General features: G+C 31.6%; 5 protein-coding genes across 5 annotated transcripts; all 5 read left to right on the top strand.

Annotated features, from left to right (window-relative positions):
* Window positions 1-11887: 11887 nt before the first annotated feature.
* LOC111990435 (probable alkaline/neutral invertase B) lies at window positions 11888-16815 on the top strand. The gene is made up of 5 exons (XM_065760961.1): window positions 11888-11944; window positions 12210-12713; window positions 13214-13645; window positions 15755-15862; window positions 16522-16815. Exons 2-5 carry the CDS (start codon window positions 12291-12293, stop codon window positions 16813-16815), a joined length of 1257 nt encoding a protein of 418 aa, XP_065617033.1. The 5' UTR covers window positions 11888-11944; window positions 12210-12290.
* Window positions 16816-18931: 2116 nt separating this feature from the next.
* Window positions 18932-24353, top strand: LOC111990431 (uncharacterized). The gene is made up of 6 exons (XM_024022201.2): window positions 18932-19271; window positions 20314-20513; window positions 22648-22788; window positions 23100-23180; window positions 23844-23968; window positions 24052-24353. The coding sequence occupies exons 1-6, from the start codon at window positions 19049-19051 to the stop codon at window positions 24098-24100; spliced, it is 819 nt and encodes a 272-aa protein (XP_023877969.1). The 5' UTR covers window positions 18932-19048; the 3' UTR covers window positions 24101-24353.
* Window positions 24354-30128: 5775 nt separating this feature from the next.
* On the top strand, window positions 30129-30951 carry LOC111990429 (gibberellin-regulated protein 1). The gene is made up of 3 exons (XM_024022199.2): window positions 30129-30322; window positions 30453-30495; window positions 30636-30951. Exons 1-3 carry the CDS (start codon window positions 30245-30247, stop codon window positions 30815-30817), a joined length of 303 nt encoding a protein of 100 aa, XP_023877967.1. The 5' UTR covers window positions 30129-30244; the 3' UTR covers window positions 30818-30951.
* A 17478-nt stretch (window positions 30952-48429) lies between these two features.
* LOC111990438 (gibberellin-regulated protein 1) lies at window positions 48430-49359 on the top strand. The gene is made up of 3 exons (XM_024022208.2): window positions 48430-48652; window positions 48785-48827; window positions 48937-49359. Exons 1-3 carry the CDS (start codon window positions 48575-48577, stop codon window positions 49116-49118), a joined length of 303 nt encoding a protein of 100 aa, XP_023877976.1. The 5' UTR covers window positions 48430-48574; the 3' UTR covers window positions 49119-49359.
* A 7515-nt stretch (window positions 49360-56874) lies between these two features.
* On the top strand, window positions 56875-57750 carry LOC111990440 (gibberellin-regulated protein 1). The gene is made up of 3 exons (XM_024022209.2): window positions 56875-57065; window positions 57179-57221; window positions 57331-57750. The coding sequence occupies exons 1-3, from the start codon at window positions 56988-56990 to the stop codon at window positions 57510-57512; spliced, it is 303 nt and encodes a 100-aa protein (XP_023877977.1). The 5' UTR covers window positions 56875-56987; the 3' UTR covers window positions 57513-57750.
* The last annotated feature ends 902 nt before the right edge of the window (window positions 57751-58652 follow it).

Below are 58652 nucleotides of genomic sequence, written 5' to 3'. Positions count from 1 at the left end.
AAAAAAAAAAAAAAAAAAAAAAAAAACCTACAAGCAAGTTAATAGCCAAACTTTGCCCTCAATCATATTTATTTCTCTATTTTATATGATTTTATTGAATGAATACTTGGTGTTTCTAATAAGGACAAAGTTTGGCTACAAAATTGGTTGTAGCACAAGGTTACAACTTCACTCAATATATTTTTATTGGAAGTGGATTTTGAAAAATCCACCATTAGATTACATTTTCTTCTTATATTCTCTATGCTTGCTAAATTTCTAGAAGATCAAAGATTAATAGCTATGTTATCAATTAACCATTTAAATTGCAAGTCTTTGTAGTCTAAAATTATGCATTATAGTAAATAACATCTAATTTACACAAAATATGACATATGTGTTAAGAGTATAAAGATCACGCATTTTAATAGTTAGATTTTCAAATTATGTAGCAATGTCAATTTTTTTTTTATGAGTGAAGTTGTAACCCTAGGTCACAATTAATTTTGGAGCAAAACTTTTTCCTTCTAATAATTCAAACCCCACTCATTCTAAACTTACTTTCCTATATATGTATTGAATGCATTTTATTGTTCCATAACAGTGTGTTGTGATGACATCTTTCGAATCTCTCATCACAACATTCCCATCTAACCAACTAAGCATGTAAATAAATCATGATGATTGCATTCATCACATTTTTTTTTAAATGATAAATTTTGAAAGGGTTAAAATATTAAACCACCGCGCACCCTTGGTGCGGTGGTCACTCTACAAGTATAAATGCTTGTGGGGTGTGAGGAGTAAGGGCCGAGGTTCAAGTTTCCAGGAGGGAGCTTCATATATATATATATACACTTAGATTAGACTAGAGTAGAAATTTTATCTTGTATAAAAAAAATATTAAAAATGCCTTAAATGCATTCATCGTGACATGTTTTTTTTAGACGACATGTTTTACTGTGTGCATTCCATTGTAGTAAAAAAAAAAAATGCTAAAATATTAAATTGACCCTCTAAGTTTTTTCAAATTTTATTTTAGTCATTTAATTTTGCTTTTGTTTATTTCAGTTCTCTAACTTTCAAGTTTATTCCATTGAAGATTTTTTCATCAATTTTTGTTATATGTTTTAGTTAAAATAAAGTAATTAAGCATGGTCTCAAAACCATGTTATGAAATAGAATGTGATATTGATCATAATTTTTTTAAATACCTAACCCAAAAAAAAAAAACCCATAGAGTCATTAGGATCACATACTTGGCTAGTTTTTTGCATAATCTTTATCCTTATTATTAAGAACAGTGAATTAGTCTTTTGGATTATGTTTAATTTTTTTTTTATAGAGAAATTTAATTTATGACATCCTTTTCTAATAATAGCTCGTTATTATCAAACTAAGATATAAATAGATTTTTAGTATAGGTGAGAATTAAACCTTAGATCTCTTATTTAATCATTAAAAACTTTACCATAAATAAATTTAATTTGTTTAGAAAGAAAACACAAATCTACTAAAAATGTTTTCTCCCATAAATAAAAAAATAAGTCAAATAGTGCCAAAGATGTTATTGTGGGGTTATTGTGTCTGACCAGCAAATTTTAGGTACAATGACACAAAATTAGCATTGAACTATTGGGAGACAAGGATCATATTTGAGAGAATAATAAAGGATGAGAGAATTTGACATTTTGGAGAAAGTTCAAATTTCTTTGATTTCTGTTAAGAACCTTGTAACTCAATTGATTTGTACTTTCTGGTATTTCGAATTGATATATTTAGGGTTTAAATCCCATTTCCCATTGTAACTATCATTTTTTTTATTAAAAAAAAAATCTTATATTTTTCTAAAGGTGGGATTTGAGTGGGCTTTTTAGGGAAAGCAATAAAGTCCATATCCCAAAGAAGTGACCAAGGGTTGGCCTCTAAGTTTTAACATGCCATCCTCGAGAATTTGAATGGCCACTTGAGTTTAATGTGTTTGTTTCAACTGTAAAAGGAATACAAAAAATATTTTACACCACGAGGATTGTTTGGATTGGCCAAATAAAAAAAAAAAATACAAGCAAGTTAATAGCCAAACTTTGCCCTCAATCATATTTATTTTCTCTATTTTATATGATTTTATTGAATGAATACTTGGTGTTTCTAATAAGGACAAAGTTTGGCTACAAAATTGATTGTAGCACAAGGTTATAACTTCACTCAATATATTTTTATTGGAAGTGGATTTTGAAAAATCCACCATTAAATTACATTTTTTTTCTTATATTCTCTATGCTTGCTAAATTTCTAGAAGATTAAAAATCAATAGCTATGTTATCAATCAGCCATTTAAATTGCAAGTCTTTGTAGTCTAAAATTATGCATTATAGTAAATAACATCTAATTGACACAAAATATGACATATGTGTTAAGAGTATAAAGATCACGCATTTTAATAGTTAGATTTTCAAATTATGTAGCAATGTCAATTTTTTTTATGAGTGAAGTTGTAACCTTAGGTCACAATTAATTTTGGAGCAAAACTTTTTCCTTCTAATAATTCAAACCACACTCATTCTAAACTTACTTTCCTATATATGTATTGAATGCATTTTATTGTTCCATAACAGTGTGTTGTGATGACATCTTTTGAATCTCTCATCACAACATTCCCATCTAATCAACTAAGCATGTAAATAAATCATGATGATTGCATTCATCACATTTTTTTTTAAAATGATAAATTTTGAAAGGGTTAAAATATTAAACCACCGCGCATCCTTGGTGTGGTGGTCACTCTACAAGTATAAATGCTTGTGGGGTATGAGGGGTAAGGGCCAGGATTCAAGTTTCCAAGAGGGAGCTTCATATACATATACATTTAGATTAGATTAGAGTAGAAATTCTATCTTGTATAAAAAAATATATATTAAAAATGCCTTAAATGCATTCATCGTGACATGTTTTTTTTAGATGACATGTTTTACTATGTGCATTCCATTGTAGTTAAAAAAAAAAAATGCTAAAATATTAAATTGACCCTCTAAGTTTTTTCAGATTTTATTTTAGTCATTTAATTTTGTTTTCATTTATTTCAGTTCTCTAACTTTCAAGTTTATTCCATTAAAGATTTTTTCATCAATTTTTGTTATATGTTTTAGTTAAAATAAAGTAATTAAGCATGGTCTCAAAACCATGTTATGAAATAGAATGTGATATTGATCATAATTTTTTTGAATACCTAACCCAAAAAAAAAAACCCATAGAGTCATTAGGATCACATACTTGGCTAGTTTTTACATAATCTTTATCCTTATTATTAAGAACAGTGAATTAGTCTTTTGGATTATGTTTAAATTTTTTTTTTTTTTAGAGAAATTTAATTTATGACATCCTTTTCTAATAATAGCTCGTTATCATCAAACTAAGATATAAATAGATTTTTAGTATAGGTGAGGATTAAACCTTAGATTTTTTATTCAATCATCAAAAACTTTACCAATTGAGATAACTAGAACCCACAGATTAAATTTAATTTGTTTAGAAAGAAAACACAAATCTACTAAAAATGTTTTCTCCCATAAATAAAAAATAAGTCAAATAGTGCCAAAGATGTTATTGTGGGGTTATTGTGTCTGACCAGCAAATTTTAGGTACAATGACACAAAATTAGCATTGAACTATTGAGAGATAAGGATCATATTTGAGGGAATAATAAAGGATGAGAGAATTTGACATTTTGGAGAAAGTTCAAATTTCTTTGATTTCTATCAAGAACCTTGTAACTCAATTGATTTGTACTTTCTGGTGTTTCGAACTGATACATTTAGGGTTTAAATCCTATTTCCCATTGTAACTATCATTTTTTTTTTTAATTAAAAAAAAATCTTATATTTTTTCTAAAGGTGGGATTTGAGCGGGCTTTTTGGGGAAAGCAATAAAGTCCATATCCCAAAGAAGTGACCAAGGGTTGGCCTCTAAGTTTTAACATGCCATCCTCGAGAATTTGAATGGCCACTTGAGTTTAATGTGTTTGTTTCGGCTATAAAAGGAATACAAAAAATATTTTACACCACGAGGATTGTTTGGATTGGCCAGAAAATTCAATCAAATGGAAAATGATTTCCGTTGACCATAAAATATCAACCCTTAAACTTCGGCATGAGTCCCGACCCAACCCTCGCCATCGTTGCTGCCTCAAGCTCGAAGCCGTCGCCATTATTTTTCAGACTCAAGGAAGCTCTTTCTCTTCTCTCTTCCTCTTCGATCTCCAATCTCCGATCTACAAACCGATCTCGTTGCCGTCACTGTCGCCTCCTTCAAACCCACTTGCCAATAGACCCACCTGCCAATCTTGTCGCCATCAGACCCACCCATTGATTTGTGGTCCTTTACCTCTCTCTCTCTCTCTCTCTCTCTCTCTCTCTCTCTCAATTGGTGCTTATTTTTTAGAAAGTATTGAATTTTTTTTGTTGATTTGGTTTATATATTAGGATTTCTATTATATATTTGTTTGGAACTGAGAAAATGTGAGAGAATGTGTTTTCTAGAGGATTTTCAGGAACACAGGCAAACACCTTAAAATATTTTCCAAAGCATTTTTTGTGATCGACCAAACACTTGAAAATATTTACATTCTGAAATCATTTTGCTTGAGCCAAACACAGCCTAAATTTGTAGTTTTTCGTATGACCTTCCTAAAATACCTTTCACCCGTTTTTCTCATCAATCCATTTTTTTAATAATCATAATTATTTTGGGCAAATGATTTATGATTCTAACTCATGACTCATGAAACTTGTATAAAGAAAATAAACAAATGTGAACTTTTAAGAAAATAAGTAATTTATTCTATTATTTTGGATATATATATATATATATAAAGGAAATGTTAACAAATAACCTAAGGAGTAAGGGCTGAACTTGACGTGGTATAAAATAAACTGCATAGAGCCGACTTTTTTAGGATGAAGAAGTCAGGATCTTTCAAAAATGAATTCCTATAAGAAGAGTGCATAATCGCATGAATAAACTCACATTAACCTGCCAATTTAGGATCTAATCGAAATTTTCCTTGATATCGGGAAGAAATTGGAATATAATAATATCTATACATATACAAAAGAAAAGGTTGTCTATTGACCAGTTAGATTCATAAATTTCTTGATAATTAATATTTATAGATTCTAACAAAAAATTGTCTATAGATTTGAAAAATTAAAAATGCATGGTTGTGAGTCAAGCCACACACGAATCATGCAATCGCGTGATATGACAATGGACTGGTATTTTCAAAAAAAAAAAAAAATATATATATATATTTATTTATTTATTTATTGTGAACGATTAAGAATCTTGCTAGGGCACAGAGAACTTTTCAAGTTACCAATTAACAATATTAATTGGTAATATAATAGATTTGACCTGACCGGCCGAAAATATTATATTATATTAACAATATTAATTGGTAATGTTTCAAAAAAATATATATTAAACTCATCAATATATATATATATATATATTAATTGGTAATTCCATCTGAAAAAATTACAGAACTTTTCTGAGGAAGTTTTGCAGTACATTGATAAAGAAACAATGAAAAACAGGATTAAGTGCCCTCCCATTGATTCTCCGCTTCCCTCAAAATTTTAAGGCATGTATTATTTAAAAATCAAATTAAAAAAATAAGGGCGGGATGTCCCATGACATTTACAAGGAAGGTTATGGCCCAATTCAGGTGAAAAAATTATTTGGTATTTTCAGAATTAAGTAATGTGCTCGTGTGCATGATATTTGTTCTTTTCACATGAATTATTATAAGTTTCACCAATTAAATTTATGGTGAGACATACCTTTCATACATGAGCAAGGGGAAAATATTATATTATTGTACTTTCTTTAGGATTATTAATTAATTACTCATTTATTGAGGTCAAGTTTATATATATATATATATATTGGGGGAGAGAGAGAGAGAGTGTGTTACAGTTTTATGTTCTTAACACACAAGACAAATTTTGTGCTAATAAAATGATGTTAATCATGCCATCTATCAAATATTTAAATTTTAAGTTTTTTGTATTCTAAAATAATGCATCACAATAAAAAAAAATGCATGAAAAATGATTTATGGATCGAATATTAAACAACATTTAATTGACGTGAAATTTGGCATGAGTGTTAAGAATATAAAAAACATGTAATCTAATATAAATTTATTAGTGGTGTAATATTGTTTAAAGTTATACTAGGTGTCACTTGAACATAACTCTCATATTGTATCTATATATATAAATTTTCAAAATCTACACACACACACACACACACACACATATTAATAGCCAAATCTGAGAGAAAATCCAATTAAATTCTAAATTGAAGTCTAATTTTGCGCTACATGCCTCATCTAATTTTTAATTTTGTATGTCAAGTGAATTATTAGGTGCAAAAATCAAAGAGTCTAAATTCAATTAGATTCTAAATTGAATTTTAATTGAAGTTCAATTTTGTACCATGTGTTCCATCTAATTTTTTAATTTTTGTGGTAAGTGAATTATTGGGTGTAAAAACCAAAGAGTGTAGATCTAATTAGATTCTAAATCATATATATATATATATATATAATCATGATTGGTTTTAAATGTACCCGTGCATATGCACGGTATCATATATATATATATATATATATATATATATATATAATCATGATTGGTTTTAAATGCACCCGTGCATATGCACGGGGTTACACACTAGTTTATATTTAAAGTTAAAGCTCTAAGAAAATTTAATTAGATTTCAATTAGATTTCAATTTCGCGTTACATGTCCTATTTAAATTTTTGTACCAAATAAGTTATTAGTGCAAAACCAGAGGAGTTTATATTAAAAAAAAAAAAAAAACTACACAAATACTAAGTGGCAACTCTGGGATTTCTTTTTAGGGGTCATTAAGAAATTTAAATCAAACAAAATTTAATAAAAAGAAAACTTGAATATTGAGTTATTGAAAAAAAAATCACACCCAAGCACATGTCATTTTATTATTTCCTTCTACAAGTTTTCATATTTTGAAATCATTATGAGTTTACGTTATCTATTGTCGTGGGTAGGTGTAACCATTTTATTTTGTTATGTAATATAATATTTTTTTAATGTAATTTTCATTATCTATTTATTATTGTTTTTATAAAAATATTTTAATCTAAATGACAAAACTCAACACAACATGCATTATATTAATTATTGACCCAAAGAGCCCACACCCATTCATACATATATAAATAATACATCATGTATTTACTTAACCAAAATGCTTGAATAATCACTAATTTTACTATTTTTTTTAAATCACTAACTTTATAATAAAATGTTATTATATCATGATAACAATACACACATATGTAACAAATCCTCTATATTTCTTAATTATTAAATCATATAAAGTTATATTATATGTATACTATACACACACATTCACACAAATTACATTATAGCGAAAATAAATAAATAAATAAATAAATAAATAAATAGCGCACATAATTAGTATTAGACACACATATTCACACAAATAATACATAAATTTATAATAAAAAGAGATACACTTACAACTCACAAACACTTACTCTTTACTCTTAAAGTCGAAGATATCGATAGTCAAATAGAGAAAAGAAATTCATAAGAGAGAGAGATATGAGATTTATGTCGTTAGTTGGTTTTGGAATGGACTGATTTGTATTATTGTTTAATTTTTTTGGGATTGGACTGATCTATATTAGAGTGTGCAAAAATATATTTACAAGTAAATTAAACTAATAAAATAATATTTTATGCGTATAAACTTTTTTTAATCAATTCAGGGGGTTCATTAAGTAACGTGGCCCCTTAATACTATGCAAAACCCAAAAAGTTTATGTCAAAAACTATATAAATGTTGCAATGGAGAAACCAGATTGTCACAAAAGCTAAACTCTTTTAATTCTCTCTCTCTAATGGAAGCCATGAAATTGTTGGTGAAGTTTTAGAGCAAAAAATAAAAGCAAGTAATCCCCCTCCCTCCCTCTCTCTCTCTCTCTCAAAGCAAATAGTTCTTTATGTTCAATTATTGTCTCTAGATTTGTTTGTTTGTTTCCTTCAATTTATTTTTTATTTATTTATTTATTTATTTATTTATTTATTTTTTTTGTTTATCGTTCTCACTAAGGTTCATATCTCTCTCTCTCCCTCTCACCAAATTTCCCATTTAGTTTTGATTCCCTTATTTGGAATACAAATGGGGTTGTGTCAACTTAGGAATTTTGCAACTTCAATAGTTTAATTTTTATTGATTTTCATTAATTTTTATCACCATTGTTTAATGTTTGTGTGTATAAACATAGATTACAAGCTAGTTTTTTATAATGATAAATTGTAATAAGTGTAACATCACTTTACATTTTTTTTTTCCCACTGAGAATAACATCAATTTATATGGATTTACTAATAAAAATACTTTTATTATACCCCGATCATAGCACACTACCTTAAAGTTGTGAAAAAAAAAATTACAAAATTTTTGTATAACCAATGCAATATGCACATGAAAATTTGAAAATATTATATTTGTTTACTTAATAAGAATTTAAAAAAAAAAAGTGAAATAAAAGAATTTGTAAAAGAAAGGAATTATCTAATTTAATTATAATTTTTTTGAGAAGATAATTTAATTAGAATTGTTTAGAAAGAGTGTAGTCTAGTTTAAACTAACATAGTTTAACATTATTTGTAACTTTAAATATCAAAATTAAAAAATATACTTATAATAATAATAATGTGAAAATATGTGAAATTTAAAATGCATAAGTTCTTGTGGAGTGTGGAGGGCAAGGGCTGAGATTCAAGTCTCCAAGAGGAAACTTCACACATGTATACACTTAGATTAAGTTAAAGTAGAATTTCTATCTTGTATAAAAAAAAAATGTATATATATAAATTATGAATCTTATCCAATTAATCACAAAAAAAAGAGAGTTAAGAAACACTCATTTTATGCTATGAGTGTTGTAATTTAACTAGTTGGCACCATGGGCGGCACCATGTACAGTTCAAGGGGTTCAAATGAACCTCCTAAGCTGGCAATTTTTTTATTTGACCCTTCTAAAATAAAATTTAGACCACTTTGACCTTATTTTTTTTAAAACCCACTTGAAATAAGCTTAAATATGATTATCTTAACAATTTTTTGGTCTTTTTAATCACAATAAAAGCCCAAAAACAAATCAATTTTATCTAAAATATGGGGGAAATAGTAAGTCCAACAACAAAAATAATTTTTTTATCTTAAATCTCAAAAAAAAAAAAAAAAAAAAAACCCCGTTTATATCTTAAAAAATTCGAAATAAACTAATGGAAAATTCACAGTTTACATTGCCCTATCAATATAAGATTTACATTTTTTTTAAACAAATGTGTACAATATTGTATATTTTTTTTGCAAATGTGTATAGTATAATTATCTATAATGTAAATCTTACATTGATTCTCGACAAATGTGCAAGTAAATTGCAAATGTGAACTGTAAATTGTCAACAATATTAATCTTACATTGATACTATAATGTAAACATATAATTGTCCTAAACTAATAGATATGTTAATAATTAGTATCTTATTGTATTAATTAGTAAGAATTAAAATTCACTTAACAACAACAATACTTAATATGTTCATTGTATTAAGAAAAAATATGTCAAATGAACCTATAGTTTATTTTTTATTCTATTGCTAGTACGTAGTATAGACAAATTTGTAATAAGGAAACCATGTAGTCCGTAAGATTAATCTCTTACCCAAAATGTATCTTCTTATTGACCCCCTTAGAAAAAAAATCCTAAAGTTGTCATTGGTTGGCACATCCTAGTGTTTCCAAAACACATGAGTTCAAATGTCCCGTTCCCATCGTAATTATCAAAATATAAATTAGATTTATTAATATTATTCCTTCTAGAAATAGGGTTGTAAATGAGCCAAACTTTGCAGAGTAGTGTATGTTTAAGCTTGACTTGTTAGTAAAAGTTAAAAACTCAAGCTTGGCTTGAGCTTGAAACAAGCCTAAAATAATGTTTGAGATTGAGCTCATGGGAAAGGAAAAAAGTTCAAGCTTAATATCAAGATCAAGCTTTTGAGCTTGAGATCCAACAAAATTATATTATCAAATACTTAGATCTCTAAAAATCAAGTAAACAAAAATAAGAAAAATAATATACTCATTTTATCATGCTTCTAGTCTCACCTCTGATTAGCCATTATTCAAATTATAATTTTATATAATTAAATCCATCAATTCATCATTTCTTGTCTATAGTTTCAAAAATTGTTTAAAATATAATTTTTACATTCACTTTAGATGGTGAAGAACTATAAAAAGACTTGTTTGTAACTATTGTAAATCAGAAATGAATAAAATGTTTTATAACTTTACATTAGATGATGAATAGGGAAGAATCATACGTGGTCCACTTATAAATAAAAAAAGAATGCAACTAAAGTCCAAAGTGGTGCTTGGTCAATTTAAAGGAAAGTAAAAAAAAATTAAAATATGTGTAATAAGTTTATTTAGCAAACGCATATCAAGTCTATAAATGAGTATATACTGTGCTTGTTTTGTTTTGAGTCTTATAGCTCACAAAATTGTTTATAGAAACAAAATTTTTAGCTTGAGCTTGGTTTGTTTATTAAACAAATCTAAAACTAAGGTTCAAACTTGACTTCTTTATAAACAAACAAATATGAACAAGTTATTTATAAACGACATGATTTATTTATTGAGCTAAGCCTGAGTTATTTTAGAACGACATAGTTCATTTATAGAAATAGGGAATTGACTGGAACAAACTCCTCTGAAAATAGCCACGTGTCATCTAGAGGTTTGGTAGACCGTTCAGTGCTTTCCAAATTAAACAAGTACTACATGTTACATGCCACCACAAGTTCTCGTTTATTACAAGAGTTGGTGGGCTTGAGAGCTTAAAATATATATATATATATATATATATAGTAGTAAGATTCCGAACTGGCCTACTTTCACACCATCTATCGGATATTCCAAGATCAAGATGACCAACTTGTCAGTCACCTAGTCCCATACGATACTAAAACTTTACTGCTTTAATCAGTTTGGTCACATTTTCTAACCGGCAAAATTCGGTTGTTTCTAATTGGCAATATATACAAATTAATTATAGTATTAATATTAATCACATATAAAGTGCCACACTTGCAAGAGACGTGATTCTTTCCGCTCATGGTCGGCGGCTCTTCCAAGGTCTCTGTTCTTCGTGTTTTGGGTTTTTCTTCATTGGTATTTTAGCCTCATATTGGTCTGGTTCTAGTAAGAATTACATATAAGCTTATATTGTATATCTTCTATCATGTTTATCATTAATGTTGTGTGTCTAAGGAATTTGATTGCATGAACTAGCTTAACAATTTCCTTCTTTGGCAATGTTAATCTCGTTGCTCATTAGTTATTGGTGAGTTACAATATGCTTGTTCTTGCATATAATGTAACAATCTTTCACTGCTTGTAGGTTTACTTCAAAGTGTGACCGTTATACTTCTTGTAAAGCAGGCTTTCTGACCCTCATATTGTTGTTGTCGAGATTTCAAGAATGGCTATGTGTTTATTACAAGAGTTGGTGGGCTTGAGAGCTTAAAATATATATATATATATATATATAGTAGTAAGATTCCGAAGTGGCCTACTTTCACACCATCTATCGGATATTCCAAGATCAAGATGACCACCTTGTCAGTCACCTAGTCCCATACGATACTAAAACTTTACTGCTTTAATCAGTTTGGTCACATTTTCTAACCGGCAAAATTCGGTTGTTTCTAATTGGCAATATATACAAATTAATTATAGTATTAATATTAATCACATATAAAGTGCCACACTTGCAAGAGACGTGATTCTTTCCGCTCATGGTCGGCGGCTCTTCCAAGGTCTCTGTTCTTCGTGTTTTGGGTTTTTCTTCATTGGTATTTTAGCCTCATATTGGTCTGGTTCTAGTAAGAATTACATATAAGCTTATATTGTATATCTTCTATCATGTTTATCATTAATGTTGTGTGTCTAAGGAATTTGATTGCATGAACTAGCTTAACAATTTCCTTCTTTGGCAATGTTAATCTCGTTGCTCATTAGTTATTGGTGAGTTACAATATGCTTGTTCTTGCATATAATGTAACAATCTTTCACTGCTTGTAGGTTTACTTCAAAGTGTGACCGTTATACTTCTTGTAAAGCAGGCTTTCTGACCCTCATATTGTTGTTGTCGAGATTTCAAGAATGGCTATGAATTTCACGGAAAATATTTACCAAAATGGAAGTATGAAAAGTGTTGAGAATTCAGGCTCTATATTTGAAATTGAAGATATTTTGAAGACATTGGACAGACCAAGAACGATTAATATAGAAAGGAATAGATCATTTGATGAAAGGTCAATGAGTGAACTATCAAATTGTCTATCGCCTCGTCAATTTTTCAAAGATCCTGAGTATTCAGCTCATGTGGAACATCTTGAGTCTATATATTCTCCGTCTAGAAGGTCTGTTTTCAACTCACCTAGAGAAAATGGCTACTTTGAGTCACATGCCATGGTAGCTGATGCATGGGAAGCTTTGAGGCGTTCTATGGTTCATTTCCGTGGGCAGCCTGTTGGGACTATTGCTGCTGTTGACCATTCTGTCGAAAAAGTTAATTATGATCAGGTGAACAACTCTTCATTATTTGTGCGAGTCTTTTTGTGTCATCCTAGTCATAAGCTTGTTGATTCCAGTTACCTGAACAATTATCAATCCTCATATAAACATAGATAATTCTATTGATCCACACTTGTACACTTCTATAAGCATAAGTGACAGGAAAAGTTTCTACTGTGTTATCAATTTTAGTATGTAATAAATTGTGTTGAAACTTGAAAAGTTGTAATCATTAGATAGGGTAATGATTTGGTTCAGCTGGTGTATATAACGAGTTATGAAGTATCACATGACCAATTAGGCAGACAGTGGTTTCTTTATGCATCACCAGCTTTCTTATGGTATTTGTTAGAAAGCGAAGTTGTTTGATCCATTAAAAACCAGTTCTAGTTACTAATTCTAGCTCATTTTCCATTTCTTTTTTTAACACTGTACAATTCCCTTGCAAAAGAACTTTGCACTACCTTCATTTTAAGCACTGAAATAGTTTAACTTCCTCTACTTGGCAGGTCTTTGTTAGAGATTTTGTCCCAAGTGCCCTGGCTTTTTTGATGAACGGGGAACATGAAATTGTAAAAAATTTTCTTTTGAAAACTCTTCGCCTGCAATCAGGGGAGAAGAGGATAGACCAGTTCAAATTAGGAGAAGGAGTTATGCCTGCAAGTTTTAAAGTGCTCCATGACCCTGTAAGAAACAATGAGACTTTGGTTGCAGACTTTGGTGAGAGTGCAATAGGAAGAGTAGCTCCCGTAGATTCTGGATTTTGGTGGATTATACTACTCCGTGCATATACAAAACATACAGGGGACTCTTCCTTGGCAGAATTGCCTGAATGCCAAAAGGGTATGAGACTTATTTTGAGTTTGTGTATCTCAGAAGGCTTTGACACATTCCCAACCCTGCTGTGTGCTGATGGATGCAGTATGATTGACCGCAGAATGGTTAGTTGTCTTCTCTTGATTTGTGATATGGCCAACAATTGACCTTTAAAATAGCGTTTATCAGGTTATCAAATGAACATAGTTTACATGAACTGCTTCAACCTCCTTAATCTAAAGTTACCAATCCTCTCAAAAGTATAAGCTGTTAAGAAAAAAGTTTATTTAATTATTTAGCAATTACTCTAATATGTTTGGTGTATGTAGCATAGTTGCTTGGTTTGTTTGTATTGAACTGTACAGGTTTCCCTTTGAATAATTTTTTCTCATTCATAAAATGAAGATAAAAAATCTCCTCAAGGTTTTGTATGCATTATATTACAGAAGTTTTCCTGCCTTCGATCAGTGCTTAATATTCTGAACTTGACTTTGTTATTTCTTGCATTTGGTATTAATCACATGATTGAGAAACTTTCAAAGGTCAGCAACTCATGTTGTGGCCAACTCTCCGCTTAAACCATGTGTTGTCTCACCTACCCAGTGGCAGCTCCAGGACTTTCGTTTAGGAGGTTATCAAAAATTAAAATTAAAAAAAAAAATTGATAAAAAGAAAATTTGAATATATCGAGTTATAGACAAAAAAAAAAAAAAAAACCATGAATTTTTACAATTTCCTTCTACAAGTTTTCAAATTTTAAATTGTTACAGGATAGTTCATTATGAGTATTTATTGCAAATATGAGTAACTATGTCAGCAACTCATGTTGTGGCCAACTCTCTGCTTAAACCATGTGTTGTCTCACCTACCCAATGGCAGCTCCAGGAATTTTGTTTAGGGGATTATTAAAAATTTAAATTAAAAAAAAAAATTGATAAAAAGAGAATTTGAATATATCAAGTTATAGAAAAAAAAAAAACATGAATTTTTACAATTTCCTCTTACAAGTTTTCAAATTTTGAATTGTTACACGATAGTTCATTATGAGTATTTATTGCAAATATGAGTAACTATGACCATTTTATTTTGTTAAGTTTGTCTAAATTTTTATTTTTATGCAGATAATATTATATATTTGTCATTGTTTTTATAAAAATATTTTAAACTAAATAACTAAACTCAACTCATTGGCTCTATGTTAATTATTGATGCACACAATTACACCCATTCATACATAAAATAAATCACTATATGTTTACTTAACCAATCAAATGCTTGAATAATCACTACTTTGCAATTTTTTATTTTGAATTTTTCTAACTTAATGACAAAAAGTTATTATAACATGATAACTATACACACTCATGTAACAAATCATTTATATTTCTTAATTATTAAATTATACAAAGTTATATTACATTTATATTGTATACACAAACATCCACGTACACGTTATTATTCACGCAAATGACATTATTAAAAAAAAAAAAAAAAGAGTAATGCACACAATCAATATTAGACATATTCATACACATATAATCAAAATTTATAATAAAGAGTAACACTTACAATTCACAAACACTTATTTTTACTTTATGGTCTGTTTAGATTGAAATAGAAGGAGGGAGAGTAGAGTAGAGTAGAGTAGAATAGATTTAGCACAAAATTAACATATTTTTAGCTAACACTACTTTACTTCTTTCCACTCTCCCTTCTTCTCCCCTTCATCCAAACAGGCCATTAGAGTCAAAATTACTTGTAATAAGGATGTATAAGATTTAAGTTAGAGTGTGAAAAATATTTTTAAGAAAAAATTAATGTATTAAACTAACAAAAAAAATATTTAAAAAAAAAAAATATATATATATATATGTATATATATTTTGAAGTCAGGGGGTTCATTTGAACCCCTGAACAAAGGGTAGCGCCCCCCTGCACCTACCCTACCTGTGCTTATGGACTGACTGTAAGTCTGTAAGACATAGCCTAACACTGCATTAGTCATAGCCTAATACTGCAGCAGGACAACTTTTTTTTTTTTGGGGACAAACATGAGTGTTTAAACCTATTCCAATATCTGTTATTTTCTCGAATGTATGCAGTCCCCCCAATCACACATGTATCAGGTTATTATAGAGAGGATTCCCATGGGGGCGTGTGTGTTTCGACATTTGTCTTTTCCTAAGATTGTATTCTTTGTTATAGTTTGATTGTTTTTTTTTTTAATCATTCAGGGAGTATACGGGTATCCTATTGAAATTCAAGCACTGTTCTTCATGGCTTTAAGGTGTGCTTTGCTTCTACTTAAGCAAGATGATGGAAAGGAACTTGTGGACCAAATAGTTAACCGAAGATCTGCCTCATGGACCTCTTGATTCTTCCTTGTCTACGTTTAAGCAATGCCTTAGATATGTCAAATGGGGCAATTGAATTCATAACCTTTGAAGGTTGATAAATTGTTATATTTGTTCTCTCGTTAGAATGTTATGCTCTTTTTTCATATTGCTGTTCGAGAGGAAAGTTGATGTGTTGTGTTGCATCTTCTTTTCTTTATTCTTGAGCTGGACAAATATGAAGATGTGTAACTCAATAAAACCAGATTGCATTGGGGTCTTAAGACTCTTAATGCAGCGTCAAGTTTATGCTCTTGGAGCTTTGTTTTGTTGTTTTTTTTAATGTATCTTTCTCTTTTCGCCCAGGGTCTCTTAATGGTCTCGGGGCCTCGCCCATAAAACTGCTGTTGGGCCTCTTTTTGTATAATTTGGAGACTTCAACNCCTTTTTTTTTTTTTTTTTTTTTGGGACAAACATGAGTGTTTAAACCTGTTCCAGTATCTGATTATTTTCTCGAAAGTATGCAGTCCCCCATCCCACATGTATCAGGTTATTATAGGGGTTATTATAGAGAGGATTCTCATGGGGCGTGTGTGTTTCGACATTTGTCTTTTCCTAACATTGCATTCTTTGTTATAGTTTGATTGTTATTTTTTTTAATCATTCAGGGAGTATACGGGTATCCTATTGAAATTCAAGCACTGTTCTTCATGGCTTTAAGGTGTGCTTTGCTTCTACTTAAGCAAGATGATGGAAAGGAACTTGTGGACCAAATAGTTAACCGCCTCCATGCTCTAAGCTTTCACATGCGGAGTTACTTTTGGCTGGACTCAAAGCAGCTCAATGACATATATCGTTATAAAACTGAGGAGTACTCTCACACTGCAGTTAACAAGTTCAATGTTATGCCTGATTCTCTTCTTTTCTTTATTCTTGAGCTGGACAAATATGAAGATGTGTAACTCAATAAAACCAGATTGCATTGGGGTCTTAAGACTCTCAATGCAGCGTCAAGTTTATGCTCTTGGAGCTTTGTTTTGTTGTTTTTTTTAATGTATCTTTCTCTTTTCGCCCAGGGTCTCTTAATGGTCTCGGGGCCTCGCCCATAAAACTGCTGTTGGGCCTCTTTTTGTATAATTTGGAGACTTCAACCCATCAACTTTATCCCATTTTGGGCCTTTAAAGATGATGACGGGCAGGTTCTCCTATTCCACTCATTTTCTTTGTTCAATAAATTATCTTGTACTTAATAAAAAAAAAAATCATTTTATCTTTGTTTTACATGTTTGTCATCTGCCTAATGATATTCTTATTCAGGATTTATTGACTTTTTTTTTTTTTTTGAGAAGAAGGATTTATTGACTTTATTATGGATTACTTGTAATCTTTTTTTTAATGGCACCACTATTGGTATAGGTTCTTTATCTTGAAATTAATGATAACAATGCACAGATTGTTATACATGGAACAAACTACTGGCTTCAATTGCCAAATGCCTTGTAGCTGGATTGACACCTCTCCATGCATAAAGTGCTCGGAAGTTTAGGAGGGAAAGGGTTCGAGCCGCAGGGTTAGCAGCACGTTGTAATTATTTCTAAAAAAAAAAAACTACTGGCTTCAATTTAGAAACGAAAATCAAGTAGTTGGTCACTGATCCAACAAATTTATTTGGTGGCTACAATGGCATTTATAGTTGCCGCACCACTACACCCACCACTCCTGACTCCACCCACTGAATAATAAATTAGAAAATAAAGGTATTATTATTTATTATTTGCTATCTCCTACTTATTAGTATATTGGAAGCTTAAACCAACTCATGGCAAATACACAACAACTTAAATTTCTACTTCTTACATCGGTCTTAAAATGGAAAATAAAGGTATGGGTTTTAAAATTCTATAGAGACTTGAAATAGCACCTTAAAAACTTAGGTTATGTTTGGTAACAATTTTTGTGAATATAAAGAAAAACCAATTTTCTTATATTTTTGAAATAAAAAATATGTTTAGTTAGTTGAAATTAAAAAAATATTTTTTTAAAGAAAAAAATAGAAAATACCAAAATATGTTGTTAGTCTTAAAAATAGAAAATTATTTTTGAAAACAGAAAATAAGAGAAAAAAAAAACAGTTACCAAACATACTTAGTGGTTTAACCTTCAATAATAGGTTATTAAATGACAATTTAGAATCTCATTTAGAAGCCACATTATTTTTATTTTATTTTATTTTATTTTTTTTTAAGTTGAGTCATTTTAAAGGGTTCATTTTTCGAAGACTTGTAATACTAACAATAATGCCTTAAAACCGTACTTGAGAATTTCCTACCTCATTCGACTCATCCGTCAACTTATAAATGTACCTTAACAACCTTTTTTTTTTTAAAAGGTGTACCTTAACAACCTTAATTATACCATATTGCAATATATAAATGTGACATGACTTTTTATTTATATTGATTATAAATGATTCTACTGTTACCCAAATTTTAAATAATTCTTAGGTAGTTTTAGAATAGTGCTTTTAACTTTTACAAAAGAAGTGAGTCTCATTCATGATCCTCATACATGAATCCTACTAGAAGGCCCATATCCCTTGTGAGAATCCGGAGGATTATGGTCCGAGTCTATCTAAGGTTTTTTTTTTTTTTTTTTTCGAATCCCGACTCACTAAATAACCGGGGCTAAATGATGGGACATTGTTTGTACCTTTTAAAATTCAAAATCGTTAAAAATGAACATTGGAATTGGATATTCCATTCCGATATTGATCCCAAAAATCTCACTGATGCTACATCTGTCCTGTTGTGGAAGCAGTAAAGTCCACTATTAGAGGCGTGTCCATGAACTGCTGCTTTCATACGTTAAAAAAATCAGATTACATGTGTTTAGTGGGCTGGGCACTACAACTTAGAAGTAGTTGAACACCCAATACCCAACCCCTAACTAAAACTAAAACTAAATCCCGCTCCTCCACACGTGTCCCAAACTCAACAAATCCTCCGAGATTTGAACCCAAAACAAAAAACTAAAACAAACACGCTACTCGTTCACGGTTCCTACACGCATCAAATAACTAATATACCAACGTACCCGAAGGGAGTCAGAGAGAGAAATCAGAGTTTCCTAAAATAGTACAAATACCAAACTACCGCATCAGAGCGAGAGAGAGAGAGAGAGAGAGAGAGAGAGGCAATGAAGGGAACGAAGACGCCGATCCACGCGGTGGCGATGTGGGTACGGAGGCAGCCGCCGAAGGTGAAGGCGTTTCTGGCGGTGGTTTCGGGCATTGCGGCGCTTGTGTTCCTGCGACTGGTCGTTCACGATCACGACAACCTTTTTGTTGCCGCCGAGGCTGTTCACGCTCTTGGAATCTCCGTCCTCATTTTCAAGCTTACCAAGGAGAAGACATGTGCTGGTAACCAACAACAACAACAAACTAAAACCTCGAATCTTTTTTTAGACTTTTTTTAATTTTTTTAATTTTTTTTTTTTTGTTGCAATTTATCGATTTATTGGCTTGAGTTTTCTGTCGGAATTTCATGGTTTGGTTTAAATTTTCGTGATTGCCAAGGTAATGAAATGTGGTTTTGAAAGTTAGTACTATTATATCTTTGGCACTAACAAAAGGGGAATATAATATTACACTCTAAATTAGAATATGGTTTATAATTTGGTTTAATTATGGATTTCAGAACCATCATACATTAACTAGAAGGAAGTCTAGCTTTGATTTCAATTTTGATTGGAGACTTATTGAAAATATTTGAATCTGACAAAACGCTTAGAAAGGTGAATTTGGTTAATATCCTTGTAGCTCAATTCGTAACTCCTGGTATTTCCAACGTCCATGTTCAAAATGTTAAAAATAATAAAATGCCCCTCCTCCATTGTTGTAACTATTGAATTGTAAAATTTATTAAAAGAAAAGAAAAAGGCCTTGAAATATGCGCCTCTGGTTGGTTCAACTATTAGGGAGATTGAGAGAAGCTCAAGATGCCACTCTCTGGATTAATGTAACACGAGCAATATTACCATCTTAAGTGTTTGTGCTTCCTTGCACGACCGAGCCAGTTGTTATTGGTCACTGGTAATGTCAATTGGTTTAGCTACATTCTAAAATTATATGGCCGCTATTGATTTCCGCTTTTAGTTCTCTATCTTTTAACATAGAAATTCTTTTGGTATTGGTAATGAAATTGTTTGTTAGTCAGAGCATAGTAATCACCAGTACTAATTTTATGTCCTTTGTGGGCCTTTGTTTTGAAAAGATCCATTTCAAGTGAAAAGTAACAATTTGGTTTTTCAATGACAATTATTTTTAAAGTTTTTCTTCTTTTTATTTTGCTATTTTGCTTTGACATCAGTTTCTAGCTTGGAAAATGTGATATATCTTGTTAAGATTATGCCTTCTATTGTTTTAATGCCTTTTTGGCTTCATTATTGTTAATTTTCTGCAGGGCTTTCACTCAAATCACAGGAACTAACAGCTATATTTCTGGCTGTTAGACTCTATTGCAGTTTTGTCATGGAATTTGATATACACACACTACTTGATTCTGCAACATTGGTGACAACCCTCTGGGTTATATATATGATTCGCTTTACATTGAAGTCTAGTTACATGGATGATAAAGACAACTTCAAATCTTACTATGTGGTGAGTCCTCAATCATTTCACAGCACATAGATAGCCTGTCTTTTTGTATGCTCACATTTCAATTGTCCATTTGTTTGTTAAAAAAAACACACACACAATTTTGCCAGAACTGGTGTAAATTATTTCATTTATGAACAAATTTAACTTGATTTTTTTAGTTTGTGAAGTGCCGTCTTCCATTGCTATTACTCTTTCTTATTCATTTGTGACATGTTGAGCTGTCAAAAAACTTTCTTTTTAGCTTTTTAAATAATTTAGTTCTTTTTTAAGTTCTATAACCTAAGTGGCTCTTTAAGAATCACCTCAAACCTTTAATAAATTAGAGATGGCCTATGAGGAATTGAGGATACGTAGACTTGCCAAAATTGGACCCAAATCTGTCAACCCTCCCAAACCTGAAGAGAAAAAAAAGGGGTATGGGTACAATTATTTTATTTTACCCCTGAAGAAGTGGGGTGGGTATAGGTTTAACCCAATGACCTGACTTGTTAAAACACAAATTTGTCCTAAACTTATTGGAAAACGTTTGGCAAAAGCTTCTTTGTGTGTCTGTGTGAATATTTAAGATCATTTTCACATTTTTGGTTGTAATTCATTGAATTTATTTGAATTAAATGGTTGTAAATTGTATCAATCTTGTGATAGACCATAAAGAAAATTTTATTTTGTGCATGGTTGTTAGTATCATACAATACCTATTGAATTGGGAGCAAAAGATGTGTATTGTATTGGGGGTGCTCATATATTGTTTGATACATGTGTAATATGGATTGTATTAAATCAATCTTTGGGTATCATTCGATTCATAGACGTGTAAATTCATTTTGGGCCAATATAAAATTTATGAGATTGGGCTAGATCTTGTTGACCCCAACAACTGAAAATATAACTTTTAATTGTTATTTTTAAGAGAATCATAAATGATCTTTTTGTTCTTGTTTTTCTTTTCATCCCTTTTATTTGATTATCTCCTCTCCTTTTCTTTTTATTTTCAGGGTTTTTTATCATATTACCCAAAGATAATTGTTTAGTGTGACAATTTGATTGTAGATATTATAAGTACATTTCTAATTGACATTTTATTTTTATTAAATTTGTTTAAAAAATTATTACATAAGTGATGATAACATAAATTATTAATTGAATATGTCCTAATTTTGCAACAAATATACTTAATATATTTTATTTGTAAATTTTATAGTGTTCATGTATTTTATGATACATGGTACGATATAATATATGGTACAAATCGATTTACAATATTATTCAGATTTCACAACTATTTTTTGTAAATATTCAAGTCCTTCTTCTCATTTTGGTTGTATTTTGTTTAAATTATTTGATTTGAGTTGTCCTAAGTTGTACTAATCTTGTAAAAGACAACCTACTAATTGGGATATTTGATGTTTAGTCATTTACATGTTATTAATCACGAATGGATTATTATCGATTTTTAATATTTAGGGAAAAAAGAAAGAAAGAGAGGACCCTTAGATCAACTCAAACCTGTGTAGGCTTGTCATTGGTCTAAAAAATAGTGATCCATTTAAATCCAGGTAATTTTAACCTGAATACAAGCGGGTCAAACCCAAACCCGACCTTACTTGACCTGACTTGACCCATTGCCAAGTCTATGTAGAAGTCTGGCTTTCCTTTTCAACCTCTCCAAAACTTGGGGGTAAGTATACTAATCACCTCCCCCAGATCCCATGTAAGTGGAGAGTCTTGTACCCTACGTATGACCTTTATGTGTAGATGTTGTTTTGTTCTATCTTAATAATTCAAAATGGTTAGATTTTTCATTGTATAGTGTTTAGGGTGAGAAATTGAGAAAACAGTTCAAAGCTTCAAAATCTGATCAATGTTTATATGCTTTTTTATTGATGTTTCTTTAGTATTGTTTCCTCCATAATTTTTATGGATTGGTAACTTATCAAAAAATAAATAAATTTTGCTGATTGATGAGGTCATTAAAGTTGAATATCTTGTATGACTTAATGATTTTTTTTTTTTTTTTGGCTACCAAATAGTAACGGTCACTGCACTAATTTATTATGATTATTCAACTTATATTTGATATTTCCCTTCTGGTATTTTCTTAATTTGAACTATGTTGTGTTTTTCCTTGATACAGTTGCTACCTTGTGCTGTGCTATCATTATTAATTCATCCCACAACGCAGCATCATATCTTCAATAGGATTTTATGGGCATTCTGTGTTTATCTTGAAGCTGTTTCAGTGCTACCCCAACTAAGGGTAATGCAAAACACAAAGGTATGTTTTAAAGTAACACACGCATGCCCTATTAGTGTTTATTTATTTTTAAGTAACTAGATAGATTCAAGACTATTAGTTTTTCCATTCTGATGGTGCGTCATCCATGGCACTTTAAGCTTGCTTTTTTGGAAAAAAATAAAGACAATAACAATAAATTTCTAAAAACCTTTTTATAACTTTGTCTTTTGATAAGTAATAATATTTAGTAAAAAAGAATCAACAAGTACACAGGAAGTAACTTTGTTTTTTTGAAAAGTAATAATCTTTATATAACTTCGCTTCTCATCTTCATTTTTTCCAATTCTCAGATTGTTGAACCATTCACAGCACATTATGTATTTGCACTGGGAGTTGCAAGGTTCTTGAGTTGTGCACATTGGATTCTCCAGGTTTGATAATGGAGCTTAAAACTGCTATAGATTCCATATATGAGATATTATTTGATTCTTTGTGTTCTTTTAATTAAGTAGTAGCTCAGTTTTTCTGAAAGCTATTGATATTACACATTGTGGGAGTTGCTATGTCTGACACTTGCCTGCTCAAATAGTAAAGAACTGGAGAGGCTAGCCTACAATTTACCCGTCTATTTCAAATTGTGTTAACCACCATATATAATTAATTGGCTGAAAGACTGAAGGTTTTTGTTTTATTTTATTTTATTTTTTTCAAAATGTGTTAACCATCATAAGGCTAAGACTTAGGTTAGGTACATTAGGTTTTCCGATTAAATTCAACATAGGCAGATTGATTTTAATTATCCTTGAAAAAATAACACTGTTTGTATTTTATTGGTCAATGCAACCAGATCCTTGAATTTAATTAGAGAACCTAATGTATTGCATCTAAAGTACTTTATCTAAATTTTATCATTTTTATAATGACTAGTTTTGAAATTAAGTTCTCTATGGTTCTTCATGCAAATTTCCCTCATAGTGTTTGTCTGTTGGGGAGTTTTTGTATAAAAGTTCTCATATGATATTTGCTTCACTGATTGGTAATTACTACGAATACATTTTTAAATTTCGAAGGAATGATCATCTTCTTCCGTGCAGGTATTGGATACTCATGGCCGCTTGCTGACTACTTTGGGTTATGGTTTGTGGCCTTCTATGGTTCTCCTCTCTGAAATTGTCCAGACTTTCATTCTTGCAGATTTTTGTTACTACTACATCAAAAGGTAAGCAACATGCTTTTATTTTGCAAAATTCCTGCATTATACTTTTATAATGAGCACACTGTAAAGGTTTCCTCTGGATGCAGCCTTGTTGGCGGACAACTTGTTCTGCGCCTTCCCTCCGGAGTGGTGTAAGCTTGAAATGCTGCAATCTTTTTTTATATAAATATGTAGTTCAGTTGAATCATTCAACCTTGGCAAGTTGACCATGTAATTTCATTGATAGTATTTAGCAGTTAGGAGGTTTAGATAGTTTCTTCTTGACATGATGTAAGTTTCGTGAGCTATCCTCACTTTTTTTTTGGTTCAGTTATTTGTTCTGATTATGAACTTGACATAAAAATGTCAATTCTCTATGATTATATGGCTATATGACTAATTCTGATTATATGACTAATTCTGTCAATTATAGTTATCTGAGATGTTGGTACTAATTTGGACAATTTTTAAACTTCAGGGCCGATAATATAAAACCGATAGCATGGGGGGTTAGTTTGCAACTGACCCAAACCTCAGAGATCTTTTTGCATCCCCTTTTTAATCTCTCACTTGCTAGCTTCAAATCTAAATGCAAACCATGGTTAGTAAAGTACGTGTACTATACTATACATTACACATGCGTATGTATCTTTTAATAAAGTGTGCATACTATGATGTATATTACATGTAATATATTCTAAAAATACACTTTTTTATTATATATAATGAAACGTATTAAATTTTTTTGTATTATACTTGCACAAAAAATACTTCAATTTAATTGAACTTCAATACTTTTATCGAGAGTATAATTGTTTATTTTGTTAAGATGTATTATTATTTATAAATATTGAATTATTAAAATTTATTATTTTAGCAACGTGTTTTATTATTTATATTAAGTATCAAAATTTTCATGTTTATATTATAATCTTGAATTTTTTTTCCTCCCTTCAGATTTTTCTATAATTTTAATTATAATATCTTATCGCCATATATAACCTATATACTAGATTTAAAATTAACAAAAAATAAAATCATTTGAAATTACAAAAACATGAGACATTAAATACTTTTTTTTAGGGGCTAAGTAAATGCATCAAAGAATATATTCAACATTATCTAATTCATTCATTCACTCACCTGTTATATATTTTCCGTAAAAGCACAATTAAATTTTTAGAAAAATGTATACTAAATTTAATAAATTCTTAATTAGTTGATTTTTTATAACACAATTAAGATAATGTAAGTATGCTACTAAAAAGAAATAATTTAACATATATAACCTTTATTTTCAGTCCTTAAATTTTGATTCAAATTCGTAATATATCATAATTTAACATATATAACCTTTATTTGTAGTCCTTAAATTTTTGTTCAAATTCATGATGTACCCGTACGTATGTACGTTTACTTTTTGTTTGTTTGTTTTTTTACAATAACAACAACAATAAAAGTAAATCTTGAGCCGAATAAAATACATACGTAGAATCATCCACAAATTTTGTGATTGATGAGTAGGAGAATTAAGCATGAAATGAGTAATTGAATTTGAGAAAAGTGTTCCTTTTAATGTTAAATTTGGATTACACAATTTATAATTTATGAATCTTACATTCATCATCATCTTTAATTTATTGAAGCAAATTGAATATATATATATATATATATATAGTTATTGAATATGGGCAAATAATGCCTCCACTTCTTCTTCTTTGTTTTTGAGAAGGAACATTGAAAATTTTCATTGAGATGAATAGGCTAAATCAATCTAAATTGCATCTATAAATTATGGCGGGACATTTTCCATCTACACTAAAACTCGAGACATTTTTAACATGTATTGCAAGGTTATGGAATACATATATTGTTGCCTTGGTGCCTAGCCTGTCAAAATCTAAACCTCCTTAAGGCTCCTGCCATCCGGGTTTTTTTTTTTTTTTTTTAGAAGGAAAATTGAAAATTTTCATTGAGATAAATAGGTTAAATCAATCTAAATTGAATCTATGAATTATGGTGGGACATCTTCCATCTATACTAAAACTCGAGACATTTTTAGCATGTTTTATGATTATAAAATATATTATTGCCTTGGCACCTAACATGTGAAAATCTAAACCTCTTTTAAGGCTTCTGCCATCCGTTTTGCATTTTGCAAAAGGTGAACATAAGGGCAAAGGATTCCTCCTTATTTTTTATTTTTAATGAATTGCAAAGGATTCCTCTTCATCTGCAAGTGTCTTCATACTCAATATTCTTCCACTCATATAATTGAGTATGATGAGGTTGATAATTGTCGTCTAGTAACTTACTAAGCACTACTTACTTGAGCATGGCTTACCTACCCTGTTAACAAGGTTGACTCATTTATTATTTCATTTCATTATGCACTTATTTACAATTGGCTAGTCCAAGTTTGACTAGTTTTGGATAATGATCAGTCATGTCTTCCTGGCATGATCTTGTTTCTCACATAAGGGAAAAAAAAGGAAAATAAAAAGAGACATATATCCTAGTCTTCTAGAACAAATACAATATATTACATTACAAATGTGGGACCAAGTTCATTAAATATTTTAATTTTGCTGGTGGAACGTCCTCCACTGAATCATAAAATCCACCCTACTGCTTGGTTAGCTTGATTCCTATGAGCCCATCTAATTGCCCTTTAATATAAAGATATTTTTGTACAACTTTATTGTTTAGTAGTCAGTACTCAGTAGGGTAGGCCAGAGGAATCGATTAATATTACATTTCATAATAATAAGTAGAAATAATAATAGTAATAATAAAGTCTTGTTTCATAAAAAAAAAAATAATAATAAAGTCTTGTTTTCTTTTTGCTTTTAAGTTATTCATATAGCCTTCTCAAAAAAAAAAAAAAAGTTATTCATATAATTATTTGAAATTAGAGGAAATTCCAACTCTTTTTTACAATTATGTACAAACACTTAAAAATGACTTAGTATGTATTTATTTTTATTTTTTTTAAACGAATCTATTTATCGTGCCATATATTTTTTTATAACAATTTATTGTGTTATAAAACACTTAACTTTTAACGATTATTCGCAATTGAGATAAGTAGAAGTTACAGTTATGTTTTCAAGTTATTAACTATCCTTCTAAAAAAAAAAAATTTATTAACTATTATACAAATCATTCAATAGATATTGGTAAAGGAAAATTGAATCTATCATACTTCGGAATGTAATTCTTTTTTGGTGGGACAGAATATGTTTTTTAAAAGTTTAAAACATCAATTTTTTTTTTAATAGCCAAAGGCCTTGTAACTGAATTGACATTTCCTTATGCATAAAGTACTTAGGGGTCTAGGAGAGAAAGGTTCGAACTATGAGATTAGCAATATATTGTAATTATCTCTAAAAAAAAAACCTATTTTCCAATAAAAAAGAACAAAAATGTTTAATATTCTTAAGTCATAACCTTAGGAAAGAAAAAGAACTATGGACTAAAGTTTTATTTATTTTTTGAATAAATACCATGAACTAATTAAAGTGATCATTCTTAATTAATAGTAATACATCCCATCATTATCAAACATCTATAATTGATGTCCTTTTTTTTTTTTCTTTTTAAACATTTAATTTGAGCATGATGATGACAATTTGGCAAACGCTTCATGAATGACAAAGAGGCTGAATATGAATGAATACAGCTGTGGTGCAACTTTGTACAGCTGTTTGATAAAAGTGGCTATATATGAGTGAGGCTTTATTTCCAATTTGCCACCAACACATCACAATCGCTTTCTACGAAGAAAGTGGAACTCTCTCTCACAGGTCCCTGACTCTCACGACCCTCTGAATATATAGGTTCCCCCACTTGTTGTACAAACATTTTTGATTGTCAAAAAGCGACACTGTTTCAATGTTTTATTAACTGCACGTGTGGACAATGGGGTTGTCACCTAGCTTACTTCCCTCGTGACTTGAAAGAATCACCCCCTTTTTTTTTTAGTGGTATAAACCAAAACACAAAGATAAGAACTAGACTGATAGACTGACGTTGAATTTGTTGAAAAATTAGTAAAAGAAAATACTAAGATCACTATAGAGTTCACAATTTTCATAACTTATCACATAGCAAATTATAAATAGGTTCACATACATTTTTACTATTTATTATGTAGTAAATTGTGATAAAAATTGTAAAAATAATTATGATCTTAGTATTGTTTATTAGTAAATAGACAAATATAAATGATTCCTAGAAAGTTATAACTTTTACCATTTAGCCTTTTAAAAAAAATACAAATATTATTAAAATAAATAAAATAAAATAAAATAATCGCATTCGTAGGGCCCCAAATATATTTTACAACAGAAACTCCTTTTATAATTTTATTAATACTGATAACATTTTTCAATTTATAAATGCAAAATGAATTGCGATTTCTGTAGGAATACCTGAAGGGTGGGGGTGGCGGATGATTGAGGTAATTAAATTGATAAGTTGGAAAATAAGCTGGTTTTCGTACCATGTCAAATACATCACATCACCAATAATGCACTCCAAACCAAACTATTCAGTCATTATTCACTGATTGGTTCCTGTGTGGTAGCCGAAAGAGTTGGGTAGGAGATCAGGTCTTATCATATTATGTGACATTAATTACCGATTAGGTAATTGTCATTCAGAAATATGGGTGTTCATTATAGGATTATCAAAGTATAGCCTATTACTGGGCTTCTGGCATGGTCACTCAGCCTATATCCAAATATAGGGATTGAGATCCAAATGCGATAGCAATGGAATACATTTTCAATGGTTTAGATCAATAATTAGAAGGTAAAGCTTTTGATATCAATTATTAGATTAAGAAAGTTAAATTTTTTTTGAAAATTTAAATATTATGAGTGAGATTGCATGGGACAATAGCCCTAATTATTGCACAATCCCAAATAAAATGAGCAAAAGTTGTAGAATGAATCAATCCTCATTATGTGTCACAATTATTATTATTATAAAGTGCTTTCACAATGAAACATTGAGGTGGTGATTCTTCAAAATTGAATATTAAAACTCACAATTGATCTTAAAGTTTTGAGACTAAAACTTCTTTTGATTTTTGTTTGTTTCAAACACTTTCTTCTTCTTTTTTCTTTTCTTTTTTTATTTTTATTTTTTATTTTCATTTTTTATATAGTTACAATATATAGGAGAGATAAGATTTGAACTATGAACATTTCCAGTAGAAAAACTAAGAATTGCATGTTAAGTTATAAGACTTTTGCCTATCAATTACCTTAATTTTCTAAATATGAGCGGTGTTAATCAATAATCTTATAGCTCAATTTCATGGTTTGCTCTCATTTACTTGGAGAACTATGGTTTAAATATCTTTTTTCCTAATGATGTAAATATCAAACTGTTAATTTTTTTTTTTTAATCCGTGTTAATATTAGAGTTAGAAAATTTTTTCTTCCACTCCCACTGACTGATAATGTATCCATGGTAATATGAATTTAACTACTGATGCGTCCATGGTAATATGAATTTAACTACTAATGCGTACATGGTAATATGAATATAAGAATTAAGATTCATTAGAGTTTTCAAAATAATTCTATTTTGTTTATTATTATTATTATTTTTAGAAGTACTGAATTTGTTGACTTTATTAATTATAATTGAGCAGTACCTAAGTTGCATTCTTAAATTGTTTCAACGTGATCAGTTCAACACTTAAATGTTTTTTTAATGGCCGGAGAGAAAAACTTTTTCCGCAATAGTATAGCTTTTCCCAATGGGATAGAGTCAAATTCAATCAAACATCGTTTTATGTTCAAGGTTTCGATATTTTATGGTTGTAAAGTAAAACAGTTTATCGCAGAAGTGCCATCTCAAAAGGGGTACGTTAAAACTAAAAGCTAGTGAAGCTACCTTGAACCACTTGGAATTGAAAAACGTACACCTCACAAGAACTAATAGTAATACAAAACAAAAGTGCCTACTCTAGATGATTCCAATTTTCCAAATTGCTTTTCATTACCAGATATTATCTGCCTCGTCACTATATATGCTTTTTAAATTCCACGCACAAACTACATGTCATAATGAAGAATGTCCCTACTATTCATGCACCCACATTTTTTTTTTTTTTATATATATTATTAATTCTTTCTCGTTTTCACTGCCTAGCTCACATAATAGTCACATATATTTGCTATAAATAGGAACATCCTTAGCTCACTTCTACTCACAAAATATTGAGGTTTTCAACTTTTCAATTTCAACTAGCTCTAGGCTCTAGCTTCAAATCATCAGCCATATATGGCCATCTCAAAGGCTTTAATTGCTTCTGTTCTCATTTTTCTTCTCGTTATCCATCTTGTTGAAGCTGATCAGATGGTAAACTTTATTTTAGCAATCATCGAAGACCTCACATAGTCTCTTTCCTCTTCCTATTGTTTTCAAAATTAAAACATGAAGCCTATATATATCACTTTCTAACATCATAACATGTTGTTGAGTGATGCAGGTGAACGCAGATGCAACAGAAGGTTCTCCCAGTAAAAAAATAGGTGACTTTTATCTTCTTCCATAACTATGTTAATATGTGTATGGTACTGTTTGATCGAATAATCAAAGTTAGCTAATTCTCTTCACTTATATATGTTTTTTTTTTAATTTTTTTATTATTATTATTATTTTTTTAATTCAGATTGCGGAGCAGCATGTAGTGCGAGGTGTCAATTAGCGTCTAGGCAGAAAATGTGCAAGAGGGCATGTGGGACTTGCTGTGCTCGTTGTAGCTGTGTTCCTCCAGGCACTTCTGGGAACCGTGATGTATGCCCCTGCTACGCCACCATGACCACCCATGGCGGCAGGCTCAAGTGCCCTTGAAAATAATATATATCAGTATATATACATATCAGCCTTGCTTGGTTGTGTTGGTATTATAAGAGAAGATTATGGATGAGTGTTTGTCTTCGAAAATAAAGGTGTGTACTAAATAGATGCATATATCACTTTGTATATGTTAAAGCTGTAAAAGAAAGTTTGTAATCTCACTCTCACTAACAATCACACTCTCTCTCTCTAACTCACGCCATCTCTCAATCTCTCTATCTCTCTCTCTCTCTCTCTAACTTAGTTTGGTGTTTGGGAAACAGTTCTAAAAATGTCAATAAATGAATAAACGGTTAGAAATACATGGTTAAATAATTAAATATATCGTATCTTAATAACTTAAGTCTTGAAGAGAATCGATAATTTAATATGATATCAAAGCAATTTATCATATCTCAAAGCTTAAAATTTTTTTTATTTTTTATTAATGGGTAATTTGACATACTATTTATGATAAAATCAATGAAAAAAAAGATATAAATTTATGGCAGAAAATCTAGAGCTGAGGCCGTGATATTGGTCAAGCTGTGAGCCAGCTCGAATATTAGATTTAGCATATTCTTGCGTAATAATAAGAATGTGAAAAATACAGTTCTATATAGAATTTTGTTTGGCTTATGGAAGAGAATTCCTTTTTCTTTTTATTGAGAGGTTTTAGTTCGTGATGCTAACTGGCCTGTTGCCGAGCCCGAGCTTCGGTTCCCTTCTTGCTTGCAGCTCGATCCATTGCTTTTTGTGCTGTTTATATTGTGTTTTCTCTTTCTTTAAAAAAAGAAGAAACATAAATGATATATTTTGAAGAATAATAAAGGGTCAAATGAGGTCATCCAATCATCCTAAGCATGACAAGAATAAATTTTTTAATATCAAATTTGCTGTGTTCATTGGGGTACTTGCATTTTTGTCTCTCATTAAAGAGGGCCATAAGCAGAGAAAATAGACAAATGCTCTTTAAAAAAAAAAAAATCTAGCATTTTGTTCTATTTTTTAAACTAATTTAGAAAATGTCTCTCTTTTAAAACTCGATTTTCTCAAAGTTGAGTTATAAAAAAAAAAAAAAAAATTTGGAGTCCTATAATGACGTTTTAAGCAGTCTATAGTGACGTTTTAAGGACCTATAGTGATGTTTTGTAACTCGATCACCATGAAGTTGAGTTACATGCAATTTTTTTTTTCTTTTTTACCTATAACTCGATTTCATGTATATCAAGTTACGAAACGTCACTATAGGTCCTTAAAACGTCACTATAGGCTCTTTAAAAACACCACTATATGGCCTAAATCGATTTTGAGAAAATCGATTTTCAGAAAAGGGACATTTTCTTAATTAGTTTGAAAAAGATGGCAAAATGCTAGATTGTTTTTTTAGAAAGGGAAAATACCAATTTTTTCCGGCCATAAGCTTACCAAAAATTATTATGTAATTTTGGATTACGTAATACATTCATGGTAAGTATTACTATGAATTTTATTAGTGAGATTATTAGTTTTTCCTGGATTACATAACATATTCATTATGGGTTCTACTATTAATTTAATTGGTAGGATTAGGAATGTTCATGGTTCCAATCGAATCGGGTTTGGGCTCAACACACATTTGATCCAAACTGATTCGGTGGAGCCACCATCAACCCATCGCTGACTGAGAGGATGATCGGATTGGGCAGGTTAGAGCTTCAACAAATGTCGGGCTGACTAGTTGAGGTTGAAGATCTAGAAAATGACAAGAATTCGGCTAAGAAAAGATGAAAAAGGGCCAAAATCCGGTGAGATCTTGGCCATTTTCGGCAAGATCTCGGCTAGATCTTCTCGAAAATATCCTAAAGTTCACAGGATCTACAACATCTTGTCAAAAAAACAGATGGGTTGGTCGGTTCGGGTTTCTCATATTTGAGAGGAGGAGATCCGATATCCGACTCGCAGATCTCGATTTTTGGAGAAAGAAATCTATCGCCGATCGCTGGAGCAGTCGGTTCGATCTGCAGCAGTGGGTGGGTCAGGTCTAGCGGGTCCTTGGACAACTCTTAGTAGGATCTATCATAAATGTGAGAAGAGAAAGCACCAAATCACCATACTTTAAAAATACCCAATAACTACTCTAGGTTCATAGTTATTTTAAATGGAGTTAGAACTAAGGACTCAACTCCCCCTCATCATGGAAAAACATATGGGAGATATAGGAAATTGTTGATGCATTTGGTTCATGCAATTTTTGTAAAAACAAAAAAATGAGAGAAAAATTTAGAAAATAATTCAAAGCTTTACTTGATTTTACCATGTATCTATGTCCACAAGAACATAACATATTTATACTGCCCCCCTCTATGATTATCAAAAATATGGTAATTGATTATAAGAGAATTGGTAATTAATCTTGGTATGTATTAGAGTACATGATTTTGAGTTCAGGTGATCTTGAGTTCAAACTTGATCTCCCCTACTCCTCCGATTTCAAAAGTTAGAAGTTTCACATATTTAACTCCACTTATTAAAGGGACTGGGCTCACACATGAGGGGTATTAGAATAATGTTTAAATAATTATGTTTATAATTACTATCAAACTTTTATTTGTCATGGTATCATTGCAAGTGATCATCGATTTGAAACATATCTCAACTTTATCTCCCACCTAAAAATTTAAAATTGGACCCTACTTGTTGAAGAGGCGTTTGGGCTTTTATACAGGAGGAAAGCAACTCTTGATTTTCATAATTTTATTTTCATCAAATAAATGTAAGGTAACTCTAGATTTTCATAATTTCATCCTCACAAAGTCATATCCCTTTCCAACTTCATTTTTCAATTCAATCACTGTTTATATTGACAATACAGTGTACAAAGAGAGACTAGTCGTGAGTCAACAGAAAATTAAAATTTTTCCTGCCAATGGGACAGCAGAATCTCAAGCCCATAACATCTCACATAATTTGTTTTGTTGAGAGCTGAAACGTCAACAAAAATTGTTCTAGTCCATCTCCATCATTGGTCCACCACATTTAGGGCCTGTTTGGATACTACTTATTTTGTTGAAATTAAAAACTTATTATTAAAAGTATTGTAGATAAAGATAAAAGTTAGCTAAAATAATATAGTGAGACCCATAAATAGTACCAAAAAGTACAGCGGGACCCATAAATTGTAGCAAAAAGAAATAATTTTCATTTTTACAGGTATCCAAATGTAGGTTTAGTGTGTGTTTGGAACGCACTGAAAACGTGTGTCCCAGCATTTAGATGAAACAATGGTGGGTCCCGTGCACTGTTCAAAACTAGGTTCCACAGTACTATTCATACATTTAAAAATTATTTTACTACAGTGTTTTCAGTTTTCAGTAATAAGCGATATTCAAAAAGAACTTTACTATTCTAATCACAAAAAATTAACCTCAAAATGACCCAGATATCAAACACCCCTAGCTCCCTTACTTTTCCTTTCTGCCCCACTTCCCTAAAAAATAAAAAATAAAATAAATGAAAAAATCTTAAACAATTGCCTTCTCTGTATGATTCCAAAAACTTTTCTATCAGTATTCTAGGTTTTTTCTTTTTTTTGGTGGCTAAATTCGATTACTCCTATATTTCTTGTAATCAGTAACTTCATTTTGAGATTAATGCCAGCAATTACAATATATTGCATGCCATTTATCACAACAAAAAGAATTTAAATATGGCTCTTCCTTAATAATCGTTAGAAATGTAATGAGTCTTGTAACGCAATGTGGTGGGCCTTTTTGTGTTGTTGGGTTTCAATACCTCCTGCTATACTACAGCCCGTGGGTCTAGGGTAAGAGAGTTAGGATTCACCTAAATGGGCTACACGTTAGGCCAACTTGTGCACAAGTTGAGCCATCCCAATATAGATGCATTTTGGCAGAGGCATCGCAGGCTAAGTGTATGGCGTGCCCATAGCAGGAACAATTGTTACAGATTTTATAGCAAGAATACAATATGGCAGAATAACTGTAATACTAAATGAAACAAATGAGACAAACGCGAAGAAGGAAGATAGCTTAATAAGGTTATGGCAGAATAATACAACAAATGGAATTAACGCTACAACATACAGTTTAATAATAGAATGGTAAACTAATCACCCAATAAGCATAAATAACAAAAAGAAAACCTGTTTGCCAGAAAATTAGGCTTAGCTTCTCAGTAAAAGCGAGTTCAAGAAGGGAACCAATCCCCAATGTAAGTAATTTCAAGGAAGGCTTCTGCCATATAAGTTACACACTTTGGAAAAGGGCCTAAATGGTTTAAGCTTCAATCCTCAATCTCTCAAAGAGTGAGTCTATCAAGAGGGAGAGAAAAAAGTAGTCTATTGATGTATGCCTCTATTCCTACCACTTGTCTTTCTAGTGTGTGTGTGTGTGTGTGTGTGTGTGTTTTTTTTTTTTCCTATGTATTCTTTTTTTTTTTTCTCTATTTTTCTATTCTTTTCTTTCTACCTCACTTCCCTTTCGTTCCTTCCCTTTTTCACTGTTCACAGCTACCCCTTTTTATACTATCTGCTATAGTGAGATTTACCATTTTTACCCCTCAACTCCTTTTGGCTCCTTATAGGTTTCCTTCCAGGACTGCCCACTGGCCTGCTGACTACTCAGCTACTATCATTGCTTTGAATGTGTTGGTTGCACCACTTTCCATTTTTAGACAAAACTGCTTATCTTGTTTCTTACCTCTCTTTGTTTTTCACTTTCTTCATCTGGATAAGGATTGAGCCTCTTCCTTACCTACTTTTATGGCATGTATCAAATGGGTCTAGCCCATACTTAACTCTTTTGGGTGAGATGTCATCTTAGCAAGATATCTCCCCCTAAAGGAGCTTGAGCGGGAACCCGAAAATAGACTCCTTTTTCTCCCCACCGCCAGACCACACCCTCTAAAAGTCTTGATCTATGGCCTATTTGCCATGTATTGGCTAGGTACAAGTAGGTGGTGCCCTGGCCCTTTGTGTATGCTCCACTCTGTTTGAACTTTGTTTCTTTCTGGCCTTCACACCATTTGTGCTGCCTTCATGTTTGTTTGATTCTACTACATGTGCTAGTTGGTGTTTATCTTTTGTGGCATGAAGGATGTGTGAGCTTTTGGGCTCATATTCCCTGCCTTTTATCCTTTTTTGGATTGGGCGTTGCTTGGGAAAAAGCCATCATGATTCTGCTACATGTGCTAGTTGGTGTTTATCTTTTGTGGCGTGAAGGTTGTGTGAGCTTTTGGGCTCATATTTCCTGCCTTTTATCCTTTTTTAGACTAGGCATTGCTTAGGCAAAAGCCCTCATCTTCCTACTGAGCCCATGTTTTCCTTTTCTCTGACAATGGGCCTTTTGGCTATTGATTCTGACATACCACTTTATCGTGCCTACTATAACTATACCTTTCTTTTTACTTTTTGTTACCCTGTGGGCTTGCAAGCTAATGTTCCTGTCATGCTAGCCATTTTCTTCATCAATCTTTTGCTCAGGGCTTCCTAGGCCCACATTTCACATCTTTACCTCTTTTGGGCTTTATTGGCCAACATTTCTGCTATGCTAGCCCATTTCATTATTTCATTCCTCGGGCTTCCTCAGCCTGTTTACTTCCTCTTTACCTCCTTTACTCCCATGGGCTTTTTGCTACATCCTTTGGGCTTCCTTGGCCCAATTACCACATCATTACCTCTTAATAATTTTCAAGCTTATTGGCCTTTATGCCAACCCATTGAGTTTGCTAATTCATTTTCTGGGCTTCCCTGACTCATTTACCTCTTTTTTACCTCTTTTTATTCCCATGGGTTTAAGAAAAGTTTTAAGAAAAACTCATTCACTTTGAAACCTGATTTCTATTTGAAACTATTAGAAATTCATCTAAACAATAAGAAAAACATGATTGAACTTATTGAGAGCATGGAAGAACTAATACATCAAAAGAAATCTAATTAAACAATCAAATATGTTGTTGATAAAATTCTAGAAAGAATCACATTGAATATTCATACTGTATGGAAGAAACATAACCCCTAGTCGTAGCAAAGAGTTTAGGCTGCCATTAGAGAAAGGAAAATACAAGGTTTTCTCTCCAAAATTTGTTTTACTCAGCCTCCATTCAAAACCCTAACATCAAAGTGTCCAAAGAAAATAAAACTTTTACTATTTTAATTTTCGTCCAGATTTATAGTAGTAACCTGTGAGTTAATTTCGGCCTTCAAAAATTATGAATTTCGAAAAACTTAAAACTGGAAAGTTGTAAATATTTAAGTCACGGTTCCAACTCAATTGGATTTTTGAGAGGAGAGATACGCCCAAAATACTTATCAGTGCTCAAATCTGATTTCTCCTTTTTAGATTCTACGTCTTTGAATTCTTTCCTTATTTGAAACTTCCAAACATGGTAGACGACCCAAGCACTCCAGCTGCACCTCCTTAGACATTTAAGCATGGTCCTTTAGCTCCACTTTAATTTTAGTTTGGCCTCCATTCGCTTACAAACTCCTGTAAACTCATCTTTTTCACATGATTTCTTGAAAGTGAAAAATTACATGCAATGAATGACATCTTATTCAAGAAATTATGTAAAAATAAATAATAGGAATTAATGCAAATCATGACTTAATTATACAAATAAATTATAGTAATAAAGAGATAATGCTCACAAAAATATATAACAAATATATATTTTAAGGCGTTATCAGTTTACTACTTCATTCTTTGGACTTTCTCGGCCCATTTACTTATTTTTTACCCATTTTTTAATTTTTTTTAAAAAAATTCTTGTTGACCTGCTAGCCATCAATCCTGCCATTTTAACCTGTTGGGCTTGTTTCCTCATTCCTTTACCGTTTTCCCCTTCTCACATTCCCTGTATTGTTAAGCTTCTTCTGCTTTTGGGCTCTTTTGTTGACACCCCATTTTGCAACCTGCATTTAACCTCACATGGGGGGTAAAAGGATACTTTCACTTTAAAAATATGCATCTTGATTCTAGCCATTAGATCATTGGACTCATTTCATCAAAATGATCTTGATGTTGTAACGATCAAATCGACTGGTCATAAGCCTTAATCGGACCATTAGATTGAAAGTTATCATCAAATCAAGTTTTAATGGCTAAGATGTACTATCACAAATTGAGCCCGACTATATGTGATTATGAACAAGTGATTTCAATTGGTTATAGGTGTAATCAATTTGAGATCAATGATGTATCATAATTTAATTGGTTAGGACTACATTTTATGGTGAAGTTGCATACACCTAATTAATTAGATAGTTAAACATTAATTATTCAATGAGTAATTTGTGTAACTATCTTTTAATTAGAGTAAATTTGGAACCAATTAATTCTGAAATGGGAGTGATTGGAGCCATTCAAGTTTTAATGGCTAAGATGTACTATCACAAATTGAGCCCGACTATATGTGATTATGAACAAGTGATTTCAATTGGTTATAGGTGTAATCAATTTGAGATCAATGATGTATCATAATTTAATTGGTTAGGACTACATTTTATGGTGAAGTTGCATACACCTAATTAATTAGATAGTTAAACATTAATTATTCAATGAGTAATTTGTGTAACTATCTTTTAATTAGAGTAAATTTGGAACCAATTAATTCTGAAATGGGAGTGATTGGAGCCATTTAATGTTAATTGGGAGCTAATTTGGGACCTATTAATGTTAATTGTGCTGAAACCATTTTCTAACAAATGACCTCTGCTCACCATTTTATCAATATCTCTCAGAATATTTTGAATCTGTGAATGAGGTTAATTTTTCCAGAAACTAGACATCCGGGGCTTCAATTTGAGCACAAGAACGAGACAATTCCGATCAGAATTGGGTTAGATATGATTTTTCGAAGTTAGCTCTACAAGCTGTTACAGAAGCTACGGGAAAACCGAATTTTGGCTCGCTCCCCACTCCCACCAATCTCTCCATTTAATGCACCAGATTTTCCCCAAGGCTAAAATGAGGTCTAGGTTCATAATCCTTGTCAACCCTCATTAAATGGCTTTCCATTCATACTCCCTCCACTACCACTATATAAACCCTCCCCCTCCTTCATTCCAAGGGACCAAAAAATCCTCTCTCTTCTCCTCTCTTGAGTTCTAGTGAAGTTGAGTAGTCTTGTCATATCTTGGTCTTCCTGAGACTCAAGGTATTGAGTGGGACTCACTCTTCCTCTCCTAACTCTTCTTTTCCTCCACCCTAGGACCTCCTTCAAGAGTCTCCTCTTCCACCATATGGATCTTGCATGAAGGTATAATCTCTTTTCCTAATTGTTTCTTGTGTTGCTATGATGAGAATTTAAGATTAAAGCATGATAATGATCATTTAAATTCCTTTGAATATGTTTGAATGTTCTTAGTTGTTCTAATATGTTCTTCACATGTTCTTGGTTGTTCATCACATGTTCATGCATATCACTAGTTTTAATCTTAAATCCATATCAAAAATATGAAAAACATGTTTGTTTAATAATTCTTTCAAATCCTTGACTCTAGGTTATCACCATCCACACATATTCACTAGAATTTATTTTTCAATCCAAATGCAATGTTTAATAAATTGAATTACGGTTTATCACATGCATACACCCATCAAATTCAACATGCAAATTGATTGACATATTGGATGATATGATATGATATGATTGTTGGCCACCATAGTCTAGAAGACCGGTTTCACCGGGCAAGGTGGGTGCCTAACACCTTCCCACCTTGTAACATAGCCTCCGAACTTAGATCAAGGGTTAGTAGATCAAATGCTTATCCTTGTAATTTTCAATTTCTAGATTGTAAATAGGAAACAAAGCCATGTACTTTATCTTAGATTGTATCTAGGACCAAAGCCATGTAATTTTCCTATGATCAATGTAAATTCAATTTCAAATTAATAAAATGAGGAATTTTTTTTTATTATGGTTTTCTTATTTTTCCAATAATTAAATAAGCGGCAACTCCATTGTAAAACCCCTCAATCTAAAGGGGAAAATATAACTAGTCGAACCTCCATTTTGAGAGGCAACACACGACTCCACCCATTCACGTGGGTTTGGCCCAACATTCATTAAAACAGTCCGGGGACGCGGTCTCTCACATCTTTATAAAAAAAATAGGCATCAACACTCAACAAAAGCCTGCGTACCCTCACTCACTCACTCTTTCTCTAAGACTCTATCTTTGGGTCAACCATGCAATCCACTTTATCATTTTTTTTTTTTTTTTTTTTTTTTGTGTTGAGGTGACAATTTACATGACGAGAATTTATTCACTATTATATATACAAGAAGAGTCCTTCCTCTCACACGGGGTTATGAGCCTCGATGTGCAACCCAGGATAAGGCCCATGCCCTTTATGAGAGGAGGAATGACTTTTCCTATAAAAGTGAATAATTTTTCATACATGATATTATGCAGTCATATCAATTCTTAAAACGTTGAAAAATGTAATACCCAAGTAGTATTTTAATTAATTTTTGTTAACCACACACTTGCTAGCTCCAATGCAAACAAATAAAATGGTAATTTTTCCATTAATGTAAATTGGATGCAATTCTATAAGTACACCTTTGGCTGATCTATATATATTGATTAAAGTTTAAAATAGTAAATTAGGGTTTAAGTGATAATCTATTGAAAATAGTATTCTGGTGTTTAATAATATCTCTAGTTTAAAGCCCACATCCTCCCCCTACTCTGCTAGGATAATTAAACATGAAATTGAGTTGTTGAAATTTGAGATAAAGTCTTCCTTTTAGTGTTAAATTTATATTATATGATTTGCATGTTATGAATTGTACATATTTTTGTATCATCATCTTTAATTGATTTAAGTAAAAAAAAAATTAATTATTGAATTTTTTTTATGAGATTAATTTCTATAAAGACTGTAAAACTCAAGTTTTACTCCTTTAATTCCAACATGTCACATCATTATATTCCATATTATAGAATAGACACAACTACACTCAATCAATTCTAATATCCATTCCCTTTCCCTTTCTCTTTTGTGTGTATGTGTTTGTTTCTCAAAAAAGAAAGAAAGTTAATATCTGTAGGGTCAGGATTTGTAGCCCAAACCCAAAATAATGAATTTGTAGAGAGTGGGTGAAAGAGCTGGGTTATTTGTGAATTTAACAATTGTTAACTATAGTCACCGGGAATGAACCAACGTAAAAATGCACTTAAAAGCTAAACAAAATGATGTCCGAAGATGAATATTATTGATTGAACAGTTAAAACAATTCTTAAAGTTACAGTAAAATCTTTTTTCCTCTCTTATTCTCTTTTTTCCAATCCCCTGTTATTAGAGGCCTCTTCCCTTTATATAGCATCCTTTTCCATCATCTCCATTGTCCACTTATTCTTCATCTACGTATCCACTTGAGTATATGTCCTGTCAAGTATCTTCTTTAGCTCTTCGTGAGTGGTGGTAGTTGAGATTACACTGTTCAGGGGTCTTCTCCACATAAATGTGGCTAGGAAAGTTGCTGCAGTGCATTAAACACGGTGGTAGCAGCTTTTTCTTTTAGATATTTCTCTGTTCTTATCATCTCCAGGCATGCCCAAAGCTTATCCTTCTCATTGAAGTCGTTAGGAAGATCACTCGAACTTTCCAGATACTTGTTTGATCGAGACTTCTTGTATTCGAGGAGAATGAACTCTTCGGACTACTGGTGCTCTCTTCGGACTATATTCCTCGTTCATTTCTAGGTATATCTCTTCCACACGGATTCCTTCTCAACCACTTTCTTTTCTTCGGACACACAGTAATCTTCAAGTAGGGCCCTAGGCCTAATATATAAAGTTGGGCTTTTACCCCCCACAATATCCATTTGAAAATCCAATTTAATTATGAGTTTATTTAGATGTTATTATGTGTGATATAATGTATTGAGTTTTAAGTTAAAAACTAATGTGACAATCTCTTATTAGATGGTTAAAATATGAATTTTACACTCATTGTGGACATAACAGGGAGTCGCCACCTAATTTTTGCAGTGGTCTAGGAATTATATATATATATAACGTCCTCTCGAGGAAGGATCATTGATCTAACTACGAGAGATATGAGTTTGGAGTTAAGGTACGGTCTTGGGAAGGTGTTAAGCACCCAAAACCGTCCAACTCTAAGGTTGGATTCCTCTCATTGTGTCTTATGTCATAACCCTATTAAAGGAACATTCAACATTGCATCTATACTCACACGCTAGCATACATCTAATAATCAACATGGCGTCAATCATCCCAAAACCTAATTATTCATCTATCATTGCATATCATAACCTAAGTATACATCTATCTCATCTCATCCAAGGCAGCAAGTATAACACGATACGGTAGAATCAACAAGGCATTGACATCAAGCATATCCCAAATATCCAAGCATAGCATCACATTATTAGCCAAGCATATTCAGGACATTCTGGGCTTTTGCCCTTATTTTTATTTTTATTTTTTTATAGCAATTTTTCCTTATTTCGAAACTATATAGGGATATGCTCCTGTTTCAATACTCGATTACTATAAAATCGAGTTTCAATGAAATACTCAATTAGTAGAAAATCGAGTTATGTCTGATTAAACTTTTGCATGGAATTTGAGTTTCAGGAAATCCAGTTCCATGCAAAAAAAATTTAAAATTATAAGTGTGATTGCTCCATATTCAAGGAGACTTATAGTGGTGTTTTTAAGTCTTATAGTGGTGTTTTTAAGTCATATAGTGACGTTTTTAAGCCCTATAGCGGCGTTTTCTTAAAAAAAATTATTTCCATAAGTCTGATTGCCCCATATCAGGTTTAAGGAGCCCTATAGTGGCATTTTTAAGCCATATAGTGATGTTTTTAAGCCCTATAGTGGCGTTTTCCTGCAAATTTTTTTTGTTAGTCTGATTGCCCTATACTAGGTTTAGGAAGCCTTAAAGTGACGTTTTTAAGTCCTATAGTGACGTTTTTAAGCCCTATAGCGGCGTTTTCCTACAATTTTTTTTTTAATAAGTCTGATTGTCTCATGCCAAGTTTAGGGAGCCTTATAGTGGCGTTTTTAAGCCCTATAGTGGCGCTGTAAAACTCGATTTCCGTAAAATCGAGTTCCATGCATTTTTTTTTCTTTTTTTTTGAAGTTTGATCGGGCATACTTGATTTTCTATGAATCGAGTATTTCATTGAAACTCAATTTTAAGGTAATTGAGTATTGAAACAGGGGCATATCCCTATATAGTTTTGAAATATGGGCAAATTGCTAAATAAATATAAAAAAAAAAAAATTAAGGGCAAAAGCCCAGAATGTCCAGCATATTCATCATGTTCATAAACCATATAATGCTCATCATCCCAATCAAATGCATGTTCATGTAATTATGCATGACTTACCTAACTTATCTCATAGCACCACAACACCTATGCATCAATGCATGTTCATATGCATGTTCATGTGATTCAACCAAGACATAAACTCTAATTATCAATTCAACAATTAAAGCATGTGAAATATGTTATTCTACTAACCCTAGGCCTGACCATGTGAAAATTAGACTCAACAAGACTTAAACAGAGGATTTAGAACTAAGCAAAACAATTAAAATTGCAAGAACCCTAAATTTGTATTTCTGGGCTCGAGTATGTGTACACATACATGAGTATGCATATGCAAGCCTCTAGTATGCGTACACATACATAAGTATGCGCGCGCATACACACCTAGAAATGCAGTTTTAAACCAAGCAACAAAATAATAATCAAAGCAAACCTAACTTGCTTCTAATATAAAACTAAACAACTTAAACTAACAACAAAGATATCAAAGATAAATAAAACAAAAACAATTCCTAAACATGCATTGGATCTAACAACAAACAAGAGCAACACTTAACACATCAAAACATATTCATTAATATACCAAATCATATCAACTTTCCAATCAAAACATGATGAGACAAAACAAAATAAAATCAAACAAAACAAAACATATTTCTAATCGTGAATAATATATAAATTAACTAAGAACAATAAAAACACAAATTATAAAAGAACCAAATCAAGGAAAATTCATGAAGAGGGACTCACCTTGTTATGGAATACAAACTTGATTGATATTTAACCAGCCCCTCAATGTTTACACAACAAGATTCAATGAGATATTAAGGTAAAAGAAGATTTCAATAGTTTATAAGTAATCACAACTCAAAAACAAGATTAGTTTTGAAAAAGTTTTTGAGAAATCAAATTGGGAAAATAGTTTCTACCTTAGAACTAACTAAAGAGAGGTTTGTGTGTGTGTGTGTGTGTGTGTGTAAAAAACATGCAAAGGTGCTGGTGTGTTTTAGAAAAAAGAATTAGGGTTTTAGAGAAAAAGGAAGCTAAAAAATGGCTCTCTCTAGCTAGGGTTTTGATTGGAGGCATAAGATGAGTATTTATAAGTTAAAGTTAGGGTTTTTAGATTTTATAATGATCTTTGGATGTTCTCAAGGTTCCATGGGCCGGCTCACATCAAAACATTATATTTTGGGCTCTTAAAATGAAGTTTTAAAATCTAGAAAATCAAATTGCCTAGTTGGTCCAATTTAAAATAGCCATAACTCGCTCAATTTAAGCTCAAATTAGGCAAAATTTGTGTTCAAATTAAAGCCCAGAATGTCTACTTTCCATTGAGATAAACCTTACTAAAAATTCTTTGTGGATCAAAAGTTATGGCCAATATAGTGAGTAAAGGTCATTTTTCAGCATTGTTTTCAAAGATATTTGAGCACTCTTGAGTTGTAATTACTTCCAAACTGTCAAAATAACTTCAATTACCTTTTATAGACATGTCAAGCTCATTATTGGGATCGGGGGACTAAAGTTTATTAACTGAGTACAAAATAAGGTGTCTATACCCATTTTTACTAAATTCGAACTCTTTATATTATTTATAAATAAATAATATTTATAAATATTGAATCTGGCCAAAGTATGCTTCTACTCGCATAATAGACTATGATGAAGTTGATCGTCTTCTAGTGATTACTTTTTTATTGAGAAATTCTAGTGATTACTTGCTTGGCTCGCCGCTATTTACAAAGTTGACTAGTTTATTATTATTTCATTATGTACTTATTACTTTATTAGTTATTACGATGGGCAGCCCAACTTTGATTCACTTTGGATAATGATTAGTGATGTCTGCCTGGCTGATCTGTTTTCATAAAAAGAAATATATAATAGCCTAATAATAATAATAATAATAATAATTCAGCAAAAAAAAAAAATAATAATAAAAGAAATCCTAGTACAATATTATATATAAAATTCTAAATAAGGGTCCAAAGTTCATTAACTATTTTAATTTTTCTGGTGGAACGTCCTCCATGAATCAAAACAAAACATCCACCCTACTGCTTTGATTCCTATAAGACCATCTAATTCCCTTTAATAGAAATAAATAATTTAAAAACCTAATTGTTTAGTAGTCGATCGAGAGGATGGGCCATCGCCCGTAGGATTCGAATAATAATAATAATAATATAATAATTAAGTATTAAAGTTTTGTACATTTTTTTTCCTTATTGCTTTTTAAAATAATGATATGTATAAATATAAATATTTGGAATTAGTGGAAACATGACTGATTTCCATAGAAAAATGATTTAATTTTTTTTTGTAAAATGGTTTTTTTTTAACGAATTATTTTCCAAACAAATATTTTTTCATAAAAAAAAAAATTAAATAGTTAGATTTACATCTATGATGTATATGATTAATGATAAATATCATTTATTTGTTTCATAATTCAATAAGTACAACAATAGAAGAATCTTAGATGATTTAAATTAACACTCCACTAAAAAAAAAAAAAAAAAAACACTAACTCTCCTAATAAAAGAAAAAAAACTCTCTTTGAGCCACAAGGATGATTAAGTTATTTTGTTAAGGTTTTTATTTATTTGTTTTATTTTAATAAAAAAGGGGCAGAGTTATGTAGTTCTTACGATCTTAATTAACTATTATAAAAATCATTTAATGGATATATGTAAAAGGTGCTGTTCCACTTTTCCACTAAAGTGATAATTATAATTAGGATAAGACTTAGGTACAATACTTAAGTGTTATTCATTAGGTTTCCTTATTAAAATTTTGTCATTTGAATTTTGTCTATGAGATGAAAGTGTATTTTTTAGTTAAGTTGACACATTACTGAAACTTAAAAGGAAAACCTAAAGAACAGCACCTAAATTATTGTATCTAAATTTTGTCCTTATAATTAATAGTAAAACATGCCATCATTATCAAACATAGACATGGCAAAACGGGTCAGAATTTTCTGACCCGACCCGACCCGACCCGAAAAATACCCGACCCGAACCCGATTTTTTTGACCCGAAGCAAAAACGGGTTGACCCGTGACCCGACCCGTGTTTTTTGCGGGTCAACTCGACCCGACCCGCGACCCGACCCGAACCCGAACCATTTTTTTAAAACTTTTTTTTTTGGTAAAAAAAAATAGTAAAACTAAGACAATATTGGTTTAATTGTTTATTGTGAACTTTAAGGAAACAATTGATACATTTACATAACTATATGCAAATTAATTGAAAGATTAATGGTTGAACATTCTGTAATGAGTGAATATTTTTAGATATCAAATAGTAAAGTACATGCCAAGATAATCTGGTTACAGTAGAGTTAAAAACATAGATTTAAAATTGTAGACATGTAAGAAATATTCACAAGTGTGAAAATAGTGAAACTAAAGTATCAAATTAGCATAAATTATGAATACTTAGACCTGTTTTTTAATAATTTATGTCCAAAATAAACAGTTTTTCAAAATAAATTATGATATATTCTAAAGTGTGTGTTGCTTAACAATAATATGATATTCATAAAAGAGACCATGTATGAATAAGTAAGCAATCAAATTTTAAAGTATATCTCAAATTGAAATAGAGTGTCAACCACAACTGATAATAGATTATAAAATTAATTTTCAAGATTGTAAATTTCTTATATATTTTTATTCTTTATCAAATGAGTTATCCAATAAGTCATTTGTAATTTTGTTTTATATTTGGAATTTGTGTTATTTTGTTTTAGATAGTAATGTTAGGATTTGTATAATTTTAAAATTGTTGAATAAGTATTAATAAGTTTAATTGAGTTCATTCTTGATATAAGTGGTGAATTCAAAATAATGCATTTTACATTAAGTAATTTATTGCATAACTTTCCAAATGACATATACATGTTGTTTTCTATATAAAAATTAAATAATAAAAAAATTCATGTGAAAAATACGGGTCAACCCGACCCGACCCGACCCGCAACCCGATTGACCCGAACCCGATTTGACCCGCTTAAAGTGACCCGTTTTTGACCCGTGACCCGTTTGACCCGTAACCCGATTGACCCGACCCGAACCCGACCCGACCCGCCCGTTTTGCCATGTCTTTCAAACATCTATAATTGATGTCTTTTTTTTTTTCTTTTCTTTTTTTAATTTATTTTTATTGTGACATGGCATAAACGGGGACCAAATTTAATTTAATTTAAACATGTTGGCAATTTGGTAATGGCTTTCATGAATGAAGATGAATACAGCTGTGGTGCGACTTTGTACAGCTGTTTATTTAGTGGCTATATATGAGTGAGGTTTATTCTACACGAACACATCACCATCGCCTTCTACGAAGGAAATAGAAAAACTCTCACTAGTCACAACCTCTCAAAAAGAGAAGCTATTTGTTTCATTAGCTGCACGTGTGGACAATACTAGGGTTGTAACTTGTCGCCTACCTACTTCCCTCGGTACTGGAAAGAAAAAATCACCCCTTTTTTTTATTAAAAAAATGGTGTGTATATATATATGGGGAACTGAAAAAAAAGATAAGAATTACTGAATTAGACACACGTTGAATTTGTTCGAAATTAAATTAATAAATAGACAAGTATAAATGATTTATAAAAAAATAATAATCTTAGAGCCCAATGTAAACACGATTTTTAGGTAGTAGTGTACTTTCCAACAAATGTGTATATGTCTCATGAGCTTTATGATATAAATTTTGGTTCTGTAATTAGCTCGAAAAAAAAAAAAAGAGCATGTCTGCTTGTACATGCTCTTTTTTAAAAATCTTATTCATTTATTTGGAACATTGAATACACGCATTATGCTTTAAATCTGAACTTTCCCGATCTTTTTTTTTATTTAATTCGTTGACTTTTTTAATTAATTGAGCAGTCAAAGTTACATTATATTGTTTAAACGTGACCAGTTGAACCCTTGTTATTTTTTAAATGGTCAGAGAGAAAAACTTTTTCCGTGATAGAATAGCTTTCCTAATGGGAAAGAGTCATATTACTCCGACTCTGCCTTTCCACTCAGACATTGTTTTATGTTCAAGATTTCTATAATATTTTATGGTTGTCAAACAGTTCCGCGTAGAAGTGTTATCTCAAAGTGAAAACCATCCAAGAAGTAACACAACAAAAGTGCCTACCATTCCAATTGCTTTTCGTTACCAGATATTCCCTCCCTAGTCACTATGCTTTTTTTTTTCCCTCTTCCGCGTTCAAGCTATATGATCATAATTGAGAATGTCCCGTCCTAGCTTGCAAGCACCTACTTTTTTTTATTTATTTATTAATTCTTGCTGCCTAGCTCACATATACGCTTGCTATATATAGGAGCATCCTTATCTCACTTCTACTCACTAAATCATCAGGTTTTCAATATTTCATTTTCCACCAGCTTTGAAACGAAAGTAGCTCTAGCTTCAAGTCATCAGCGATTCAGCCATGGCCATCCCAAAGGCTTTAATTGCTTCTTTTCTCATTTATATTCTCGTTATCCATCTTGTTGAAGCTGATCCAAAGGTAAACTTAATTTTAGCAATCATCTAAAACCTCATATAGTCTCTTTCCTCTTCCTATTGTTTTCTAAAATAAGCATTGAAGCCTAGCTAGCACTTTCTGTCTAACACGATAATTTGTTGTTGAGTTATGCAGGTGAACGCAGATGCAACAACGGGTTCTCCCAGTAAAAAAATAGGCGAGTTTTATCTTCTTCCATCACTATATATGTTACATATATGATACAGTTTGATCGAATAATAATAGTTGGCTAATTAAGGTTTTGAATTATATGTTCTGCTTTTCAGATTGTGGAGCAGCATGTAGTGCGAGGTGTCAGTTATCGTCTAGGCCGAACCTGTGCAAGAGAGCATGTGGGACTTGCTGTGCTCGATGTAGCTGCGTTCCTCCGGGCACTTCCGGCAACCGTGATGTATGCCCCTGCTACGCTACCATGATCACCCGTGGTGGCCAACTCAAGTGCCCTTGAAAATATATCTCAGACTTGGTTGCATGCGTTAGTCTTATAAGAGAAGAATGGATGAGAAGTGTCTTAGAAAATAAATTTGCGTACTAAATAGATGCATATCACTTTGTATAAAAGCTATTAAAAGAATGATTTTATTATTTTCTCTTTTATGAAAAAAGAGTTGTTGTAACTTGTAATTGAGTTGAATAACAATCATAGTTGTTATTTGTTATTAATAAAATGACTGTCAGTATTTTTTTTATCCTTTACGTTAAATGAATAATGAATTTTCAACTCTCTCTCATTTGGTAACTTTGGTTTAGCGTTAGGGAAATAGTTCCAGAAGACTCAACGAATGAATAAACTACCAGTCAATGATAAAATCGATAACAAAAACATATGAATTCATGCTGGAAGATTTAGAGCTGATCGAGGCCGTGATATTGTCATATTGGTTAAACTGTGAGCCAGCCAAAATTTTAGATTAGACTATCCTTGTGTAAGAATGTAAAAAATGGTTGCGATTGTGCATTGGACACATAGGATGCAAACATATGTCCAAAATTGGACACGTATCCTCCGCATTCTAACATATTCAATATATTAGTACATTAAACACAAGCGGTATCTTGTGAAAAATACACTTCAAATTTTAAAACTCTATTTTAAAATAGAGTTTTGCGTGGCTAAAGGAGAAGAATTCCTTCTTCTTTTTTCTTTTTTTCTTTTTTCAGTTTTTGAGAGAATTTAGGTGGTGGTCCTAGCTAAAGCTGGCTTGTTGCTGAGCTTTGGTTTTTCACTATTTGTTTGCATCTCTGCTGCTTTTTGTATTGCTGATATTGTGTTTTCTCTTTCTTTAAAGATAGGATATATTTAGAAAAAATAATGAAGGGTCAAATGGGCATGACACCAATAGATATTTGTAGGGGCAATTTTTTTAATAAAATTGTACAGAAAGTTTGAACTGAATAAATTTAAAATTTAAATGACTCAATTGAATAAAAGTAAAGTTAGAAGATTGAAATGAATTTCAACTAAACTTAGAAGATGCAATTTACATTTTAGCTATATTTTAATGCCAATTTTACCGTGTTATTTGGAAAAGAGTAGTGTTTATTATACACTTATACTGTTTTACATAGATTTACACATATCAAAAAAAAAAAAAAAAAAAAAAAAAAAAAAGACAAATATAATGCTTTTAGCCTCTTAGCTAACTTTAACTCTAATTATATCTATTAAAAATATTTTAAAAAATCACTAGGTGTATTCCATATATTGACGGTGGGTAAATAATTCTCCACCAATTAGGCTAGCAGAATACAAGCCCATAACATCTCAGCCTAATTTGTTTTGCTGAGAGCTGATGTAAGAATGATTCTCCTAGATTATCATTCATAAATTTATTCACTCCTATACGTAGGAAGAGTCCTTTCTCCGCTCACAAGGGATTTTGAGCCTCGATATGCAACCCAAGATAAGGCCCATGCCCCTTATGAGAGGAGGAATGACTTCTCCTATAAAAGTAAATAATTTCTTATACATGATATTATGCAGCCATATCAATTTAAAAATGTTGAAAAATGTAATACTCAAGTAGTATTTTAATTAATTTTTGTTAATCTTACACTTGCTAACTCCAATGCAAACAAACAAAGTGGTAATTTTTCCATTAATGTAAATTGGACGCAATTCTGTAAGTGCACCTTTGGCCGATCTATATATATTGATTAAAGTTTAAAACAGTACTAAATTAGGGTTTAAATGATAATCTATTGAAAATAATATTTTGGTGTCTAATAATATCTCAGGTTTAAAGCCCATATCCTCCCCCCCACTCTGCCAGGATAATTAAACATGAAATTGAGTTGTTAAAATTTGAGACAAAGTCTTCCTTTTAGTGTTAAATCTAGATTATATGATCTGTATGATTCATCTCTAATTGATTTAAGTAAAAAAAAAAAATTATTATTATTGAAGTTTTTTTTTTTTGAGATTAAATTTTATAAAAACAGTAAAACTCAAGTTTTATACATTTAATCTCAATATGCCACATCATTGTATTACATATTATAGAATAGGCACAACTGTACTCAATCAATTCTAATATTCATTTGAAAATCCAACTTAATTAATCGTGAATTTATTTAGATATTATTATGTGTGACAAGATATATTGAATTTTAAGTAAAAAAACTGATTTGACAATATCTTATTAGATGGTGTAAAATATGAATTTTACACAAATTATTACAAATTTTGGACTCTTTTGTTATTTATAAATAAATAATACTTATAAATATTGAATTTGGGCAAACTATGTTTCTACTCATATAATTGAGTATGATGAAGTTTTTTTGAGAAGCGAGTATGATGAAGTTGATTGTTTTCTACTGATTACTTGCTTGAGCTTGGCTCTACGCTGTTTATATAGTTGACTCGTTTATTATTATGAGTCCAATTAATGTATGTCATCTATTTTAAGAAAAATTTTATGAAAAATTGGAAAAAGTGTCAAATCAATTAGCTACTTATTCAATTTTTCATAATTTTTTTTTTAAAATAGTTTACTAACCCCTTAAAGCATATGTTAGTAAAATTTTATTATTATTTCGTATATTATGTACTTATATTACTTTATTAGTTGCTGCAATGGGCAGTCCAAGTTTGACTCACCTTGGCTAATGATTACGATGGGCAGTCCAAGTTTGATACACTTTTGATAATAATTGGTGATGTCTACTTGGCATGATCTGGTTTCATAAATAATAATAATAATAATAATAATAATAGTAATAATAAATCGATTGTGGTCTCATTTTGATAATAAACAGCTACCATTAAAAGTGGATGTAGGTTGAAACTCTTTCAAAAATAATAATAAAAAATATCCTAATTCAATATATTACATTCTAAATGTGGGTCCAAAGTTCATTAAGTATTTTAATTTTTCTGGTGGAACGTCCTCCATGAATCAAAACAAAACATCTACCTTACAGCTTGATTGGATTGATTCCTATAAGACCATCTAATTTCCCTTTAATAGAAGTAAATAATTTTAAAACCTAATCCTTTAGTAGTCGGCAGGATGGGCCATCGTCCATAGGATTTGAAATTTTGAATAAATAATAATAATAATAATGGAAGAAGAAGCAACCCAAGGAATGAGGTTGAATCAATGCCCCATACAATTAATTTATAGAGGTAAATTATCAAGGTCAACCTTTTTTTGACTTAATTGAATGTGACGGATGATTAAGCAAATGATGTGATCAAAGAACGGTTCTTTAATACAAAAATGAAGAAAAAGACAAGGGAAAGATGGTATAACCACTTCCTCGGGATGGTATGAGGATAGCGATGATACTCTGAATTTAAAAAAAAAAAAAAAAATCTTTCTTTGGAAGTTCTTGATTACACTTGATCTTGTTTCTTACTTTTTTCTCCCTCTCTTCCTGGAGGGGTCTATTCCTCTTATATATCTAACTAGAATGCATCTCAATGCTCCACTTAGACAGTTCCTATTTCTCACTTGGATGCTTGTCCCATTAGAACCTTGCTGAAGGTGGTGGAATGTTCTACTAGCTATGAAGGCACAGTTCAGCGGTCATTCTGCCATTAATGCGGTCAGCTGAGTTGATACAGTGCATTGAATGCGGAGGTAATGAGCTCTTTATCTATAAATTTTCCCTCTTCTTTTCTTGCACGTCTTCACTTCTTTCCTCTGTCACAACCTCCTTGCCCAAATGGTTTATCTGCAGCCCTTTGAGGAGTGTCTGCTAGGGATGGCAATTTTTACCCGATCCGCGGGTACCCGGCCGGCCCGACCCTAATGAGCCGGGTTTTACCCGGTCCGATTAGAAATAGGGTTGGGTATGGATTTTTAAAAAAAAAACCCAAGGCGGGTCCGGGGTCGGATTCGGGTTTTATCAAAAAAACCCAGACCCGACCCGAGACCCGGCCCGGTTAAAAACCCGGTATTCAAAATTAAAAAAATACCCTCTGTCTCTATATATATATTCCTATATTCTTAACCCTAATCCTCATTTCTTCCCTCTTTCTCACATCACTCTCCTGAGTCTCCTCTCCCACTCTGCTCTCCCCAACCTCTGATCTCTGTCACCTCCGGTCCAGCTTCTGGTGAATCTTGGCTTTGCGCAGGTTCGCCTTGAACACACCGAACCTGTAATCGTGCTCCTCTACGCTCCCGTAGCTTTTCCCAAACCTCGCCTTGAAGCTCGAGAAGTGGTGTTCAGCGTGGAGGAGAAGGTCGTCATCACCGTCCGATGATACCACTTGCTGTTGCTTGATCAAAAGATCATCGTCACCGCCGCCGTTGATTTCATCGGCGGATATGGTGGACGCGACCACAGAGAATAAGAGGAAGAGGTTGAAGATAAAAGAGCGGTCCATTGTTGTTATAAGATCTCAGCCTCTCACCGCCGTTCCAAGCATTCACCACCGTCGGCCCAAGCTCTCACCCACTCTCAATCTCATTGCCGGCCCAAGTTCTCAACGCCGATCTGTTCTCTACTTCTCTTAATTTTCTTTTTCTTTTTTTTTTCTTTTTTTTTTTTGTTTTAATATGAGTCTTTGAGAATATGAGATGTTTGTTTCAATTTTTTTGTTTGGTGTTTTCTACTTAAACTATGGACTTCAACAGATGGGTTGTGTTACTTCTAGTTATTGTAGTTTAAAGAATTGAAATTTTGAGACTTTGTGTGTAACTGTAATATATTGTGTATTTTGTGTTTGCTGTAAATGCTGTGCCTAAACGGAGATGGGAGACAAAAATGAATATGGGCTTCATTCAAAAAAAAATTTTGGTTGGGCCACAATTTGGGCTGCGAGCTAAACGGGGCCCGGCGGGGCTGGTTTGGGCCCTGGAAAAAAACCCAATTAATAATCGGGCCGGGTCTGGGTTGCGGGTTTAGACCCACGGGTCGGGTCCGGGTATGTAAAAACCCGGCCCGAACCCGACCCGTTGCCATTCTTAGTGTCTGCTCCTTGGGCTCCTCGGGCAAGCTGCTTCCTCGGGCTCCCACATCGGAACTCTTAATGTTACACTGGGTTGGGGTTGGTAAGGAGCTGGGACCATCTTCCCCTTGGGTCAGGCTTGCCTTACAATTTCCTCTTTCAAGCTTCACTCCCCACAATAATAATAATAATAATAATAATAATAATAATAATTAAAGCTTTGTACATTTGTTTTCCTTATTGCTATTTAAAATAAGTGATATGTATAAATATAAATATTTGGAATTAGAAGAAACGTGACTGATTTCCATTGAAAAATGATTTATTTATTTATTGTAAAAATGGTTTTTTTTTTTAACGAATTATTTTTCAAAAAAAATATTTTTTTCATAAAAATAAAGTATTAAATAGTTAGATTTACATCTATGATGTATGTTTAATGATAAATACTATCATTTTTTATGATGCCAAAAATCGTCAGTAAGTTACACAGTTCTTATGTGCTCGAGACAACACTTGCGAAACAGAAACAAAGAAGACCTTGTAGAGAGCACCGGTGTAGTACCGGCCAAATACCCTTTGAAAGTTAAGTTAGAGCACTTTTACAACTCTAGAGTGTTAGAGCTGGGGAAAATTATGCATACCTTGGTGTGTGAGGGTTTTGGGACTTTTATAGTAGAATAGGGTTGACATCCGTTCCTTGGCATAGTGGGCATTTCCTTGTAGGGAAGATCTTCATTATTAAACGTATCTTGCGGGATCCTTTTCTTGTAGGAATCTCCTTGATTACGGTTAACCGTGGGGCACAAGATGTTTCTTTATATACTCATGCATAGAGGCCAAGCAAGGCCATGTCAGACCCGTCAAAGGTTTACTTATCCCCTTCAGCTTCCTTCCATCAGCTTCTTATCCTGTCTATGCATTCTGGTCGTCTCATTCAGGTATTGTTGATCTCAAGGCGCAACTATTAGCTTTGATGTGGAACTGTCGTTTATGTCTATGAATACACAAGTAAGGTCGACGAGTTCATTAGGACTGTCGGCTTTGCCTTATGTGAACAAGTTTATCAAACTTTTTAGACTTACCCTTATCAATTTTTTTTTTTTTTCATAATTCAATAAGTACAATAATAGAAGAATCTGAGATGATTTAAATTAATACTCCCCTCAAAACAAAACAAAAATTAACACTAACTCTCCTAATAAAAGAAATGAGATTATGTCTTTGAGCCACAAGGATGATTAAGTTATTTTGCTAAAGTTTTTATTTATTTATTATTATTTTAATAAAAAAAAAAGGGGCAGAGTTATGTTGTTACGTTATTAACTATTATAAAAATCATTTAATGGATATTTTATAAAGGAAAATTGAGTCTGTCTTTTATATATATAAGGTTTTTTTTTTTTTAAGGGTTTAGTAGAATGCCCTTTTCCACTAATAAAGTGATAATTCTTAATAATTAATAGTAATACATGGCATCATTATGAAACATCTATAATTGATGTCCTTCTTTCGTTTTTTAATTTATTTTTATTGTGACATGGCATAAAGGGGGACCAAACTTTATTTAATTTAAACATGTTGGCAATTTGGTAATGGTCTCCATGAATGAAGATGAATACAGCTGTGGTGCAACTTTGTACACAGCTGTTTATATATATATATATATATATTTTTTTTTTTTTGAGATATGAGTGAGGTTTATTCTACACGAACACATCACCATTCACCATCGCTTTCTACGAAGGAAGTAGAAAAACTCTCACAAGTCACGACCTCTCAAAAAGAGAAGCTATTTTGTTTCATTAGCTGCACGTGTGGACAATATTGGGGTTGTAACTTGTCGCCTACCTACTTCCCTCGGTACTTGAAAGAAAGAATCACCCTTTTTTTTTAATTTAAAAAAAAATGGTGTGTATATATATATATATGGAACTGAAAAAAGAAAAGAAAAAAAGAATTAGACAACCGTTGAATTTGATTGAAATTAAATTAATTAATAGACAAGTATAGTATATATATTAGAATCAATAGACAAGTACGTATAAATGATTTATTAAAAAAAAAAAAAAAATCTTAGAGCCCAATCTAAACACGATTTTTAAGTCGAAGTGTATTTTGCAACAAATGTGTATATGTCTCATGAGCTTGGTGATATAAATTTTGGTCCGGTAATTAGCTCGAAAAAAAAAAAGAGCATGCCTGCATGTACATGCTCTGTTTTTTTAAAATCTTATTCATTTATTTGGAACATTGAATACACGGATTATGCTTTAAATCTGAACTTTCCCGATCTTTTTTTGATTCTTTTGTAGAGAAGTACTGAGTTTGTTGACTTTATTAATTAATTGAGCAGTCAAAGTTACATTATATCGTTTGAACGTGACCAGTTGAACCCTTATTGTTTTTAAATGGTCAGAGAGAAAAACTTTTTCCGTGATAGAATAGCTTTCCTATTGGGTTAGAGTCATATTACTCCGATTCTGCTTTTCTACTCAGACATTGTTTTATTTTCAAGATTTCTATAATACTTTACGGTTATCAAACAGTTCCGCGTAGAAGTGTCATCTCAAAGTGAAAACCATCCAAGAAGTAACACAACAAAAGTGCCTACTCTAGATGATTCCAATCGCTTTTCGTTACCAGATATTCCCTCCCTAGTCACTATGCTTTTTTTTTTCTCTTCCGTGTTCAAACTATATGTCATAATTGAGAATGTCCCGACCTAGCTTGCATGCACCTACTTTTTTCTTTGTTGTTTATCTATTAATTTTTGCCGCCCAGCTCACATATACGCTTGCTATATATAGGAGCACCCTTAGCTCACTTTTACTCACTAAATCTTCAGGTTTTCAATATTTCATTTTCAACTAGCTTTGAAACGAAAGTAGCTCCTGCTTCAAGTCATCAGCCATGGCCATCTCAAAGGCTTTAATTGCTTCCATTCTCATTTCTATTCTCGTCATCCATCTTGTTGAAGCTGATCAGATGGTAAACTTAATTGTAGCAATCTTTCCTCTTCCTATTATTTTCAAAAATAAACATGCATGAAGCCTAGCTAGCACTTTCTTTCTAACAGGATAATGTGTTGTTGAGTTATGCAGGTGAACGCAGATGCAACAAAGGGTTCTCCCAGTAAAAAAATAGGTGAGTTTTATCTTCTTCCATCACTATATATGTTACGTATATGATACTGTTTAATCGAATAATCATAGTTGGCTAATTAAGGTTTTGAATTATATGTTATGCTTTTCAGATTGTGGAGCAGCATGTAGTGCAAGGTGTCAGTTATCGTCTAGGCCAAACCTGTGCAAGAGGGCATGTGGGACTTGCTGTGCTCGATGCAGCTGCGTTCCTCCAGGCACTTCCGGCAACCGTGATGTATGCCCCTGCTACGCTACCATGATCACCCGTGGTGGCCAACTCAAGTGCCCTTGAAAATATATCTCAGACTTGGTTGCGTTAGTCTTATAAAAGAAGAATGGATGAGAAGTGTCTTAAAAAATAAATTTGCGTATTAAATAGATGCATATCACTTTGTATAAAAGCTATTAAAAGAATGATTATACTATTTTTTCTTTTATGAAGAAAGAGTTGTTGTAACTTGTAATTGAGTTGAATAACAATCATACTTGTTATTTGTTATTAATAAAATGACAGTTAGTATTTTTTGTTATCCGTTTACGTTAAATGAATAATGAATTCTCAACTCTCTCTCTCTCATTTGGTAACTTTGGTTTGGTGTTAGGGAAATAGTTCAAGAAGCCTCAACGAATGAATAAATAATCAGTCCATCATAAAATCAATAACAAAAACATATGAATTCATGCTGGAAGATTTAGAGCTGATCGAGGCCGTGATATTGTCATATTGGTTAAACTGTGAGCCAGCCAAAATATTAGATTAGACTATCCTTGTTTAAAAATGTAAAAAATGATTGGGATTGTGCACTGCACACATTAAGATACAAACATATGTCTAAAACTAAACAAGTGTCCTCCGCATTATTCTAACCTATCCAATATATCAGTACACTAGACACAAGCCGTCTAATGTGAAAAACATAGTTCAAAATAGAGTTTTGTGTGGCTAAAGGAAGAGAATTCCTTTTTTCTGTTTTGAGAGTTTAGGTGGTGGTCCTAGCTATAAGCTGGCTTGTTGCTGAGCTTTGGTTTTTCACTATTTGTTTGCAGCTCTGCTGCTTTTTGTACTATTGATATTGTGTTTTCTCCTTCTTTAAAAATAGGAATCCTCCTAAGAGCATTGGCATCCGGGTGTCTAAAAAAGTTCTATTTTACATCCTAAAAATTTACTTTATCTATTTTACTAACTCATTCTATAATTCACTCTACATCTCAGTTTTTATTTTTATATACAACTTAATAAAATAATATAAACTACTTAATATAATAATAAAAAAAAAAAAAAAAACTAATTTGTCTCTCTTCTCCCATCTCACTCTTTCCTCTCTCCAGCAACCACCAGAAAGATTAGCTTAGCCACCCACCAGTCCACTACCCCCACCACACACACCCCAGCAACCACCAAAAAAAAAACTAGTAACCAGTTTTTGAGGGA

This window comes from Quercus suber, unplaced genomic scaffold, assembly GCF_002906115.3.
Source record: "Quercus suber isolate HL8 unplaced genomic scaffold, Cork oak 2.0 scaffold_389, whole genome shotgun sequence".
NCBI classification, from domain to species: domain Eukaryota; kingdom Viridiplantae; phylum Streptophyta; class Magnoliopsida; order Fagales; family Fagaceae; genus Quercus; species Quercus suber.
Note: the sequence above shows the minus strand (reverse complement) of the source record. Positions and strands in the feature narration are given on the sequence as shown.

What these genes read in the sequence shown, in the direction of transcription:
- LOC111990435 (XM_065760961.1), top strand. Translation starts at nt 12,291, where the DNA reads ATGGCTATGAATTTCACGGAAAATATTTACCAAAATGGAAGTATGAAA. An exon ending in AAAAAGTTAATTATGATCAG is followed by an intron (nt 12,714 to 13,213) that starts GTGAACAACTCT and finishes TCTACTTGGCAG; the next exon opens with GTCTTTGTTAGAGATTTTGT. An exon ending in AGGAACTTGTGGACCAAATA is followed by an intron (nt 15,863 to 16,521) that starts GTTAACCGAAGA and finishes TTAATCATTCAG; the next exon opens with GGAGTATACGGGTATCCTAT.
- LOC111990431 (XM_024022201.2), top strand. Translation starts at nt 19,049, where the DNA reads ATGAAGGGAACGAAGACGCCGATCCACGCGGTGGCGATGTGGGTACGG. An exon ending in CAAGGAGAAGACATGTGCTG is followed by an intron (nt 19,272 to 20,313) that starts GTAACCAACAAC and finishes AATTTTCTGCAG; the next exon opens with GGCTTTCACTCAAATCACAG. An exon ending in TGTTACTACTACATCAAAAG is followed by an intron (nt 23,969 to 24,051) that starts GTAAGCAACATG and finishes CTCTGGATGCAG; the next exon opens with CCTTGTTGGCGGACAACTTG.
- LOC111990429 (XM_024022199.2), top strand. Translation starts at nt 30,245, where the DNA reads ATGGCCATCTCAAAGGCTTTAATTGCTTCTGTTCTCATTTTTCTTCTC. An exon ending in TTGTTGAAGCTGATCAGATG is followed by an intron (nt 30,323 to 30,452) that starts GTAAACTTTATT and finishes TGAGTGATGCAG; the next exon opens with GTGAACGCAGATGCAACAGA. An exon ending in TTCTCCCAGTAAAAAAATAG is followed by an intron (nt 30,496 to 30,635) that starts GTGACTTTTATC and finishes TTTTTAATTCAG; the next exon opens with ATTGCGGAGCAGCATGTAGT.
- LOC111990438 (XM_024022208.2), top strand. Translation starts at nt 48,575, where the DNA reads ATGGCCATCCCAAAGGCTTTAATTGCTTCTTTTCTCATTTATATTCTC. An exon ending in TTGTTGAAGCTGATCCAAAG is followed by an intron (nt 48,653 to 48,784) that starts GTAAACTTAATT and finishes TGAGTTATGCAG; the next exon opens with GTGAACGCAGATGCAACAAC. An exon ending in TTCTCCCAGTAAAAAAATAG is followed by an intron (nt 48,828 to 48,936) that starts GCGAGTTTTATC and finishes TCTGCTTTTCAG; the next exon opens with ATTGTGGAGCAGCATGTAGT.
- LOC111990440 (XM_024022209.2), top strand. Translation starts at nt 56,988, where the DNA reads ATGGCCATCTCAAAGGCTTTAATTGCTTCCATTCTCATTTCTATTCTC. An exon ending in TTGTTGAAGCTGATCAGATG is followed by an intron (nt 57,066 to 57,178) that starts GTAAACTTAATT and finishes TGAGTTATGCAG; the next exon opens with GTGAACGCAGATGCAACAAA. An exon ending in TTCTCCCAGTAAAAAAATAG is followed by an intron (nt 57,222 to 57,330) that starts GTGAGTTTTATC and finishes TATGCTTTTCAG; the next exon opens with ATTGTGGAGCAGCATGTAGT.